This window comes from Gossypium raimondii, chromosome 6 (genome assembly GCF_025698545.1).
Source record: "Gossypium raimondii isolate GPD5lz chromosome 6, ASM2569854v1, whole genome shotgun sequence".
Classification (NCBI taxonomy): Eukaryota; Viridiplantae; Streptophyta; class Magnoliopsida; order Malvales; family Malvaceae; genus Gossypium; species Gossypium raimondii.
Window position 1 is genome coordinate 42,629,239 of NC_068570.1, and position 72,089 is coordinate 42,701,327.

The window sequence follows — 72,089 nt, forward strand, 5'->3', positions numbered from 1 at the left end:
AGTAAATGAGCAAAAATTCCAATTAAAAACTTAAACAAACTTAAAAGGCCCTTATTACATGAATAAACCCAACACAAACTTTATATTTAAATAGAAACTAGTAATAAACAACTGCAGTAGTGTGGCCACTTTCGAGTCCCTCACAGCACCAAATCGCCTATGACCGAGGATTTCCTGTAAGTAAATAAAAGAAAGGGTGAGTTTACGAAAACTCAGTGTGTAATCCCCTATCAGTCATTCAAGAAAAAAGATGCGATTCTGATGGGCCTGAGCCCTATTGAGTGACAGTACAGTGTGGGCCTTAGCCCAATATAGTAATAGTGTGGGCTTTAGCCCAATACAGTAACAGTGTGGGCCTTAGCCCAATACATAATCAGTGTGGGACTTAGCCCAATATAGAATTAGTGTGGGCCTTAGCCTAATACAATAACAGTGTGGGCCTTAGCCAATACAAAATCAGTGTGGGCCTTAGCCCAATACAATAATAGTACAGTACAATCATGCAACCCATCCTAATCCAGCCAACACACCACTCCGTACCACCAATACACCATGTGGGATAAAATCGACCCACCCAGCCAACACACCAATATCGCAGCAAAGCTACCAGTAATAGCATCACAGCAGAGCTGCCAGTATCAGTATCGTAGCAAAGCTGCCAGTAATTATATATGTGGCAAAGCCACCAGTAGGTCCACAGTCGTCTTGGGCGACCCGTGCGACCTTAACAGTACAGTACACTTCCTCCAAATATAACAACCCAACCCCATGTAATATGTCGTGACATAATATCATACGTGTATGCAAAATGTCATGCTCAATCGTAGTCATGCTTATCATAAGGCCATAATAGTCATTTAATCTTCTAGGGGTATAAAGATCATTTTACCCTTAGGGGGTATTACGGTAATTTTACCCTTAGGGGTATTTTAATAATTTTACCCTTTGAGGGTATTTTAGTAATTTTACCCTTTGAGGGTATTTCGGTAATTTTACATTTCGAGGGTATTTTGGTCATTTTACCTTTCGGGGGTATTTCAATCATTTTACCCTTCAGGGGTATTTCGATCATTTTACCCTTCAAGGGTATTTCGGTCATTTTACCTATTGGGGGTATTTCGGTCATTTTACCCTTTGGGGGTATTTTGGTCATTTTACCTTTCAAGGGTATTTTAGTCATTTTACCCTATGGGGGTATTTCGATCATTCTACCCTATGAGGGTATTTCAGTCATTTTACCCTATAGAGGTATTTCGGTCAATTTACCCTATGGGGGTATTTCGGTCATTTTACCCTATCAGGGTATTTCAGTCATTTTACCCTATGGGGGTCTCGGTGCAGATTCTGACCTCTTCAAAGGTCTGCAGTCGCCTCGAGTGACTCAGGTAACCTAAATGGTCATAATAGTGTAAATGAGCCCAAGACCCATTACTCGGCCCAAGTGGGCCCACACTTTCGTGCAACCCGTTTAACCCAGATTCTTTCATGGCTATGAGATCTACATAGCCCAGTCTAGTATTTGTCACAATTCGTGGATTTCATCCGTGTGGGGCCTATAAGCCCATTGGGCCCACATAGCCCATTTCAGCCCAACGTGGCCCATTTCGGCCTAAGCCCATGAGAATGCTCATGGCGGCCTCTATAGTCAAGCACCATGTTTCGTGGGCCCGGATTACCCCAGGAGCATTCATACGCTCATGTGGCCTCGAACGCCGTCATTTTCGGCTTTTCAGTTTTTACCGATTTGGAGTTAAAAGGGTGTGATTACACACACTTCTCGACATTTCACGATATCATTTATAGAGTGTTGTTACACACCTGATGCGGTTTGATGCCGAAACACTCTCGAGACCAGCAGAACCTAAATTTGATCAATTAAAACTCCAATTAGTCACTCAATTAACACCTATTGGCAACCCCAGCGAGAAGAGCAACTTTAATAACAACAAAAGTCCTTACCTTCGACTAAACATTGGCGATTCCACACACGACGACTCCGTTAGGTAAGAACTCCAATCACTTAATCTTCTCCTAACACAAGAAAACCCTTTTAGTAACAATTACCAAAACCTATATTTCAATCACATTAACTAAAGTTACCAGAACACACACCAAGAACACCAACAGCAATTGAGCCACACCGAACGGGAAGTGCCAAAGACGAAAGGAGGAAAAGAGAAAGGAAAATCAGCAAAAACAAAATTGGCAGGGGATTGGGAGAATTGAAACGTCTAAAATTTTGGAAAAGAACTTGAAAGGAATTTAAAGAAAATAAAAATCCCAATTGATAACCCCCAAATCCCTTAATTTTCTACTATTATCACCCCACAACAATAGCCTCCCCAAATCCCAATATTCTCTCCTCAAATCTTTCCAAATATGATTCCTCAATTCTCTCTACGACCAGTTCAAACTCTTTTTAGCAGTATTCTAGTCCAACTCCACCACCTACACAGCTCAAGTAGCAAAATAAATACTCCATTGCGCAACCCAGGATTTGAACCTCAAACCTCACAGTTACACAACACGCCACCTTGCCACTAGACCACAAGCTATTTTTAGGTCATATTTTAACCACAATAATTTAAGAACCTACTATCTAGATCCAAGGATTTTATTCACTTAAAATAAAAATTTTGCATAAGCCCAGGCTTGAACCCTTGACTTCTCAAACACTTCCAAACACTCCTGAATCACTTAACCATTGAAGCAGACATTCCTTTATGTCACTTCCTTGCACAACTAAGTATTTATGTGCAGTTCCTAACTGTTCCCTTGCTCAAAACCTATTTCTTCTAGTCCCAAAATTTGGAGTGTTACAAACAACCCGAAATAGGGCCTAAACGGAACAGTGATTGAAAAATAGTGAATCTAAGATATGAAAGTTTATTGTAGTTAATTTTTGTGATTTACCGATTGATTGGATGCATGTGTTAGAATACCGATAAGAAATTTTAGCGATTGCATGTCTAAATTGCATATTAGGGTTTAATTGCAAAAGTGGGTAAATATGAGCTTTAGATGATAAAGGATTTAATTGAAGTGCATCAGTGAAGTAGAGGTCCTTAAATGGTAATTAGACCATTAGATTTTCATGGACAAAAATGGGCATGCATAGATAAAAATAACTAAAGTTTTAATGAAGGGCATTTTAGTCATTTGGTAATGAAAAGAATTAAAAGGGAAAAAGATGGAAAAATGTGCTCATCTTCTCCATAAGGGCCGAAACTTCAAGGGAGACCATATCTAGGGTTTCTTCATTTTCTCAAGCTCATAGTAAGTGCATCCAAGCCCTATTTTTAATTTTTTTTTACGTTTTTAGAGTCCTTGTAGCTTGATTTAGCTTATTCTACCATTAATTCTTGTTAGGGTTCATATTTGGGAAAATACCCATAGGTGAAATGTGTTTATTTTGGTGTTTTATGGTAGAATATGAAGCTTAAAATTATGTTAAACAACTTTTGCTAGGCAATTTTAAGTGGAAATGAGTAAAACGACACAATCAGTAAAAATACCTAATGTTCATAAGTAAATGTTAGAGTGGGAATTTGATGTTGCCATAGAAGGGAAAGATGTTCAGCATGTCACAAAACATAAGAATAAGGGATGAAGTTTAATTTTCGAGCTTTGGGGAAATAGTGTAAATATGCAAAAGTTTAGGGTCAAAATCATAATTTTTCCAAAGTTTGAGTAAAGGACTGTTTTGATGACTGTGAGTATTAAATAAGCTAATTTGGCTATTATAAATCAAGAGGAACGAAATCGGGAGTTAGACAGGGTAAAGAGAAAGTTGAGGACTAAGTTGCTAGATATGATCGTATTTTGTACCGAGGTAAGTTTACGGTAAATAAATGTAATATTTCAATAATTATTATTAATGTTGTTATTTTCCAGCAATTATGTACTTATTTCATGAAATTATTTATTGTTGACTCAAGTATGAGATGACAGAGAATCAGTGTTAAAAAGTCTCGTTGAAACATTAGGAATGTATCGAATACAAATGTCATGACATTAAGGGAATGAGACCCCATGTAAGACCATGTTTGGGACATGGCATTGGAATTATTGAGGTTATGAGAGGTCCCATGTAAGACCATGTCTGGGACATGGCATTGGCACTGAGATGAGAGGTCCCCCGTAAGACCATGTCTAGGACATGGCATGGGCACCGATATGAGAACTCCCATGTAAGACCATATCTGGGATATGGCATTGGCAGTACAGGAAACATCTCATGTAAGACCATGTCTGGGACATGGATTTGGCATGTTATTATCAGACAAGAGACCCGAGTATCCTTAGTATTCCAAGTGGTTCAACGGGCTAGTAAATAGACTATGTTACATGAAAGTTCAGGTAAAAGCATAATAAATAGATTCAGGTGAGTTATAAGGGTTAAGAATATCTCAATTATTAGTTGAGAAAGAAATTTCAGCAAGGGAGGAGTAAGTTATAATCATGAGTTATTTAAGTAAGCAAATAAGCAAACAAGTAAGAGAGTAAGTAAAAAAGAAGCAAAGACCATGATACTTGATGATAATTTATGAGTATAATTATTTATGATAAATGTTATTATTTATTTGCTTGTAAACTTACTAAGCTTTACGCTTTGTAAACTTACTAAGCTTTACGCTTTGTAAACTTACTAAGCTTTACGTTTACTCCCTTTATTTTCCTTCTTTTTTATAGTATCACCAAGCCAATTCGGGGATCGTAAGAACGTCGGAGATCGTTTCACACTATCAACAGATCATCTCGGTATTTTGTGAATCGAAACATTTTAAGTTATGGCATGTATAGTGACTTAGTCATTTTGTGTGTGTGTGTCCTTATGATATGGCTAATGAATAGCATGGAAGTACTCGATAATGATTAGCTATTGAAATGGCTATTTAAGAACATATTTTGGTGTTATGTATACCTAAATGATAGTTAATACAAACAAATTATAAAAGAGTAAAAATTTGCAATGGAACAGTTTTTGGACAACAACATTGACGTGATTTTGAAAAATCACCAAGGATAGAAGAAATGAAATTGGAGAGTGAATGAGATATAGAATTAAATCTTATGGAGTCTATTTTCACATGAAAGAAATGGTGTAGACAAAGGAATTTTATATTATGAGATATTTGAATTTTAGTGAGACAGGGTCAATATGGTTTTTGAAGTCCCCTATTTTAACTTTAGAAAATCATTAAAAATTGTACAGAAATAATTATAAGTCATACTTTATATGTATAGCTTCCTTAGTGTGTTTATTTTCAACAGAAACAAGCAGATGCACCATATGAAGCCCGTACAATGAGATAATTGATTTTTAGTGAAGAGAAGTTAGAACCGTCGGACAGTGAAATAGGGGAGACTTTAACTTATAAACTGTACTAGTTGGCTAACCCAAAAATTCTGGAAATTTTATAAGAAGAAGATATATGAGTCTAGTTTCAGGGAAAATTTATAGAACTAAATTTCAAGTTTTTTAGCTCGAGTTTTAATTAAATTAGTGACTGTTACACAAGTCGACAGTTTTATTGTGAATAGTGAAATAAATCATTTTGATTTGTTTAAGTATTCGGAAAATTTTTAATGTTCGTAGTTTTGACCCGAACCATTTTCGTTGCATGTTTTAGGGTCTCGAGGGTTCTTTTTAGGGATATATTGATTGAACTTGAGTGAATTAATTTTTTTAAAAGCAAATTTTTATGCTCCGAACTAGTAAGTTAAGTTAGATAACGCCTCGTGCTCGATTCCGGCAACGGTCTCGAGTAAGGGGTGTTACAGTCTATTTATTCTCGTATGTTTGAAATATTGTTAATATGTGATATAATTATCTAATTTTCTTGTAGATATTTGCTTAAACATGGTATTATATGATTTTACATATGTTATCTATTTGTTTTTGTACCTTTTTCCATATATTTTTTCATTTTCTGATTAGTTGTTTCGGTAGTACGTAGGGATGTTTTTATTTTCATTGCCTTTGGATGCTTTTATTTCAAATGTACTGCCATTGTTTGTTTTTTTTATGCTTCATTTTTCTTTGCTTTCTATATTTATTATTATGTCTCCATATGTTTAAGTATTGTGCACTTATTTCCTAATTTTTCAAGCACGCATTCTTTTTATATTACAAAAATGGGAGAAAATGAAAATTTGCATAATATAATTTCCAACTAAATCTTAAATCCAAATTCTTTAAGTTGAAAATTTAAATGAAATAACGTCTAAAATATTTTTTTCAAAAGGAGCTTATTTTGAAAATAATGTTTAAGAGAGGGGAGTTAGCAATATTTTTCAAAATGTTTTGTTATATCATATAGAGGAGATTGTTAGCTCTAGTTTTTCAAGTATTTTAATATAACAAAAGTATATTAAAATCCCTACTTAAATTTGCAAAAATTGTTTATAAGTCCTTAAAATTATTTTCAAAGTGTTGGACAAAATAAACTTTTTAAAAAAAGCCTTGAATTAACTTAATTTTTTAACGAGTTTTTGAACTCCCAAGGACTTTTACCGATACTTAGATGGACAAGTATTGGTAAAAATCAAGATGAAAATACCTTGAAAAAGCTATAGAATTCTACCATAGAATTGGGAGGTCTACCAATACAACTCTGGGTTCTACCGATACAACCCAGAGTTCTATCGGTAGAACACAGTCCAGTAAGCAATGTAGTTTTGGCTTGAGACTTCTATCAATACTCTGGTCTGATCTACTGATACAACCAAAGTGCTACCGATACCTTGAAGACTTCTACCGAATCAATTCAAGTCAGTAGCCAAAGTTCAGCATCCCCTACACTTCTACCGATACTTCAATGGATTCTATCGATACCAAATGAAACCCTCAAAGTTATACCAATACAAGGGGACTTATACTGATAGAACGAGCCCAACGGTCATATTTTAGAAAGACTTCTACCAATACAAGTTTCCTTCTACCAATACAACGAATCTGCAAACTACATTTAATGTTGGTTTTTATAGCTGCAATGACTCCATTTTGTTTCCAACGGCTATAAACATCCATAAGGTTGTTAGAGGACTTAAATACAAGGTCAAGGCTCCCCATTGAAGTGAACAAAAGACAAGAAACAAGTGCATAACTTCCAAGAACTCAATTTTCCAATCTTTCTCGATCTTTTACTAAATATTTCTTGTACACACTTGTGGGTTAAGTTTTCTATCATTCTTTCAAGTGTTGTAACTTTGTGTGAGAGTGCTTAATTGTTTATTATCTACCTTTTAGAGGTATGATCTTATTCATCATTATTTTTCTCTCATTTGTGAGGTGTTACATAATCTTTTGGGTAGAAAACCTTATGGAGAAGTGGTTCTATATTATCTTTGAAAATATAGAGATTTTTAAAGTTAAACATTGTTCTTAAAGGTTCAAATCTAGTGGATTTGGGAAATCCTTAGTTGAGGAAAGCTAAGGTAGTGGATGTAGGCAATTGAGGCTGAACCACTATATATATACTTGAGTCATTTTATTTTTTTCTTTTCCCAAAAATGTTTTAATACACCAATTCATCCCCTCTTAGTGTATTTTGATCTCAACATCTTGAAAGAAAATACAGAACAAAATAAATGAAACTCTAAAAACCTAAGAAAGAAAGAAAACAAAACTAAATTTAACGAAAGAAACTAGGTTAATGGAAAAGTGTCTTTAACATGTGCCAAATGAGCCTACTTATAGCTTTCAGGTGGTCGTCATCCTTAACCCTAGGTCAGCGTTAAGATTTAAGTTTGATTGTACGGATGAAAATGCCCCAGCTTAGTGTCAAATTTCTATCCCAGAGTTGATGTCGCAACACACCAAAACCTGTGTTGTAACATAGCAACCAGTCTACACCTCTACAGTTGTCCTCAGGGATATGTCACAACACCCTCAGCCTATTTCGTGACATTGATGACAGTTTCTTACTTTCTTTATTCTGCTCTCTATGTTGAGACATTGGATCTCCCATGTTGTGACATAGCTTCCAAGACAGGCCCAAATTAACTTCTAATGGTCTCCTGCACACTCACGTAGTACGTTAGCTTTCCCTTAGGTCTCATTCGGTCCATAAGGTCAATAAAAGACGCAATTTGGACATTTTATTGAATGTAAGTAAAGTTAAAGAAACTCATTTAAAATATAACATAAATGCTTGTATTGAAGCTCCTTAATGTGAAAACTAGTTTAATCTGCTACACCAATTACAGCAGATTATCTTCCTCTTACAAACACAAAGTAAAACTTTGGATTTTGGTACCAAAATTTTCATGGATACATTAGCATTAGTCTTTATAATTTTTGTGCCTTTAGAAATCCTCTTCTTTAAACATCCTAATTCTGACTTGCTTTTAAACCTTTTGGAATTCGTACACTTTTTTGTAAGTTTTCTTCTAGATGTATGTTTTCTTAAAAGATAAATTTTCCTATCATGTCCTTTCTTGTGACAATGGGTGCAAGAAAGTGAGGCATCGTGTATGTAGCTTGATTTCTCAAAGAAATTTTTAAAATTTCTTTCTTTTTATAAATTTATAAATCTCAAGCCACTTTTATCAATGAAATCCCTTTGAAACTCAAGAAAGTCATTTAAATTTTTACTCAGATCATCAATTTTAACTTGAATATCATTCAATTTCTATCTATTTCTTCTTTGGATATGGTTAGAGATTCATTCTTCTCTTTTAATTTTGAAATCATTTTCTTATATTTAGAGTTCATAATCTCAAACTCCATAGCCAACTCATTAAATCATATTTTAATTAGTTCAACATCTACATTTTCTCCTTGTTAGCATAAGTTTTCCTAAAAGCCTTGAGACCATTGATGATATCGGTGAAGCAGTCAAACATTTTTTTATTCCTTCATCTGGTTCTACCTTGAAGAGTTCATAAGTAAGGGTGATGGGGTTAATTTTGGACTCCTTGACTCTACTTGTACCTTTATTAGTGGCTTCAAGTTTATCCCATGTCTCTTTGGCATCATCACATAAGGAGTTCGTTAAGGCCAAGAGAAAAAAATATAGTGTGGATAGATTTAACATTTTGTAGCACCATCTTGATATTAATTTCATCCTCATTGGTAACAATGACATTGTCAACTCTTTTCTTTGGAATGGATGGCTCATTTGTGATTACCCTTCATATTTCATAATCATTTAATTGGATGAATAACTTCATTCTTGTCCTCCAATAAAAGTAATTAGTGTCATTAAATAGAGGAGATCTCATGGTGGAATGACCTTCTCCCAACATAATTGAATTTTACTTTAAGGCCATGAGATAAACTTTGTGATTTCTTGCTTCCATTTTGAGCTTCTTTTGGATCCTTTCTCTTAATAGTAATATCATCTCTACAGTTTTAGCTCTGATACCAATTGTTAAGTTCAATATACACAAAGTGGGGGTTAATTAATGTTTTAAAAAATTTAAATAAAGATGGCAATAAACAGAGACTCAAGAATTTATAGTGGTTCAGCCCTAATTGCCTATCTTCACTACCTTTGCTTACCAGAACTAAGGATTTCCTAGATTCACTACTTTGAACCTTTCAAGGACAATGTTTAACTTTTACAATCTCTATCTTTTCAAAAAGGTAAGATAGAGCCACTTCCCCTTAAGGTTTTCGACCCAAAACCTTAAGTAAATCCTTACAAATTACAGAAATAAAATTGAGAAAGAATTATACCTCTAGAAGGTAGATATACAACAATTCAACACTTGAAATAATGGATTACAAATGAACACACAAGTGTGTACAAGTGAAGAAATGAATAACGAAGAGAAAAGATTGGATTTTTTTCTCTTGATCTTTGTAAGCTTGTTTTTTGTCTGATCTTGAGTGTTCCTGTGCTCTATTTATAATCTCTCATGGATTAATAGTCGTTTGGTGTTGATAGAAATCAAATTGAGTCATTGTAGTCATTAATTTGAGCATTAAATGCATTTGTAGAGCTAGAGGTACCAGTACCAAGGCTTTTGAGTTCTATTCCTTTCATCCAAAATGTAACTGTTAGGCTACGAGCACTACACCTCAACTGGAAGGGGTGTGGTACCTCAACCCTTGGGCTCTGATACTTAGGTTTTTGAGGACCTTCATAAAGAGGCTTGAGTGCAGTACTAAGAAATGAGGGGGTGTGATACCCTTGTGTCACTTTGTTTACTAACTTTTAAGTACCATACCCTTTGCCAAAAGGGTCCAATATAAACTTACTAACTCTTAGGTATTGTTCCTTTTTTTGTCAGGGTATCGCACTTGACCTGGTGCACTTAGAAAAATTTGTTAATCTCTTTTACAAAAGACTAGAAAATAATTCTTAAAAAATTACTTACCAAATTTAATTTAGGGAGTGCTTTTTTATATCAAAACATTAGAAAATCAAACCTAACACAATCAATTCAATTGTGAACAATTCACCAATATATATTATATATATCCACAAGCACCATTTATCACATGGTATATACTAATGTGAAAAAAAATTCACTACAAGGAAAATAACATCTAATTTTAACTACTACCTAACATGGAGACTTCAAGAGTTCTCTAAAGCCTAAAAGATCACCATTATACCAATCAATGACATGCAAGGCATCAGTTATTTACATAGTGCTTTACAATAACCTATACACTTCTACAGTTCAAGGATGATTGATAAGCACTATGCAACAAAAAGATAATTTTTTTGAAAGCTTTTGAATTTTTTTCTAAAAATCTAATAGACAACCAAATAAACCAAAACATGCAATCCTATTTCTAACATTTACCCCTACACTTGGACCAAATTTTATCCTTAATGTTAAAAATAAAACATAAGCAAATAGAAGAACTCCCCCGTTAAAAGCTCGGCAGAATTGATTAGAGTTGTCTCATCTTACTTTGAAAATTTTAGAAAGTATTTTGAATAAAGTGTTGGAGAAGCTTATGCTCCCTTTTTCCTAATGGTGTACCCCTTAGAGTTGATAATGTTATGACTTGATGTTAGTGTGTAAAGTTGATAATAAACTTATGGAGGGCCTTAATAAAATATGATAGAAAGAACCCTCAAATAAACCTTGCTGAGATTCACCATTGGTGTCTGATAGGATTCAACGCTAAAATGTAATTTGATGGTGGCCTTTTTGAGGAGCATATGAAGATTGTTTTTTGGGTAAAAAGATAGTTTAAAGAAAAATCAAAAGACAACAAAGTAGAACTGGGGAACAAAGAACCCCTAGCAATATTCTCTTCTAAAGTTTCTTGAATTGCCAACGGTGAGCCTTCAAATAAGCAAAGTTCTTCCTTGTTTGCACAGGCCATTTTAGCCAGAGTATCCGCTACTTGATTATCCTCTCTACGAATGTGTCGTAGGAACCACCTTTTTCTTGGAATAAAATATCTTGAATTCTCCTAACTAGAGAGGTACTTAAGGTATCTACATTACGATTACAAATGACTTTGACTACCTCTGGATTATCTGACGAAATAAGTACTCCATCATGACCGTGCTTTTGAAGTAGGAGCAACCCGTCCAAAATTCCCCATAACTCTGCAATTAAAACTGAAGACTTCCTTAGGAACCGATTGTAGCCAAATATCCACTTCCTCATTTCATCCCTAATCGCGCCACCTAAAATAGATAAACCAGTGTTCATTTGAACAACAACATCAATATTAAAATAAATACACATACCTAGGATAGAGGGCGCATAAAGGAGAGTAGTATTCGTCATCGTCATGACTGTATGAACTGAGAAGAATTGATTTGCCCACCTAAAAGACACTTTGATGATTTCATTTGGATCCATATAGATTCTTTCGGAAATAGAAAGAATTTTAGTTTTCCAAAGATGCCAAGCTAATAATCCAAAGAAGCAGGCTTAACTAGTATTCCTTGAACTTTGACATGAATGGTCCTCTAAGTTCGAGGTCACCCATTCAGTTAAGTTACTAGAGAAGAAAGTATGTCACTTTTCTTGTGGAATAACTTGTAGCCAAACATCCTTAGCGATTGGACAGTCCCTAAGCACGTATAGATCATCCTCAAAATGATGCCTACAAATAGAGCATAATTCAACCTGGCTAATTTTCCTTCGGACTCTCTCGACATTAGTAAGGAGTCGCAGCTTGAGGGCTATCCAAAAGAAGTGTCTTACTCTTTGAGGACAAGGAAATTTCCGCATAATATTCCAAGCAGAATTATTGGGATTCCACGATGCTTTCTTCATCATTTAATAAGCACTTTTGATAAAAAAATTACTGGTTGTAGAACGAGACCATGAGATTGAATCCAGGCCATCAAATGCTAAAGGAGAAGGGATGATAACAATATGTTGAATAACATCCTCTATCAGTCAGACACAAAAAAGATCAAGATTCCAATCACTATTTTTCATAATAATCTCACTCAATTTATAGTCTAGGTTATTGTTTGCATGAGCAATGAGAAGTTTGGAAAGAGCTCCCACATTAGGAACCCATGCGTCCACCCAACAATGTGTATTATTTTCATTTCCAATTGACCATATCAAATTATCACGTAACAGGTGCCATAACTTAGAAATAGATTTCTACAAAAGATAACTACTCCGCAAGATGCACTCCAGTATTCTATCGTTAACCCCCATACTTTCCTTTAAGAACTTGAACCCATAAGGCCTTAGTTTTGGTGATGAAATTGAAACCAAGTTTCACCATGAAAGCTAAATTCTGACCATTGAGATGCCAAAACCCAAACCCTCCATACGATATAGGTTGACAAATAGCATCCCAACTCACTAATGCCATTTTCCTCTTGCCACCAGAAGAATCCAAAATAAAGTGTCATACCAAACCTTCAATTTCATCATAAACACCTTTTGGAACCATTAAGGAATGCATTAGGTAGCTAGGAATGGATAAAACGATAGATTGTGCAAGAGTAACCCTTTCGGCGAAAGAGAGTTTCTTAGCCTCCCAACTAGAGAGTTTTTTTCTGAACCTTATCAATCACAAAACTTAGTGTACCTTTGTTGATTATACGGAGAATGAGAGGGACTCCCAGGTAATGTCCAAGGTCATGGACTGGTTGAAACTCGATCAAATTAGTAATCTTCCCCACTAGATCCTCCTTTACCCTTGCAAAGAAAAAAACATTAGTCTTACAAGCGTTTACCTTGTGTCTTGAGTGCTTACAGAAACTCATAAAGAAGTCCTTAAGAAGTTTACAATGGTTCAAGTCTATTTTACTGAAAATCACAAGGTCATCTACAAAGAAAAAATGCAATATAGCTGGACCCCTACGAGATAAGTGAATGGGATTCCACTCCGTAGAAGAAATGGTCAAATGGAACCTATGACCAAACCATCCCATGAACAATACAAACAAATATGGAGAGAGAGAGGGCAACCCTAACGAATTCCTCTAACAGGTTTGAACTTGTCAGAGGGAACATCGTGCCAAAGAACCTGCACAGTGGACGTTGAAATAGCCGACATGATGACCTTTATCAGAATATTAGGGATAGATGCAGCTCTAATAAAGGCTTTCACAAAATCCCACCAAACTCTACCGTAAGCCTTTTCCAAATCAATTTTGACAGCCACCCATTCCATAGTACCCTTACTTCTCATAGTATGCAGAACTTCCTGCATTATAATCACATTATCAATAATGTTTCTTCCTACGATAAATTTCGCATGCTCTTAGCCTATGATCTTAAGAAATGCAACCTTGAACCTATTCTCTATCACCTTCATAACAAGTTTATATAAAACAGAACAGAGGCTTATAGGCCGAAATTGACAGAAGCTTTCAGGGTTCTGAACTTTTGGGATTAGAATGATCAGGGTGTTATGTAGATCTAAATCAATAACATTACCCTCAAAGATCCCCCTAACCCGGTTACAAATTGCTCCTTTTACAACATTCCATTATTTCTAAAAGAAGAAAGTATGAAAATCGTCACTTCCTAGTGCCTTTAGCGGCGCCATATGTCTTCCAAGGAAGTCAACATCCATATTCTCAATTTGTGGATAACCACTCGTAGGCAAATTCCCCATAGAACCAAGAGTCTCACCATATAGCTTTTGAAAAAACTTAACAACCTCTATTTTTAGAGTCTCAGGATCAAAAGTCCATTCGCCATCCAAGCTACGCAAGGTCGTTATGTTATTGAATTTTCACTTGTCAATCGTACACCTATAAAAGTACTTAGTATTGCGGTCTCCTAATTTCAACAAATCACATCTTGATTTTAGTTTCCAAAGTAACTCCTCATGATAAAGAACACTCTCTAATTCCTCTTGAACTTTTAATTCGCTTTGTGCCAAGTTATTAGAACTAAAGGCATCCATAGCTCGCTGGATACCGACTAATTTATTAATCAACTATTTTTTTAAGTGTTGCAATGCCCATAGATACATTTATTCCATCTCTAAGTCTTTCAATGAAGCGATTAAGTGAGCCCAAAATGTTACTGTCAAAACTCCAATTATTCGAAAGAAACTCCAGAAAATTCGGATGTTCACTAAAACACAAAAAAGGCTTGCCTTTAGGTGGGGAAAATTTGCCTGTAAAGAGAATAAAATAAGCTTATGATCCGATTTAATTCTTGACAGGTGGGTCACCACACAATCAGGGAAAGCTTTCAACCAAGCCTCATTACCAAGAGCCTGATCTAAACGCTCGAAGAGAGAACCACAATGCCAAGTGAACAGGGAACCCTTGAAGCCTAAATCATGGACCTTATTAGTATCAACAAAAGCACCAAAAAAAAGGGTCATCTATGGCCACTTGGCCACCCTTCTTCTCCTCTGTCGAAAGAATGGCGTTAAAATCCCTAATAGCCAACTAAGGATAATGACCTGAAAGGATAGATAACCGTAAATCCTTCCAGAGAAGCCTCCTTTTTTTGTCTATTTGGGCACCCAGAAACGAAAGAAACAAAAATCGATCGCTACTGAAGAATAGACGATATATGATTCAAAATAAACTAAGGATGATTTATGATTAGCTCTACATTAATAAACTCCTTCCATCCAAGAAAAATACCATCCGAGAAGCCAACTGATTCGACTCGATGAGTTTTATCCAACCCCAATTTTACAATAATAGTATCGACTTTAATACCACTGAACCTTGGTTCAAGCAAACTAAAAATATCAGGTTTAAACTCATTATTATATTCCTAAAAACTTCGTGGAAATTTTGGATTTGCATAACCCTGCACTTACCGATGAGCATGGATAGAACTATCCAAGCCTTTAGTTTCTTCTGTCAATTGTTCCTTGGTAGCTTAGTTATCCAACTTCCAAGAAATAAAATTTGTTGCCATCTTCATGAATCCTACAAGAGAGACCCATGAATTCCCCATAGCTTTAAAACAATTACTTGGTCCCTTAAGAGTTTTATTAATCTTCCAACCACTAGTAGGGTTTGTTACTTTTCTACCATTGTCATGATTGTTAACCGATTTAAAGTATTCCCCAAATTAGCAGCTTTATTAACACCTTTTACCCCAGTCAAATTCGAACTAGAGGTTGCTTGGAAAGTGACTACTGAATGGTTATTGAAATCAAGAAATCCTTCATTTATGGTCACTGCCACAACTTTCACTCTTCAAATGCAATATTAAAATGAAGAGTTTTTTATCATTAAAACCTGCAGGACCCGTGAGCATTGTACCATCCAAATCGCCAACTTCATGATCAAGAAATTCAGTAGAAATGACAGCAACAATGTCGGCCTACCAAGAATTGGAAAGAAGCGCCCTACCTAATAAATGGTCCTCCAAAGGCGTAATAGGCCTAAGCACACTGCTTGGCCCTGAATGCTGCCCAGTTCATAGCCCACCTGAATTGCTTGGCCCCTTGTCATGTGTATTGGACCTGGAAATTTTAAAAACAAAATTAGTATTTTTATTAATTAAATCACCCACTGACCTTTCCCAATTTACAACTTTAGGTTCCTTTCCCCTTGATGGTAACTTTCTAGTATCTTCCTTAACAACATTTTCCCATTAATTCCCATAGCCGAATATCTCTCCCCTTTCCCCAAAAAGTTTGAATTGAGAGTTAAGGCATGAAATCTTGACCCTAACAATTTATCCCATTTTCCAGTCATTCCATGTTTGCATTGCTCACACAAATTGTGCCTGAACCACCTCTTCACCAGCATCCAATTACCGAAGTCATTGTTTCCAAGCACCAAATCGACATCTGTTCGTGGGTTTTCGATCACTGGAGTAATTTCTCTCGAATTGTTCTCTATTGCTTGTATATGCGGACAACCATACTTAGAGTGGCCATACCGTCAACAAAAGAAGCAGACTATCGATAAGCTTTCATATTCGATTGGTTGAAGATTTCCATTGATTAGGACTTATGAGATTAGAGGTTTCTCTAGATTGATAAATACAACCATTCACGTGTAACGACCTCTAGTTTGGTTTTCTGTATTAAAATTCAATTTGGTGACCTTTCCCACCATTCCCTCAATTTCCCATAATACATTTTTTTGTAAAGATGGCTAGGCAATCTTGGGAGTCTAATCCAAGCTAAGACATTACTAGGATAGGGACTCGTCAATAGTCCAAGGTTGAATCGTCAAGTATTATTCGAAGATAATCCATGGACCTTGTGATAAAACCTTCTCATAATCCTCAAAATTTTGGAATTTTGCTAAAAAATATCAATTTTCGATATCCATCATTTGGAAGGGTTGAGATGGTCTCCAAAGTCCATAAACCTTTTTTTGTAAAGTTGTAAACCCAATATTCCTTCCTAACAGCTTGAGAATCATAGAAGTGGACATGTCTTTGACTAATAATTTTTGAACTCTATCCGAGAAATCAATAGTGAGAATGCCATTGATTATCACCTTCTTTACGTCACCTTATCTTTCTAGGACAGGGTTGGAGACAGTGTTGAATCCATAGCCATCACATCTTCAATATTAGACATCGGTTCCTTGAAACCAACCTTCTTAGCATTTGGATCGCTAGAAAAATCATCCCATTTTTCATTGTTTTCACACAGAGAATCCATTTATCCCGAAGCATATGAAGATTTTAAGTTGGGCGAGTCTTTCATAGGAAAGTTAGTTTTCATGTCAAGTGATTGACTCAGTGAAAAAATATTTTAGATGAGATGATTAGGTATAACATGCTTATATTATTTGTATAAAGTTTTGAATAAATTAAGAATATTATGATTTTACGTTAGTTTCATTTTCTTAGCCCCTGAAAGGAGGCAATGGTCACTCGAAGTGGGAAAAGAAAAATCCTACATAATAATTACTTTTTTAAGTTATAACACTTGAATTTAGGGGATTAAAGATTTACAATCTCAATTTTTACATACACTCAAAATGTAATAAAATACATAGTGATTACTTGTTCATAGTTTCAAAAATCCACAATTTGTCACATATGTAGAGCTTTGGTTTCTTTCCTAACTAACGATGACACAATTACAAAAACCACTTTAAATAGAAAGAAAGCTTAATATTATTATTACTCAATCAAGATAATACAAAGAAACAAAAATTGAAGTGCTACACTTTTAGCTCAGTGTAAGACATCTAATTATACTAAAAAACTTCCTTAATTAACTCAACTACTTTTACTACCAGAAGCTAGCGCGCTTCTATTTTATTTTGACCAATAAAGGACCAAATATGCTAATTGACTCCTAATAAAAATGCATAATTTGACCAATGCATAACTAGCAGAAAGTTGCACTAAATTTTGACATTCCCCCTTAGTGCAAACTTGCAGTTAGTGTCACCAAGAACCTCATAGAAACTTTCAAACTTGGCTTTGGCAAGTGCCTTAGTAAATATGTTAGCAACTTGCTTTTTTGTTCGTAGTTTTAGCAACTCAATATGATGACTTAACACTTTGTAATGAGTTTCAATGTGCTTCGTACAAGCATAAAACACTGGATTTCCAATAAGCTTTATTGCACTCTCATTATCACAATAAACCTAAACTGTTGATTGAGAGTAGACACCATTTCTTGAATAAGTATCTTGAGCCACAAACATTCTTGAGTAGCCATTGTAGTTACTACATATTCTGTTTCACAACTTGAAAGAGCCAGCATGACTTGTTTTTTACTGCACAATGAAATTATAGTTAAATCTGTTGTAAAATAGAAACCTGTTGTGGAGCGTCTGCCATTAACGTCACCAGTCCAATCTGCATCTACAAAGCCACTTAAATAAAATGACTTAGATTGATCATACATTAACCATAACTTAAAGTGCCCTTTACATAACAAAGAATCCTCTTTGTTGCAATTACACGAATCTCACATGGTTGATCCATGAATTGTGAAATAACTCCTACAGGAAATGCAATATCAAGTCATATAATAGTTAAATAGAATAAAATACCCTCAATTTGACGAAAAAATGTCACATCTTCCAACAGCTTTCCTTCATTTTTAGCTAACTTGAGATAAGGTTCCATGGGAGTAGTTTTTGCTCTTGACTCCTCCATATGAAACAGCTGCAATAAACTTGTTGCATATATTTTTTAAGAGACAAAATAACCATCATAATTTTAAATTTCCAAACTAAGAAAACAACTAGCTTCACCAAAACTTTTCATTTCAAAACGAACCAAAAAAGCATCTTGAAGACTATTAATTTCAGCACTATCATCACCTGTAATAATCATATTGTCCACATAAAGTAAGAGCAAAGTGCACAAAGTGCGTGTTTCTTAACAAATAAGCTTGGATCAACACTTGAAGATTTAAAGCCAAAAAATCTAGATATTGAGCAATTTTACTAAACTAAGCACGAAAAGCTTTTTTAAGGCCATGCAATGCTTTCTTGAGCCGGTACACATGATTTGGGTATTTCTTAGAGATAAATCATTGTGGTTTTTCCATGAAAATATCACAATCTAACTCACCAAAGAGAAAAGCTTTTTTTTACATCTAGCTGCCACAATTTCCTGCCACTATTAGCAACCAAATAAATGATTGTTCAAATAGTTATCATTCTTATGACGAGGTTGAAAGTCTCATCATTATCAAGACCGTATTGTTGGGAGAAACCACGAGCAACAATGCAAGCTTTGTACCTCTTGATAGTACCATCATCTCGTTTCTTTAATTTGTAAACCCATTACAGGTAACTAAATAAGCATCCATTGGTTTTGGTACAAGCTCCCACATGTCATTCTTGTTGAGTGCTAAAATTTCTTCTACCATTGCATTTTCCCATTCTAGAACCCCTTTATCTTCGTTGTACTGTTTTGGCTCATTTTCACGTAAACCTCCTATAAAAAAACAAGATAAAATAGAAAAATGATTTAGCTCAACTACATAATCAAACAAATGACCAGGTAGCTTTTTTTGTCTCGGAGTATTTTTCCTTATGGTAACCTCAATACTTGTTGTGACTTTTGTATTCTCCTCGGGTTGAATGTGTCCCTCGGTTGAAGAAATATTTCTTCCTAATGTGGAATCATCAAGAAAAGTGCAAGATTAGTTGTACATTTGTCGCTATTTGCATCACCCTTGTGAGTTGAAACTTCGTTGAACACATCATGAAAGGTAATAACCTTATTTGTTTCTAGATCCATACATTTTCAACCTTTCCTATGAGCATCATAGCCAGCAAAAATGCATTGCATAGGCTTTGGGTCAAGCTTAGTTCGATTGTGTTTTAATACATGAACGTAACAGATAGACCCAAAAATACAAAAATAACTCACATTGGGTTTACATTGATATAAAAACTCAAAGGGTGATGGTTCTATCGTTGGTGAAGTAGGCAACCAATTTATGACATGACAAGCAATTTGACAAGTCACTGCCCATAGTTCTCTTGGAATATTCTTCGCATGTAGCCAAGACAAACAAACTGATGTAAGATAAGCTAACTTGCGTTCATCAACCTTATTTTGTTGTGGGGTTTCTGGACAAGTCATTTGACGCTGAATCCATACTCTCGACAATAATCCATAAAGTCATTTGATAGAAATTCACCTACATTATTTGTGCACATGCACTTGATTCGTAACCCAAATTCTTTTTCTACATCATGCTTAAACTGAATAAATGTAGAAAGAGCCTTACTTTTCCATTGTAAAAACTATACCTATCTAAAAAGAGAAAAATCATCCACAACCACCATCATATAATGAAGATCAGTGTAGCTTGGTGTTCTCGTTAGCCCTAAAAGATCTGAATGTACTAATTGTAATGCTGCCAATGCATTACTCTTTGAACTTGCGAAATGAAGACGATGAGATTTTCCATATTGGTAGCCTGGACAAATCTTATGATGATTATATTTAAAAATACAAATACCATCAAGATATTGGTTTGTGGAAATCTTTTGCAGCAATTGAAAACCCACATAACCCAAGCAAGCATACCAAAGCGTTGAGCTTGTAGTGTCACCAGCCTTTTTAACATATTCATCACTTGTAGATAAAACATATAAAGATTCTTTTCTTTTGCCAAAAAACAAAACATCAGCATCAATGTACTTCAGATTTGAGAGAATAGGAAAATCATTAGGACCAAAAAGAATGTACCTTCCCGAATCTATTATTTGAAAGACAAAAGTAACATTTTTATTTAATCTAGAAACATGATAAACATCCTTGAGAAGTGCACTTCCGTTATTTAAATCTCTTTCTTTTATCACAAGATGTAATGAATTATCAACTGTGACAATAATCTTCTTCTCACAATGCATATGATAAAAGAGTATTATTTTCAGTTACATGATGAGAACAACCAAAATCAACAATTCATTCTTTGTTGTAGTTAATAAAAGTATTAACATCTAGACACGTCATCCTGGTGCACAACAAAAGACACATTTGTGGGTTGATCAAGAACCTTAATGGATAGAAATTAATCTCGCATTAGTTGTTGAAATTCAGGTATTTCACTGTAACACCCAGATTTGGCGAGTTCTGAGTCTGAACAAGTGCCTCAAAGAAAATCTGATTAACACGGTCCTATTTGCCAAGATGACGTTTTTGGCGTACTAGTAGGTTGCATAGACAATGATAGGATGTAAGAAAATAGATGATCTCTGAAAAGTGTATGATTATGTAAAAGGAGAAATTGGCAAGGATATTAAGGATTTTTTAGTTATAAGAAGATGTCGCCAAGATAAGGTACGCCCAGTTTGTCCAGTTAAGGTATGAGTTACATACTAACAAGATGGTTAAGATGGAACAATAGGTCAAATCAAATATATAAAAAGATTTTAGAATCTAGAATACGCATCTCTACAGCTGTAATTCACTAATAAGAACAACCTTGAAAGTTAATGACACATGTCAAGTTTTACTAAGAGAGCATTGGTTTTCTCTATAAAGTATTACAACTTAGTTTAGAAGGAAAATAAGTTATATTCTCCCTTTTATTTGTTAACAACCATTGATGCTTGGCTCTAGAAGCTGATCAGGAATTTCTTACTAAGTTAAAACTAAGGATCGGAGTTAATGTATAGGATGGTTTCCTCACTCGGGGTAAGTATTCTAGACTCACATATGGCTTTCTGCAAGAGTAAGCTTGCCTATGTTTGTAAATGAAAATATATAGAAGTAAAGACTGACATGGAGGTTGATTAGGTTTTATACGAAATCAAGGCTATACGAATGAGGTTTTAATAGTATTCATATGTCTCATGAGTAGTGATGTCTGAGAGTTCGTGAATGGATGTGCGAGCCTAGAGATCAAGTTAACGTATGTGGGTGTTAGGTAAGTCCTAAGTTGAATCTTACAAGTAGTATTTATGTTTTAGGAAATTCTATGCTAAGTGACCAAATAGTGAAAATGAAACTAACAAAGTATGATGTAATAGCTCTAATACAAAATGAAAGGTTTATGGTCATGCTTCTATGAAATGTATGAAGTTTGATGAACTAAGTGTAGGGCATGAATTTGAATGTTTATGGTACGTATATAAGTTTGAAAGCATAAATATGTCTTCCATGAGCATGTCATTGTATGATGGGTCAATGCATAAAGAGTTTGTGTTTGTCTCCGGAGTTATCTAAAGGGGTTTGTCGAGACTAAAAACATGAATATTTGGAAGGACAAGTCAATGGCCTTGGCACAAAAAAGACCATATCGTGTAAGACCGTAACTGGTAGGTTATGGCATTTTATGGAAAGAAGACCATAACTGGTGGGCTATGGTGTCATATGGGAAGGACTAAAGAAAGGTTATTATCTAACATGGTTCTTTGTGTGTCCCAGGATGATGAAGGGAAAACCTCACCAAATATGAGTCTAGGCAAATCCCTATCACCAAAACACCAGAAAAGGGACGTGCCTCTATGGCAAATATCTGAAAGGGAAGCCTTTGTAGGGAGTATCAAATATAAATGAATGCCTATGTGACAAAACACTGGATAGGAAAGCCTTTCTAGTGAGTACTAAATGTTAAGGAACACCTTTATGGAAAAACTCAAGAAAGGTAATCCTATATGGCGAACTTCTGAAAAGGAAATGCCTCTGTGGAAAATCTTTGGACACGAAAGATTTTATGATTATTTCTAAAAAGGAGCACCTTTATGGCGCAGTCTAAAGAACGATCCCCACGCCGATCATTGAAGGGAACGCCTGTATGGTGGACCCCAAATAAAAGAAAGGAACCCATGGCAAATTCTAATAATACAACGTATAAGGAATTCTGAGAGTACATTAATTATGAACACTTTGAAGGAAACCATGTGTACGACAAACTCTAAAAGAAAATTTCTATATGAAGTGTTAAGGCGAACCCCGTATAGTATCAAAGTAAGAACAATGAGCCTGTGTGAGTGGCGAACCAAGAGTATTCTATCTAAAAGGTTCACTTAAGTACAAATGGTTAAGAAATCATGAAAGGATAAGACGAAGATCATGAATGAAGGATCGAAGAAATGAAAGGTAAGTTATGATCTCAGTATGAGGCATAACCCCTACAGCACATTGGCCGGAATATTGGAAATGCATCCATCATAGTCTAGGGAAGGATAAGAACAAGGGAGATGAATATGAAGTTCTCAAGTATGAATAGGGTAAAGGAGGATTTACTCACTAAGTTCTTATGAACTTACCTTTGTGTCTTTTATGTTATAGAAAAGTTGATTCGAGGCTATTCCAAGAGGGACAATGTCAGGGCTACGCCATCACTAAAAAAATGACGAGATGGGTTGTTATGCATACAGAGAGAGCTTGAAGTGGCATGATCAAGTCTGACAGAAACACTACGAATGGGCTAGGCAATCTATTTAGAAGCCTTGTAGTGAGAATAAAATGTGTTGGCCAAATAAGTGTAATTCATATATATATACTTGTATACCCTTGCCGAATGAAGAGGCATGTTTAATGTTTGTAATTAGTTACTGTACGTCCAGACGTGATCCAATTAGGTAGCCCTATTAAATAAGATGTATATTGTTGAAAGTTTAAATGTTAAACATGAATAAGTTTATAATAGGAAATGTAACGCTCTCGACCAGATCCGATTCGATAATTTGCTTTTATTTATTGCATTTTGACTTGAAAATTTGCCTTAATATAGCCTAACTTCCCGCATCGATCACACACTACTTTCACCAGACAATCTCGTTTGAGGTGTCTAAGTTTTCCACACCTGAAACAAGCTTTGAAAGATCTTTTTAATTACTTCTTAGTTCCAAACTATTTTCTATAACCTATTGAAGGCTTTGAGTAGTAGTTCTTTCTCTTTTGAACTTTGGCATAGAGCACATCCTCTGATTTAGGAGAAAGCGTATTGTTCCTGGTCATTTGCTTTAACAAACCTTCTTGATTAGAAAGCAAATTTTCTAATTCAACAATGGAAGGTTGATTCACCCACCCTTGTATGGATGAAACAAAAGGCATAAAATCTTCTCACAGTCCTCAAATAAGATAGCGACATAAGCGTGCATAACTCACTGGCTCCATCGTATCCAATTCTGAAATTTTAGAACACAAATTTTTTACTTTCAAGAAACATTCTTCAACAGAAAAATTACCTAAAGTTACCATCGCTAGTTCATTCTCAAGATATTGTAATCGAGCTATATTCTTTTTAGTAAACAACTTTTGAAGAATATCCCACACTTGCTTTGGTGACTTCAGATCATGAACATGTTCAATGTATTCTCTATTGATCGATGTCTGCAAAGCAAATAGAGATTTGCCACACTTGACCTTCCATTTTCGTCTTAACTTCACATTCCGAGGAGTATCATCTGGGATTGATGTTTCATCAGCTTCAATAAGATCCAACAAATCTTGCCCTTGTAGAAGAGTTTTCATGCATAGCTTGCAGTAATTATAATTATTACCAACAAGCTTGTCTACAGCTATTCCATAAGAAGCACTCCCACTATTCATCTTGGCTGAGTAATATTATGAAAAACACTTGGTGAGTAGAAAGCATGGATACCAGTTGACAAAATTACACAAAAAAAAACTATAAATAGAAATAAAGTTTAATATTATTATTACTCAATCAAGATAATACAAAGAAACAGAAATTGAAGTGCTACACTTTTAGCTCAGTGTAGTACATCTATTTATACTCAAAAACTTTCTAAAATAACTCAACTACTTTGACTACAAGAAGCTAACGTGCTCCTATTTTATTTACACAAATAAAAGACCTAATATGCTAATTGATTCCTAATAAAGATGAATAACTTAACTAGCATAAAATTGCACTAAATTCTAACAGATGGTGCTCACAATTAACCAACATTCTTACTATATCTTGACATGGAATACCCTATATTTGGCCTAACTATCAAGTTTTAATATGTAACCCTCTCAATATAAATCGAATAAGTAAAAATCAACAATTAATTTCATAATTTCTTTGAAGTTTTCTTTCTTAAGAAAAAATTGCAATAATTCGAAGAGAAGTACTTAGCAAAATGGTTTCCCATGCCTGAACTTTTATTTTATAATTTATTTTCTTCTTTTGTTTTTTTGACCAAGAGTTGGAATTATGACCAAAATCTCAACACCCTTCCTTCTGTGACAAGTTTGCTGAATATTCCAACTGTTGAATGCGCGTTAGGATATAATAGCAGTTGCTAATGACAACACTTTTCCATATTTTTCTCTCTCCAAAAAAAGGATCCCATTCTCCAATTATCTATATTGAGATATGCAATTAGATGATCCTTATGTCAGTGTTCTAGAACTTTCTAGCGTAAAGGAACTATCGTATTCATACAACATTTTCATTCTCTCTTTTGGACCATCATACAAATCACACAAGCTTAAAATATTCTTCTTTTATCATGCCCAGACCAATATACATTCTCAGTTACAAATTTTTATTTGGATGAATTATTTAAATCTTGTTAACAGACTACGTGAATACTAAAATCAGATGAAGGTAATGATTTACTTAAAACTTTTAATCAAATTGTAAGTCTCTACTACTCAATGAAATTATTGCTTATACACTAGTGTGGCCTACTTACCAGCAATTACTTCAACCTAACATTATTATTTCATCTCTAATTTTGAGTCAAATTTATCAAAAATTTAACCTTTTTGTAAAAGAATTTAAGTATTAGTATAAATTAGAATTTCTGTTAAATCTAAGAAATTTAATATACTTTTAGAACTCGCAGTAGAATCCCTTAAATATACATTGTCTATGAAAACCATCTTTTCAAATAGATGTATTTTTTCTATTACCACCAATAATTTTATCTTTTAAATTTATAAATATAAATGCATATTAAATAATTACAAACAAAATTAAGAATCGAAATATAGCTGATATGTACACAGAAACAAATAATCCAAATTAAGAAGATTAATTAACCAAACTAAAATCAAACGCATGGCAAATGAAACTAAAGAAAAATCCTAATTGTGGCTGCTGAATGCTGAGTTTGAAACTTTGCCATTGATAACCGCGTCGGCGACTCATTAGTGGTTACCAATGACCACTTCTATGCGTTTGATATTACTTTGCATTTGAATAAGTTGGAACATATGAAGAACCCAAAAGTTACCGAAATAACAATAATATATATTCATCCAGAAAAGGAATAAGAAAAAACCTAAATAAATGACCACAAATTTGATTTTTGCAATTCATAGGTGATAAAACTAAATAAATCTATTAGGTTTTTGGCAGAAAGTTCATACGATTCATGTATCTTTGTACAATTAAGCTATAAATGTAATCAAACCTTATATGTATATATATATAATAATGGTAAAAAAACAGCATATATACGACAGCGGCTCCCTTGTTTTAAAACCTTTGCTCAAGTGCATCAATGGTGATGTGCAAATCTTCCAAAGCATATCTGACACTCTTTCGTCCCCTCCTTCAATTGTTCACCAAAATCACAGTCTGATACGTTATTTTGACTATTACAGAACATCAGCAACCAACCGAGTCATTGTCTCAAATCTCTCCCATTAATTCCCTTTTTTTTCTTTCAAAGTGATCGCCCTTTCCCTTTCCTTGTATCAGAGGCTAATCGATAAAACGAAGATTCATCACCTTGAACACCAAAATTAGGGATGATCTGAGGTGGGTTTTCTCTATAATGATGGCTTCCATGACCATGATCAAATGAAACAAAAGGTTGATTGTAATACTCAACAACGCCCCCACTGCTTGAATTAGGAGTTTGAATAATATTTTTCGACTTTCTATTAAGGGTTTCCTTAATACTACTACTTGTACCGCATTGCCTAGGTTGAGTTTGGTAAAACACTTTAGAAACCACTAACTCTCCATCTTTCTCATCTTCATTGTTACCAAGGTGATATTGATGCATTACCCAGTTTGTCTTCTCAGGTTTCTTTTGCCTGCCATAGTTAGTGTACAGTACTAATATTTTTTTGTATCCTTTCACTGTCCCACCCACCAAAACTGGTCTGGTTTTGCCTGTTTTATGCCACCTTGTTTCGCTTCCATCTTCATCACCGGTGTGCACTTTTCTTCTCTTCCTAGTCCCCGTAGTGTACGCCTTGGATGGTCGATGAAAGAAGTGTCGAATTTGCCCATCTTTGCTTACACCTGCACCGTTCAAAATGTTAATTCATAAAGAAAAAAAAGAAAAAGTATTTTTACTCCTTCCTATGCCTGAAACTAATTACGTGAATATATTACTTATTTTGATTTGATCATTGACCACTCATTGCTTTTTAGAACATGATGAAGTAATTGGGATGGATTTAATTAAGAAAAAAATACGTGGTTTTGAGTAGAATCAAAGGTTCTCACGTAATTAGGCCACCTAAGAAACACGACACAACCAGCAATCCTTGGCACTTTCCTTACAACATACTTTCATTGTGTTCTGAACAAATTTGCAGTAAGTTTTTATATTTTCATCTAAAATTCGTCTACCAACACAGATAAAACTAACATTATTATAGCTTTAAGAACGAACCCCTAAAATAATCTGCAGCATGGAAGAAGTACCTGGAAGCCTCTCTGGATGAGTATAGCAAATTCCATTCTCGCCTTCAAGCGTTGGAATAAACTCATCAATCAAAGGATGAAGGTTGCACTTGTCCAATATTACCTTGGCTTCTAAATGCTCTAGAATTTCCTGGTCAGTGGGATCGAATTTCACTCCCGCTGGTAAACCAGGCAAGTCATGAATCCCCGCCTGAAAACCACATAAAATAAACTAGATAAATATTAGTACATAAAAGTTGTGAATGTGAAAAAGGATCTACTTACAGATTAAGTTAGGATTTGGTACCGACCTGATCTTGGTAGGGTATGTTATGGCCACATGAAGGGCAACTAATGGTTGAGGCGGCCGCGGCGGAGGTGGCGACGGTAACGGTGGGTTCTTTAGTAGCTATATGAAGAGCTCTACCATCGACCGTGTTATTGCACCATGTCATCTCTACTGTTCTTCTGATATGATTCCCATTACAAAGCTGATTTTCGCTTCTTCCCCCACGTCTTCAAACACGTAATACACAAAATTCTAACAAGATTGACGAAAAAAAAACAGAAAAAATAAATAAAGCAACATAAATAAATAATTAAAGCAAAACTTGTCTCTTCTAGAACACGTTTACAGATACCCACTTTTTTCTTTCTTGGTGTTTGGCTATGGAATTTAATTCTACCAAGTTTTTTATTCTTTTTTTTTAAGAAAAAGAAAACAAAAATTCTGCTTATGATTATATATATAGCTGGTTGCTTCTGTGTGCTATATATTATTTGAAAACAGGGAGAAAGAGTTGAAGTGAGACCGAAGCGTATAAAAGAAAGAAGAGAATGGGATTTGTTTGATTTCAGTAATTCTTTTTTAAGTGGCAAAATATTAATAAATGATAAATTTTGGATCATTGTTGCTTGGACGTCAAGTTGGGTTAGGTTAATGTACATGCGATTGTATGATAGAAAGAATACGTGCAGTTGTCTGACCAAAACTTGCTTTTTCGCCTTAGGTTTAAACGTTATAGATGGGTTTAATTAAAAGCTTAATAAGAAGATTTAACGATAAATAAAATAAAAAATTGATTTAAAAAAAAAGAGTTGGAGTGGAGAGAAGGCAAACTGGTACTCTTTAGAGGACGTTTTACCTCTTTAGAAAAGGCCTTTAGCTCCAGTGTCAAACTGGAGTATTCTTAAAGCTACGAGTAAAAAATTAATACTATTAATAATAATTGGCTTTTTAGGGTTTTTAATAAATAAATTAAAATTGAATTGAATTGAATGTAATTAAATAATAAAATTTAAAGTGAAAATTGATTTAACTAGTTATAATAATTTTATTGAATATGAATTTTAATATGGTAAAATTATTATGAGTTTAATGGAATAATAGAGAATTAATTATTGTGTTAAATAATTATATGAGATTGTTTTAGTAGAGAATTAGTTATTAGATTAAATAATTATATAAGCTTGTTTTAATTGAAATTACAATTGATGTGCACATATATATAATTATGTCTGATATATACAATAAGGGGGGCGGCACATTGGGTGTGGGAACAAAGTATGTGTTGCCCACTACATAAAGTTCTGGTAGAACTCTTGTTTTCTATGATCAAATGTTATATTTTCTTCTTTTTCTGTTCTAATAAAACTCTAGTGATTTTTCTTTATAACCGAAAACACACGACGTTCATATTTAGGTTTAAATCAATTCTATTTTTCATCAATACTCAATTTATAGACTTGTGAAATTATAATAATAACTTCCTTATTTATTATAATTCAATTTTATAACTAAAATTTTTATTTTGGTTTCCGTAGAGAAAAGTTAACTTTTTCCGTTGGATAGTTACAGTTTTTATTATGTGTTTAATTTTTATAAGAGCTTACTCTTTTAATATTCGATAGTCAAAGAATAGCGAAGAAGATTTTGCTATGTAACAAAACGTTTTCCATAAACTATTTTTCGAGCAACAAATGAAATTTCACTCCTATTCTTGATAAGAGATATAACTATTCAATAGATCTTATTTGAATAGTCACATCTATTAAAATGAACAAAATTTTTCATTACATATTACTTAAATAATCTTTTTTTTGTTAATAATCAAATAACATAACTTTTAGTAATAAAATATGTAACTCATCATTATAAATAGTGACAATTCTTGATTAATAAACAAGTGAGGTAACTTTTGAATTACAGGTATCTTTTAATTATAACTATCGAACATTTTACATTTTAAAATGTTCCAATAATTTAAATAGTTTATTCTTGCTTCAATTATATTATATGACACTAATAAAATCGCTAAATCTATCGATCCAATTTTCAATTTAATAGATTCAATCAACTGGTTCAGTTCCATCTAGCAACCATGGTATAGGCTTATTTTCTTTTACTATGTATTGCATGCATGAATTCAAAAGTAATTATCATTATATAATCAATAATATAATAGTTAATATCTCACTTATGATGTAAGTGAAAAAATATTTTATGTAAAACAGAAAACTCTTTTAAATTTTATTCAACAATAATAATTATAGATGAAGCGGTAAAAAATTATATATAAATCCTATTAAACACTTATGATTTAGTTCAATATTTAGATACATAGTTTTTCCAATTGATTTATTTAAATATTATATAAAAATATGAAAAAATAAAAATACCGTAGTAATAATATTAGTTATCATTTGAAAGAAAATGTATATTAAACTTTTTTTTTTTTAAATCTGATCAATCTATGACACCGACTCAGTAAACAGTGGTGGAGCCACTTTATTGATTATGGGTACTGGACTTCACTTTTTTTTAAATTGCTTTAAAACTTTTAAATTTATAAAATTGATAAATTTAATCCAAAAATATTTTTAAAACCATTACTTAATAAAATAGATTAATTTATATGAAAATAAATAAATTTCTCTCCTCAAACTAAAACCTAAAAATTCATAATGTTTTTCTTTTAACTTTTATCACTTTTCTATTAAATTTCTCTCATTTTTCAATTCACTCTCCAAAAATTTTACAATATATGTGATCTATTTTCAATACTTTCAAGTGTGTTTCCGATTTGGTAACAACTCTTTTTCTTTTCAAGATTTATTGAGTAATCTCTAGAGATTTAAGATTGCGACATTTCTTGTGACGGATTAAGATTTTTATGCAATATTCTATTTTTATTAATCAAGTGATTTTGAAATATTGATTTTGTATGAAATTGTAAGATCTTGATTGGGTGATAACATTTAGAGGTTGATTAATACAAATCCTTGAAGAAATTAGAATTGATTGCAATTATAATCTTGAATTTCTTAAATATTTATTAGAATTTTAACATTTGTATTTAGAAATTGTTGTTGCTAGTGTGAATTATATATTTTGTTCATTTTCATTTCACATATTACATTTTCATGACACCAAAAAGCGCTTAAGTGGTTTTTTATTTTTATGAAAAAATACTAATTATATGTTAGCTTCATGAAAAGTTTGTAAATATCAAATTTATTTTTGTGTTGTGTCTAATTTATCTCATATTTCATATAATTTGTCGGGCAATTTACTAGAAAAAACCCTTTTTTTTTCAAAATTTACCGAAATGGGTCGATTTTTTTATTATTTACCGGAATGGACCATTTTCCGGGAAATCGCGCCCATGTCAGCGCGATGTCAGGGTAAATGGCAGAAGGTCGCGTCCACGTCAGCAGGTCGCGCTGACATGGACGCGACCTTCTCCGTGCGTGAACAGTACCCCCAACGGTCAAAAAAAATATATAAATATCCCCCCACCCCTTTACTTTTTTTCACAAACAAATCCTATCTAATTTTTCCTCTCTAATCCTCTCAATTTTCTTCCAAACTTCTCTCAATTTCCTTCCAAAATTCTCTCAAACTCATATTTAATTTTAATTTCCTTCCAAAATTCTCTCAAATCCATTTTTTAAAATAATTATAATTTTTTTATATTTTTTTAAAATAATTTTAAATTTTGTTATATTTTCATCAATGGCCGGATGATTGACTCATCTTGATAGCAATCACATATCGGTGGAGCAAATGAAAATGGTAAGTATTAAATTTAATTTGTAATTATTATTTAAGATTTTTTATTTATGTATTTTTAGATAATTATTAATTTATTGTTTGTTATAAAAGTCTGAAGATCGGGTATTGGAATGCCATATCCGGAATATGCATGCTCCTCCATCACCGTTAGTAGATAACTACCTGCGGGAAGCGGGTTTTTGGCACGTGGCGACGGTAGGCCGGGGATTCAAGTTGGACCCGAAACAGATTAGTGCGTTGATTGAGAGGTGGAGACCCGAGAGGCACACATTTCATCTTCCATGTGGAGAGTGCACTATCACTCTAGAAGATGTCAGCATGCATTTGGGATTGCCGGTGGAAGGGCACCCAGTCACCGGGTCTGCCCAATCTAGCAAATGGGAGGCGGTGTGCTACGAGCTTTTGGGCGCTATTCCGGAAAAATGGATGGAGGTAAGGTCGAGATGGGCTGGTTACGTGCCACCTTCCCCGAACCGAATGTAAATTCAACCGAAATCCAAAGAATTCGATATGCTCGATCGTACACTCTTCAAATAATTGGAGCTTATCTGATGCCGGACACGTCACGGAGCCGTGTACATCTAAGGTGGCTGCTAAAACTCGTTGATTTTAGAGGAGTCATTGAATTTAGTTGGGGGTCCGCCATCTTGGCAACATTATATCGGGAGATGTGCGGGGTGACGCAACCGAGGAGAGCAAACATCGGAGGTTGCCTTTCACTACTGCAATCATGGGCACGGTTTCGCTTTCCATTTCTATGTCCTCGAGTGAACCACCCATATACATTCCCACTTGTAACGAGGTAAATTTTATATTACATTTTTGAATTATTATGTAGATTTATACAATAAAAGTCGAGTGAACCACCCATATACGTATTTCCAGCATCAAACGTCGAGCCACCGACGTACATGTCCCATCCACCAACAGAGTGTCTTGCGGGGGATGTGCATTCGACACCTCTACCGAACATGGGTTGTTCCGTATTTTGTAACCTGATTACCGCTAACAAAGTGTCAGCCAGGGTCGTGTATACATCTCGAACACCGGACGGAAGTACATCAGTTGGCGACGTAAATTGTACATATAACTCAATATAAGTTGCTCCACTAGCAAGATGAGTCTGCACCATTGCCTCCAAGCTACGAGCACCTTTTATGTCAAACGAGTCATATGTCACCGAATCAACACAAGAACAAAATCGATACGTGATTGACAGAACTTTCATTGGCGTCGTTCCGAAGATTTTACGCCTAATTCTTTTACGAAGTTCTGTCAAATCTATGTTCTGGTTAAATGACAGTCGCACCGTATTCTCCAACAAAAAGACAACACCATTCTCGGTGTGGCAAACCTCACCATTGTAGTAAATAACAGCACTAATACGTTCACTCATTTTGAAACTCTAACTTTCTTAGCCTCTCTAAATTGTTTCTGCTATGACTTATGAATTCTAACAACATTTTCTGCCTAATTTATAGCATCAGCGCAAACTTGCTACTGTAGCAAAATCGCGTCCACGAGGGTGCGATTTCACAATTTCTTCTCAAATAGCATCCTTGTAGAAACAATTTTATACTATTTGTTCAGAAACATCAAAAAAATTTATTTCTTACATGACCTACTGTAGCAAAATCGCGTCCACGAGGGTGCGATTTCACAATTTCTTCTCAAAAAGCATCCTCGTAGAAACGATTTTATACTATTTGCTCAGAAAAATCAGAAAAAAAATTTATTTCTTACATGACCTCATCAGAGCAAAATCGCGCCCACGAGTAGCGATTTCAATTCTTCTCAAATAGCATCCCGGTAGAAGCGATTTTATACTATTTTACCGAGACGTCAACTCGAAATAATTTTTTCGGACCTCTAAACCCTAAAAGCCGCACCCTAAACCCTAAAAGCCGAAAACCCAAACGTGAAATCAACGTCAAATCGCGCCCACTCGGTAGCGATGTCGGGACATGGCAGAGGAATCGCGTCCACGTCGGTAGCGACTGGCGGCGTGGAAGGAAATCGCACCTTTTTCTACCATTTGCCCTGACATCGCGCTGACATAGGCGCGATTTCTCGGAAAATGGACCATTCCGGTAAATAATCAAAAAATCGGCCCATTTCGGTAAATTTTGAAAAAAAAAGCTTTTTCTGGTAAATTGCCCTAATTTGTCATTGTAATTATATTTATTAAGTGTTATATGATAAATGAAAAGAAAATTACGGAAAAGTTAAATACTGATCTTTTAATTAGTATAGAATTTTATAAATATTAAATTTATTTTATAAAATTGTTTAGTATGTTAATAAAAGTAAAACTACATATAATTGTATTGTTTGATAATAGCAAATCTTGATTTTTAAAATTATTTATTCTTATTTTTAATAGCGTTCTTAACGAAAATAATAATTCAACATGAAAAAGCATTATATACAAGTATAAAAAATAGAGTTATAAAATTTTTTGTGTACATTTTCTTTTAACTATTATTTTAATAATAGTATTGTATTTAACTATATTCTACATTGATTTTCAAATATTAAAATTTATAAGACTTTTTTAAAAGATGTTAATATTTCAAATTTTTACTCCACATTCTTAATTTTCTAACTCAACCACTATCAATAAGGGTTTTTTTTATAATAAATATAAATAAATTTTTAGTAATGTATTTACGATAGTAGTGCTTACACGTATTTCCCTATAAAAGGGAAAAAGGAAAAGAAAAACGATTTTATTTCAAGAAAATAATTATTATATTAAATTATGAAACACGTGAACAACAATTTTTATAAAAAGCATGATTAAAATGGTAAAATGGAGTTCTTGACTATATGACTTCTTAAATTTAAGTATCACAATTTATGAATTTATTTTGAGTTAAATTCTTTATAAATTTTATGTAAAAATTTAAAATAAAAACCAACAACATTACAATAATATTTATCATTTTAAAAGTTAAATATTTTTCAACTAATTTAATGTTGGATTTATTGGTGACATCATTTTAATGAGATACTAGAATTATCATCCCACATTTGCTCGGTTTAAAATTTTTAATTAAGTAATTATTTATTTAATTTTTCTAATAAATTATTAATATTAATATTAATATTAATATAATAATAAAATTAAATTTAAGAAAATATTTAGTATATAGTACAAAATTTATCATAACCGTTTTTTTAGAGTAGATTGGATCTAAATTTAAATCGATGTTCAAGTGAATGCGTGGGTCGACACTTTTAACCAACAAGCAAACATACAAATTAATCATTTTAAATATCCATATTAACTTGGTTTTCTTAATCGTGTTAGATATAAGTTGGCTCACAAGTTATCATATGGGTCCTTCATTTTTTGAGGTTGAATCAATGTATCTTTTATATTCGTTTTACTATCCATAGAGACAAATATTTTTGGGGTTCATGGTTGTCCTTAACAATATTGCCTATAAGGTTTCAAGCAAAAGCTTTTTCAAAGATTTAAGAAATCCTCACTTCTCTTCCTCAAATCTACAAACACAGAAGAATAAAAAGGCTTACCAATTCACCGGATTCTCTACTTCTCAGTCTCAAACCTCACGACCTCTGCCTCATGCAGAGCTTTCCTCAACTTTCTCTTCTTCAAAGCATCTATAAAAGATGATGCAAAAGAGAAAATGAGGGGAATTCTGCCCCTAGAATAATCCTCCTCTCACACACACACACATATATATATAACTCTCTGCCCACAGTTATTAAAGCCTCAAATAATCCTCTACCACTAATTATTTTGTCTTCTACTAAGGAACCAACCGGTTCCAATCTAACTGAACCAAAATTGAAACTTAATTATTTAATTTTCAGCCACCAAAGTTTCTAAATTACTCAGTAGGGCCTGTCGGACTTGCTATCTTTTTCAACTAATTCCCAATCCTTTATAATTTCGGGCTTTAATAGTAACCGAGTGTGACATCAACCATAGATCATCCACAGCCTCTTGTCACCGCAAGAAACCCAAACCTAAAACCATCTCTTCTTAGCAATGAGCCTATACCTAAATCTAAAATAGTTACCCGCACTCAGAATAACATTTACAAACCCCAAAAAAACTGTTTAATTTTCACACCTATCTTATTCCCACCCTCGACAACCTTCGACCAAGCCAATAAAACTATAGAATGGAGGGAAGCTACGAGATTAGAAATTGAAGCCCTGCTTAAAAACAAAACATGGAAATTGGTACCTAATGATTCTTAAACTAATATTGTCAATTGCAAATGCCTTTACAAAATTAAATGGAAAGTCAATGGATCAATTGACCATTATAAGGCCTGTCTTGTTGCATAAGGGCCACACAACCCACGGTGGATTTTCATGATACTTTTAGTCCAGTGATAAAACTAGTTACTGTAGGAGTTGTGCTCAGCATAGCTGAAAAAAAACATTGTAGAATTCATCAATTTGATGTTAACAATGCATTTCTATAAGGACATTTGCGCGAGCTAGTTTTTACACGCCAACAACCAATCATTGTCCATCCATATTACCCATATTATGTCTGTTGTGTAAAGAACTTAAAGGCAATTTATAGTCTGAAATAGGCTTCACGAGCATGGTATAATGCTCTTAAAAGTTATATTCAACAAATGGGGTTTATCTAATCTGAATCCAACAACTCATTGTTCATTTTTTAACATGGCAGCAACGGTGTACATCCTCGTGGACGTTAATGATATTTTAATAACAGGTAGTCATGAATCTCTTATTTGTCAGGTTATATCTTCCTTGGCCTCTTATTTTTCTTTGAAAGATTTGGGTAATCTTCACTAATTTCTTGGAGTATAGGTTTGTACGACATCTAATGGTTTGTTGCTATCTTAGACCAAATATATTCTTGATATCTTGACTGAACTTAAAAAGCGAAGCTGAAACGAAATCCAGACACCAATGATCACCTCTCATCCACTATGTATTACTATGGTTCACCTCCTATTGATGCCACGCAATATCGTCAGCCGTCAGGTCATTGGTAAATTACAATATTTATCCTTCACTAGACCTGATATATCTTTTACTGCGAATAAACTATCACAGTTCATGCATCGACCTACGAAGGAACATTGGAAGGCTGTCAAATGTATGCTTCGGTACCTCAGACAAACTGCACAATATGGGCTTTGGATTTAGCATAACAATGACATGAGTCTTCACTTGTATGTCGCTGCTGATTGGGCAGGGCATCCCGATGACAGAGCCTCCACCTTTGGGTATTTACTGTATCTCGGACAGAATCTATCAGTTAGTCATCAAAGAAGCAACAGTCTGTTGCTCATTTATGTATTTAAGCTTTGCAATTGCTTTAATAAAATTTAGTACTCAATTTATCTCCGTCCAAACATCTATACGGCATAAGAGCCTTTTGTTTAACGACATTGTATTTGACCAGACGATCATATTCTAGGATCTTTATATAGCTCCAATTATTTACCATACCCACTGATTCTACTGAAAGTTTCTCAAACAAGCATTATCTACTGATTATACTGAATAAAATCTCATTGTACTGATGATTCGAAAATAAATACTTAAATACTGTACTGATTATCACTTCTCTGACGAAAGTTGTGATTTACAGGAATTTCATTGTTTAGTTACAAGTTGATTATTATGTTTAGTTGAAAAGTATACCGATTAATTAAACGAACTTACTAAGCTTTATTAAAGCTTACCTGTATTTGGTTCATTTTTGTAAATTACGTTCTGTGGGCTCGGAAGATCGAATCAACATAAGAAATCACACTATCTGGAATCCTTGGTAGACTTTGAATTTGGTTTGGTACATATGGCATGTAATAGGACCCTTTTTGTATAGGTGATATTAGTTCCTAGTTTTGAGCAAGCTATACTTGAGCTTGTGATGTGTGTTTGAACAACAAACGAAAATATGCATGTTTTACCTAAGTGAGCTTGTTGGTCAATAATGAAAGTTTTTTTCATTAAGTTGAACTGTGACATGAAATTAAATAGATGATTATGATGTGTAAATTGTGTCTTGTATATGCAACTTTGAATACGAAATGTCATGAAATGTATTGCGGTGTCAAGATGGCACATTGATTAGGTACATAGGTTGATTTCTTTGACAAGTTCGAGTATTTTGAAAGGTGGTTGTTGGCTTATAAAGTTGTGTATTTGAATGTGTTTAGGTACCTAAGCAAATGGGTGAAAAATAAGCACGATTTGGGTCAACTATGGGCACACACAGTCTGGGACATGGGCTGTCACACACGGACAACCCACACGAGTGTGTGCCCTGAGCGTGTATAGATGCAGTTTTCACACGGGGATAACACACGACCTGGAATACGGCCGTGTGACCCAACATCAATTGTTACACAGACTAGCACACGACCAGTGACACGGCCGTGTAGCGTCATTTCGAAAGATACACAACCTAGCACACGAGTAGTGACATGGCTGTGCGCAGCATCACATGGTCTGGATCCTATCACATGGCCATGTGACCCTTGCTCTGAATTTTTTTTTATTTTCCCTGAATGTTCTAATTTGTTTCGATTTGGTCCCTGAATGTTGTAACTTACTTTTAAGACTTCGAAAGCTTGATTTAAGGCCCGCAATTGGATGTTTTATTTCATTATGAATATTATATGTATTTATGGAATTTAATTGATAATTGAATGTTATTTTTTATAAAAGGTTCCGAATCATTCGGTAATACTTCATAACCCTACTCTAGTGACGAATACGGGTTATAGGTGTTACAGTGTGAGTTGTAGTTTTGTAGCAACATATGACTATCATTTGATTTATGATCGCAACCTAATTTCATTTGAATTAAGATCATGAACAATTTTTATTTGAGTTAGCTGATTTAAGGTCGCACTACAAACAACTCGTTGATTTAAGGTCGCAGATGATATTATTAAGGTTCGCTGATTTAATATCACAACCTAAGTTCATTCAATTTAAGACCATCAACAATTTTTATTTGAGTTAGCTAATTTAAGATCGCAACTCCGAAGAACTCATTGATTTAATATCTCAACTGATATCATTAAGGTTCACTGATTTAAGATCACAACCTAAGTTCATTCAATTTAAGATCATGAAAAATTTTATTTGAGTTAGCTAATTTATGATCGCAACTCCGAACAGCTCACTTTTTTAATATCATAGTTGATATTATTAAGGTTCGCTGATTTAAGATCACAACCTAAGTTCGATATAAGATCATGAACAATTTTTATTTGAGTTAGCTAATTTAAGATCGCAACTCTGAAAAGCTTGCTTATTTAAGATCGCAACTTAAATTCATTGGATTTAAGATCATGAACAATTTTCATTTGAGTTACTTGATTTAATATCGTAGCTCAAAACAACTCGTTGATTTAAAATCGTAGCTGATATTATTAAAGTTCGCTGATTTAAGATCATAACCTAAGTTCATTCGATTTAAGATCATTAACAATTTTCATTTGAGTTAGTTGATTTCATATTGCAACTCTGAACAGCTCATTGATTTAAGATCGTAGAAGATATTATTAAGCTTCGCTTATTTAAGATCTCAACCTAAGTTCATTTTATTTAAGATCATGAACAATTTTTATTTTAGTTAGCTGATTTAAGATTGCAACTATGGATAGCTCGTTGATTTAAGATTGCAGTTGATATTATTAATGTTCACTGATTTAAGATTGCAACCTAAGTTCATTCGATTTAAGATCATTAATAATTTTTATTTGTGTTACCTGATTTAAAATTGTAACTCCGAATAACTCATTGATTTAAGATATCAACTGATATTATTAAGGTATGCTAATTTAAGATCGCAACCTAAGTTAATTCACTTTAAAATCAAGAACAAATTTTATTTGAGTTAGCTGATTTAAGATCGCAACTCCGAACAACTCGCTGATTTAAGATCACAACTGATATTATTTAGGTTCGTTGATTTATTATCACAACCTAAGTTCATTCAATTTAAGATCATGAACAAATTTTATTTGAGTTAGTTAATTTAAGATTGCAACTCCGAACCACTCGCTTATTTAAGATCGCAACTGATATTATTAAGGTCCACTTATTTAATATTGCAACCTAAGTTCATTGGATTTAAGGTTACGGACAATTTTTATTTGAGTTACCTGATTTAATATCATAACTTCGAACAACTCGCTAATTTAATATTACAGCTAAAATTATTAAGGTTTGCTGATTTAAGATCACAACCTAATTTCATTCGATTTAAGATCATGAACAATTTTTATTTGAGTTAGTTGATTTAAGATAGCAACTCTGAATACCTCGTTGATTTAAGATCACAAGTGATATTATTAACATTTGTTGATTTAAGATCGCAGCCTAAGTTCATTCGATTTAAGATCATGAACAATTTTCATTTGAGTTAGTTGATTTAATATCGCAACCTCGAAGAACTTGCTGATTTAATATCGCAATTGATTTTATTAAGGTTCGCTGATCTAATATCGCAACCTAATTTCATTCGATTTGAGATCATGAACAATTTTTATTTGAGTTAGCTGATTTAAAATCGCACTACAAACAACTCGTTGATTTAAGGTCGTAGTTGATATTATTAAGGTTCGCTGATTTAATATCACAACCTAAGTTCATTCAATTTAAGACCATCAACTATTTTTATTTGAGTTAGCTCATTTAAAATTGCAACTCCAAAGAACTCATTGATTTAAGATCTCAACGGATATTATTAAGGTTCTCTGATTTAAAATCGCAACATAAGTTCATTCAATTTAAGATCATGAACAATTTTTATTTGAGTTAGCTAATTTAAGATCACAACTCTGAACAATTCACTTATTTAAGATCACATTTGATATTATTAAGGTTCGTTGATTTAAGATCACAACCTAAGTTCATTGGATTTAAGATCATGAACAATTTTTATTTGAGTAGCTAATTTAAGATCGCAACTCCGAACAGTTCGCTGATTTAAGATCGCAACCTAAGTTATTTGGATTTAAGATCATGAACAATTTTTATTTGAGTTAGTTTATTTAAGATCGTAACTCCGAACAACTTACTGATTTAAGATCGCAACTGATATTATTAAAGTTCGCTGATATAAGATCGCAACCTATGTTCATTCGATTTAAGATCATGAACAATTTTTCTTTGAGTTAGCTAATTTAAGATCGCAACTCTGAATAGCTCGTTGATTTAAGCTTGCAAATGATATTATTAAAGTTTGTTGATTTAAGATCAAAAACTAAGTTCATTTGATTTAAGATCATGAACAATTTTTATTTGAGTTAGCAGATTTAAAATCGCAACTGATGTTATTAATGTTTACTGATTTAAGATTCCAACTTAAGTTCATTCGATTTAAAATCATGAATAATTTTTATTTGTGTTAGCTGATTTAAGATTGCAACCCCGAACATCTCTCTAATTTAAGATCGCAACTAATATTGTTAAGGTCCGATGATATAAGATCACAACCTAACTCCAATTAATTTAAAATCAAGAATAACTTTTTTGTAATTAATTGATTTCAAAAAATTTCCTCTTTAGTTCAATTATGTTAATAACTCAAATGCACAGTTCACCATTTAAAACAACCATTGATTTTATCATGTCAATTTTAAATGAGAAAGTACAACAAAAATAGGTAAACTATGAATTAGCACTGCTTTCCTGAGGATTGGTAATTAGTTCACCTTCTTCTTTATTTTCTCCTTCGTTCCCATTACCTTCACACCCAACTGTGAGAGCCATGCTAATCTCAGCAAGATCTTCTTCGAAGTATAGATTGATTTTCCATTTCTCCACGAATGCTTCCCATACTACTGCAGAAGGGAACTGGACGTCAAAATCCAGCTGAGCATGAGTGAGCTCACTTGGAGCATCAAAATTGACTCTGCGAATATCAAAGGGACCGCCAGCCACTTGAGCACGTAATAGGAATTTTGACTTTAAATCAGGTAAGTCATCTTGGAAGCTTTGCATAGTATCCCTTTTATATTTCTCCAAATCTTCCTCATGGCTTTTCACCAAGTTAGCCATAGCAGTTTTGTGTTGTTCATCCATGCTTTTTAAGGCAACTTCCAAAATAATTTTTTTTAGCTCACTCACTTAGGATCTCCCCATACAATTTTTTTACATCCTTTTCGGTAATGGAAATTCACTCTTACAACCTCCTGTTCCATTCCAGTAATTTTCTATTATCTTTAACCATGTTCGCATGTAGCTCGCGAGCTCTCTCCAGTGCCCCCATGGTGGATTGGTGAACATTCTTAGTTTCTCTCTTTTTAATCACTGCTTTGCTAATGCCCTCAGCGAGCCCCATGTTGACCATACCAGCCTCAACTAAGAACACTTGCAGAGAGAGTTCTAAATCTTGCAACAAAGGTTTACTTGTATCGTTGGATGACTCAGTTGGGCAGATGTGTTTCTTTGCTTCGTCAGACATACAATTGTTTCATTGTTTCCTTACCTCACTAGGACTAAAGGAAAACTTCTACATATTGAGATGATTTTGCCATGGAAATACAGTCCATCTTTCATCACCACAAGCAATGAACTTCATGGAACCACCAAGGGGCCATAATTAATAACTCCAAAAACGTTGCCAGTTGCTAGTCTTGGTGGGGGTGGAGAAGCAACAGGATAAATAGGGGGAGATGGAATGGTGGTCGGAACTGTAGTAGTAGGAATTACCTCAACAGAAGGTCCATCACGATCCCTTCTCTTTTTACGACCAAGCTCCCTTATTGCAGTACCCTTATCCTTGCTACTTAGTATAATGTTACCAATCCCAAAAGTAGTTCTTTGCCTCTTTCTACTATTGGTACTTCCCTCCCTAATAGCAGTGCTAGAGGGGCCACCTAACACTTTTTGCATAAAAGATCGCACATTCATGTATGCGTTGATCTCTCTCGATAAGCTGGTGGATTCCTCTAAACTTTCTTCAACACCACGAGTTGTGCCTGCATCACCAACAAGTGTAACATTAGCACCAAAAATTAACATAAGAAGGCTCACACCATTTCTTACGTTCCTTAAAGATTTCGAAGAACATGCATGGGGCTTTAATTTACAAAAATTATACAAATAAATTTTAAACTTATCTCTGTTCCCTAATAATATGAGCCCCAACTCGTCAGTAGCTTCATTTGGGCAAGTGAACTATGCACGTAGTAATCCAATAGTGTCCGCACCATTATCGGCACCAGCTTGTCTCCATCCATTGGGGCTTAGGTTTAAGAGGCAATTTCGAAATACATTCCTCGCAGTTAGCACTTCCTTTAGATCTAGCATGCGACCCTGGCGAAGTCTGTAATAATGCCCCCAACCTATCTTTATCATAATTTCTCGCTTCTTTGAACACACATCCTTACTAGGTATTGACCTGTAACACCCCTAGCCCGTCTCCGTCATTGAATTAAGGTTGCAGAGTGTTACTATACAAATTAAGATATCATTTTCAAAATAGAAACAATTATGCAATTCAAATGTTAACATTTAATAGCCCAATTTAATTAAAGAAAAAATATACTTACGGGTCTTAACCGTGCCTACAGGGCCCTAAAAATAGCTTGGAAACATTTAGGGATTAATTTGAAACAAAACATAAAATTTTGGAAAAACTTGAAAACAAGGGTCACAGTGCCATATGGCTAGGCTGTATGACATAGCCTAGACCATGTAGACATTCGAAGTTTGGACATACGGCCGTGTCCCTACCTGTGTGTCCGTCCGTGTGGGTAATCAAAATAGGGTCACACAACCGTGTCATTATTGTTTTAGGTGCATGTTTGACATAGTTTGGCACAAAGCCTACGACACAACCGTGTGACCTAATATCAAATGCACACACGGTTTGGCACACTTCTTGCGACATGGTCGTGTAGCCCTATTTCAATTACCCACACAAATAGACACAAGGGCTGGGACATGGTAGTGTTTCTAGACTTCGAATGTCCATATAGTCTGAGCTATGTCACACAACCTGACCATATGACCATGTGACCCTTGTTTTCAAGTTTTTCCAAATTTTTTTGTTTTGTTTCAAATTAATCCCTAGATGTTTCCAAGTTGTTTTTAGGGCCCTGTAGGTACAGTTTAAGGCCCGTAAGTATATTTTTGCTTTAATTAAATTGGGTAGTAAATGTAAACATTTGAAATGGATAATTGTTTATGTTTTTAAGTTAAATGTCCTGATTTGTACGATAATACTCTGTAACCCTGATCTGATGACGGAGACGGGTTAGGGGTGTTACATGACGATTCCATGGGAAAGTAAAAACCACTATTTAACTTGTATTTAACCCATATATACTTGCAGCAATTTAGATGAAGATTTGAGCACCAGTTCGAAATAATAGTTTCCACGTGTTCACGAGGAGTGAAATAAAATAAACCTACCACACCTCCTTGATTGTATGCCTTCATTTGATACAAAATTTGAAAATGGACGATCAATGGAACTTTATCGCACCAGATTCATTCAATGAAGCCATTGTGACCCATGATGAAAAACTAGATAACTGCCCAAGAGATATCCTATACTCATCAAGAAGATAACAAAAAAAGGGCTGAAAGGGTAAATGAAACCCTACTTCTATCACATGTAGTGGAAGAAAAAGCTACCCTTGTTGTTGTTGCTTAAGCGATTTGACCCTTTGGGAATCGAGAAATTGTAAGCAAAATTCGGTATTTGAATTCCCTGAATAGCCAATGCTCGATTCATTTTTTCCACCTTCGTGGTGCAAATGTAGACCTTAGCTTCCACTAGACTTATTGCTTCGCGGTGTCACAGAGGGATGTTCTGGGCAACGCAACCACATGGAAAGCTAGAAAGAAAAATTGAAAGAATGATGTAAATTTTAAGAATATTAGCTCTGAAACCACTCTCCTCAACAATGGTTTTTCTTCAAAGTCTCATATTCGAATAATGTTATTTTTAGGGCCCTGATAACTTCCTTTTAGAAAGGTTTTTCTTCGCACTTTAATGATTCAAATGACCAAAAATGAGGGCATGATCAGCTGCAAATAGCTGTACTCTTTCTTCACATGTGGCAAAGTTTATGTTGCAAATTAAAGAATAAAATGTAATCAATAAGTTTTTCTTTATGTTGTTTCTTGCCTCATAGAACCAGGTTCCAAGAAAAGTCACTTTTTAACTCTTCTTTGAACTAGGTGGGGGACAAATTGTTATGATACTATTACTGACCCACAACATGACTAGGTACGAGTCGGATTCTACATGGTTCACACATTAAGCTCGCATATTGAGCTTGCACATTGGGCTCGCATATCGAGCTCGTATGACACTAAGTGTTGTTGCACATGGGATCGTGTGATGTGGGTTCACATGTCACTACAGAGGTGAACCCACATTGTATAAAAACATGTTAAGTCTAAAGTAGGGTACGTGTTGGCACACACGAAACCTACCTAGAATATCACATAAATAAACAATAATCATATCATATAAATATACAACTTTGCCATCTAAAGAAGATAGAGAAAAACACTCAACAAAACTATTTTGTTTGAAAATGTTTGTCATAAACTTGATTGAGTGCGGTTTAAAGTTGTAGTCTTTGTTTCTTAATATTAGATGAGATATAATAAGAAAGAAATCTTGTTTTTAGAAAGTATTATGGTAACTTGTATATTTGATTTCTATATTTTCTTGTTTATTATACGTCACTTTGTTTTATATTATTCTTTAAATTTATTATATATCCCAACCTCGAACGGTTTTAAAATTAGAATTATTTTTGTTTTGCAAAACATTATCTCAGGACTTTCTAATGAATGTTTGGAATCTTAATTACAACCAAAATTGAAATACATATTTGTTATTTTAACAAAATGTGTAAATAGATATGTGGTTAGAAAAATTCACTCAATCTAAAAGCCAAAATTATTTAAAATCTCACAGCTATTATAATATTTTATTATGTCAGCAATTATTTAACCTAATGGTAAAAATATCTGCATCCCTACCCAATTATAAAAAATTTAAATTCATCATAGTTACTGCAGAGATACATCTAAAAATAATATCATAAATCTCATTGCAAATCTCTCTGTCACATACTACTATGAAATTTATTAGAAACGAAATAGTATTCCATTACACTAAGCATCTATCTCCGGAACTTCGGTCTTTGCATTGCCTGCCAAAATTTATCAAACCCTACAAAGAAAAAAAAGCACCCAAAAATTTATGTAGTTGCACTAAACAAAGGAACTTCATCACTGAAGAAGCAATGGAGATGATGAGGAAGTGAAGTATGCATACTGGTTGTAGTCAATGTTAATGATACCGGCAACAGGGTTAGCAATAAGAGCGAATGCCTCTCGGGAGAGATCAATGGTTGATGGGCATCCCGGGCAGTGATCAACGATCTTCACAGTTACGCTTTTGCCTGTGCATGGATGTGGTACCGGATTTCGGGGTCCCGTGCATGTCACAGTGAAGATTTTCCCACACACTGCCCCATTATTCCACAATGCATCACCAGCCGCGGCAATCATTTTTCCTTGATCCTGGCTTCCAAAGCATGCAGAAGCTAGCAATAACCACAATATATAGCATACTTAGATATTGTTTCAAATCAAAGTAATTGAATAAATAATAATTCAAAACTTGATTATCAATTCATTCAGGAGAAAATAAAAAAGAGAAAAAACCAATACTCACGAACATAATTTGTGTAGAAGGTGGCAATCCCTGGTGTTGCTGAAGCAAAGGAGACAAGGCTGGCAATGATACCAACAAAAATCAAAGTAGTCTTCTCCATTGCTTAATTAGCTTTGGTTTTTTAGGTTGTTAGTGCTGTGCGAGCACTTTAACCTGTAGGTGTGGTCCAATTATATAGGCTCATTTTTTGGTTAGTAATTATATAGGTTAATTGCCAGCCTTATATTTAGTCATTTACTAACTTATTGCAGGAAAGTGTATTAAGAAATTATTTTCATACCAATTATGCAGATGTTTTTTAATTTATTTACTCACCATAGTTTCCTTGTATATATGGAGAAAATTATTTACAAAATCCGATTAGCATCTCACAAATTAAAAACTTTAAATATGTTTCTTAATTTCCTGCAAGTCCAAATGCAGTAAACTAATCAGAAAAATTGTATCAAAATTAGGATTTACCGAATTAGATTATAACCAGCAGAAGAAGCCTGAGCCCGGAAGCATGCCCATTTTTATCCGAATTTGTAATGATTCGAGTCCAAAAAATTTAAGCTCATAATGGTTTGAGCTCGAAAAATTCAAGTCAAAGAAAGTTCGAGCTGACCCAAGTCTGATAAAGCTCGAGTCTAAATTAATCCAAATCCAAAACTAATTTAAGCATGAGACCAAAATAGATCTGATCAAAAACTTAAAAATCCAAATCGATAACTAAACAAGCATTAATAATTAATACGATCATATTAATAATATTTAAAATATAAATAAAATTTATAATTATTTAATTTATTAAAATGTATTTTAAATATTATATAATTATATTATAATTTTATAATTGATAATAAAAATTAATTTGTAAATTAAAATAAATTTTAAAAACTTTAATTATAAATATAAAATAATTTTAGATACAATGTCATTGCATGTGTATAATAAATATTAAATGCTAATAATTATTCAAATTTACAAAATTTAAATTTGATGATTATATAAAATCTATAATAATATAATATATTAGTTTAATAATTTAATAATATGATCAAATTAAGCTTAAAACAATAACCCTCCAATCGAATTTGTTAAACTTCCCATTAATGAAAAATCAAATTTACATGAGCTAATTGGTAAAAAGAATGCCTTTAATTAAAAAAATAGAAAAATCAATTAAAAAATACACCCAATTGAGCTATTCATGATAAAAGAAAAATAATTAGGCACTTTCATTAACAAAAATAATTATTGATCGATTTGACTGTTAGTAGATGCTAATGTGATTGATGGAAGTAATGAAAACCATATGGCATGCCATACGTGACATCCCATGATAATATATATTTATAAAATTGAAAAATCCTAAAAATTAAAAAAATTTTCTAAAATGTACATCAAAAAATGAATTTGGACAAATGGACGTCCAAGTGCATTTAAATTTGGACATCTATGTGTCCAAATTCATTTTGGGCTATCTATTAAAAATCCTAAAATATTATTTAAAAATCATAATTATTTTCAAAATTATAAAAGTTATTAAAAAATATAAATTATTAAAATAATAATAAATTATTAAAAATTTCAAAAAATATAAATAATTCTTTCTAGACCTGGCATGCCATGTTAGCATACTTATCCATGTGAGATGCCTCATGTCAGCTTCTCATTCATTTCGTCAACCATGTAATTAGTATCCATTAACAGTCAAATCAGTCAATAACAATTTTCATTAGTGGAAGAGCCTAGTTGATTTGTTCTTCACAGAGAGCTCAATTGGGTGTATTTTTTAAGAGCTTATTTGACTTTTTTAACTTTTTATTAAAGACTTTTTTGACCCTTAAGCCTAAATACAATGAAATATTTTTCAATATTCAAAATTTAATAATGAAAATAAAAATTATTCAAATGTAAATTTAGTAATATAATAAATAATAAAGATTGTTTTTGTCAATTTAAAATTTTTTTCAAAGCCATGCAAATCGTACCACAAATTATGTACACGAAGTAGAGAATTAGCAAACAATATCGAGAAATGAAAAGCGGCTTATACTACAAGTGTTACAAGTCAATTGTAATATTTGCAAGTGTTATACTAGAACACTCAGAGCGTTCCAAGGATCGAACACAAGAGAGATCAGGTGATAAGATGAATGGACAATGATCAAGCATGCAATTAAGAAGTCTACCTAGCTAATGAATAAGTGCTATATTACAACAATCCATGATTCAAGGTTAATTAAACTAAACTATACCTAGAAGGACTAAATTGAACAAAAGTCATAAGTACAAAAGTATTAAATCAATAAAATAGAGCAGTCGATTGATATCCATATTGCTAATTAATTCTTGTATTAGGAATCTAAATTGATCAAATTCCTAATTAATCCAATTTTACCTCTCGGTCACCATTTTACCCAATTATACGATTTAGTCCAATTTATCTCTCGACCTCACTAAACTAAATTGGGACAATCAAATTAGTTCACAATAGGATCTCCTCCCGGTCTCACCTATCTAAATGTTCGTTAGAGTCGTCAATTCTAGGTTTTAAAGTTTATTTGATTTAGTCTAATTTATACAATTTAGTCCATGACCCTAAAATTAATCATGCAACGTTTCAATCAACCAACATCTATAAAACTTAGTTCTTACACATCACTAAAATACAAAGTCCAACCAATTTCTTTCTCAAATGATTCATCAATTAACCATAATAACATGGCACCTCATCATTAAATAAAACAAAAAAAATGGAGCACTTATAAATAAATACAGATAAATTTTATTTAAATATAATTAAATAATAATTAATTATAAAAATACTAAAACCTTGAATGCTAAATTGAGATCGTAGATCTAAATCCAAGAGTTATTAATATTTATTTATAATAGTTATTATTAATATTTAATTATGTTTAAAGAAAATTATTAGTATTTATTTACAAGTTCTCTTTATTTTTTGTTTAATTTAATAATGATGTGTCATATTATTATTACTCACTGATGGTGCATGAGACTTATGCACCAAGGGTACATCAAATATTATTCCTAAATTAACAAGGATGAGAGTAAATGGGAGGTACGGAGGAGTAAGTGGTGATTCTGTGGAACCTAATTCACCTAAAGAGGAGGAGAGCCGAAAAGGAACAAGAGGAGATGTTGATTGAGTGAGAGAGTGAGAGAGAGAGAGAGAGAGAGAGAGAGAAGAGTGATTTGCTCAAAGTAATTTTAGGGTTGGAAAGTCAATCCCTTCTTTATTGTTGGGAGGGTATTTAAAGGAGAGGCCCTATTTTCCATTAGTGTGACATGACAAGTTGGCATAAGAAAAGCTGCCATCATGCAGAGCATGAAGGATGTGTACCGTGTGACAGATTTTGTTATGTATTCAATCAATATGAGGTTGCTACACCCAATTGGACCTGTTATTGCATTGAGGATGTGTTAATGCTTAAGGAGTGTTCACACTTAAAAACGGATGCCTCAAAAGTAGGAGCTCATCTTATTATCGAGAAGCGGGAGGGCTTGCATATCTAAGAACTGTCCTTGATAATAGAAGGGTGTCACTCCTGGTCGGAGACAAATGGTTAACCAAAACATTGTCTCAGGTGGATTCAAAGGGAGGTCAACACCTTCTGTCCTGTTGACACGTGTCCAAGTGGTGGAGGGATATAACAAGTAGGTGTTTTGAAGTCCTTTCTTTTTTATTCACCATCCCCGATGGCTACTCAACTGGTTGATGGTCAGAAACCTTTTTACCACTTATTCCTTCTCCTTTACCCAATTCAGTCATATTTCAATTTAAATGATTCTTTTTTAGAGTAGTAAATCCCCTCGAGTTGGTAGTGGCATGTGTTTTCTCGAATTCATGGTTACTCATTCTTGTTTATGTTTGACTTGTGAATTTTATCTTTTTACATGGTTGTTGTATTCATATCTCACATACCAACACATGAAGTTGATAAGTTTTCTTTTACTAGTTCTTATTTTGTTTTTATTTTCTTATTGAAATATTTTGCTTTTGGTGTGTTTGATTTGTTTTTCTATGTAGGTCTACCCACTGAGAGCTACACGATTTTGAGAGCTTTAATGAAGTTTGAGGACTACTCCAACATTTTACTGCACATAATCTTAAATCAAGGGAGTTTTCTCAAACTAATCTTTAGTAGGGGACACATTGAGGACAATGTGTAACTTAAGTGTGAGTGTACATAGAAAATTTAATTTATGTGTTTTGTTTGCATATTTTATGTTTTATTTAATTTTTTTAAAATCTATAAAATTTTAAATTTCTTTCTTTTGTTTTTTTTTCTTGTATGATGCTTGAAATATGTTGGCATTGGGGTTATTGGTTGTTGATATTGAATGATGCAATATTGACTTTTGAGCATGTGAATTTCGATTGATGTTAGAAAATTTGGTTCTTTTAATAGTATATTAGTTATTTCAATAAGCTAAATTACATAATAGACTAGAGGTAATCATTCTTTACGTAAATATGTATGATTTATGCCAACTGACAGATATATTGTATAGATGCTTGTAGATAAATAGTGCTTGAATCAATTGTCCTTCATTTGAGTAAATGTAGGCATGATCAAAATTGTGTTTTGTGAAATGTTCAGGGATGACCTAAGGTATTGTTTGATTAGCAAAGAATCTAAATAACTAACATTGATGCTACGTTATCCCTAGTTCCCATTATTTGAGCCCTAAATTATTCCTTCTTGATGAACCTATATTTTTGAAAACTTGAGCCTAAACTAAGTTAAAAACTCAACCCTTTTTTTTGTCATTTATCTTAAAATTCATTAAGAAATGGATGTTGGGTTATGGATATTAAGTTTTAGGTGGAGACATTTTGTTGGTTTCAAATTATTATTGAGAGAAAATAGAAGAGATTGTTTGATATGGTGTATATAGGCTTTTTCTAAATATACTAAAACGAAAAAAAATACAAATTACAAATTCAGTGGAATAAAAGCATGGTTAGTGATAAAAGCATTGTGAGTGAAACAGTGAAAAGTTTTAGAAAGCACTCAAATGAAAATTATTTTTGAGCTTAAAAGAAATCTTTCATTTCGTAATGCACAAGTACTTGTTCGCTTTTTGTGTGACACCCCTAACCCATTTTTACCCCTGGATTTGGGTTGCAGACTATTACGAAGAATTTTCCAACATTTAACCTTACCTACAAAGCTATATTCCAATGTAAATATCAATAAACAAATCACATTCAATTTAAGCCAAACATGAATTCACGGGCCTTAAATCGAACTTACGAGGCCCTAACAATAAATTGGAAACATTTTGGGGTCAATCTAAAACAAACCGAAAAAGTTAGGAAAAAGTTAAAAATTTTGAAAACAAGGGTCATATAGCCATGTGGCTAAGCCATGTGACAAGGGCCAACCCGTGTGGCTAAAAACATGGCTATGTGTCTAACACACACGCAAATGTGGCTAATCCACACGCCCGTGTTCCAAAACCATGTAACTCACTGACTAGGGCCACACGGTCGTGTCGTAGGCCGTCTCTCAACCCGTGTGAAACCTGCACCTGAAACATAAAATGACACATGGCCGTACGAACAGACTGTGTGTGACATACAACCATGTGAACGAAAATGTACCTTAAAAATCAAGTTTACCAAAAATTTATTCTTAGGCCACAAGTATACCATTAGCCAACTCTTAGACCCATTCAATATTCACTAAAACAAGACCAAAACATGCCAAAATCACACATACCCAACCTATTTCCATCAACCAACCAATGTACCCCCACTAGTACCCTATGTAAATAATCAAATCAACTCAAACTCAATGTCATAATTTCATATTTTAAACTTACCTCACTTATCAATCGTATAACCACTTCATTTACACTTCAACTAACCAAAAGCCATCTAAATCACAAGGCATTCACAAGTGACCAAAACTCATACTTACATGTCATTTATAACCAATACCTAAAGCAAACAAAACTACCAAAATAAAGTATGGATAGTGTGATGGTGTTCCGATGAGATTCCAACAGATCAAGCTCTCTGATGATATGTATGACAGAGAAAGAACAACATAAGCAACTAGTGTTTAATAAGCTCGTATAAAGGAAACTTCAACTTGCTGAACATTTTAAGTTAAACAACCAAGCATAACTTTATTATATCATAAGCCAGTTTTCCTTTCCTATACATATCATCTCATAAGGTCATTTGGTGCAACATTTCATAACATATTTAACATTTCACTTTTGTAATTCATCGCTCATACTCATACATTAAACCAACATTTCCTTTCAATTGCACATTTCATCATAAACTATATCATTACTCAAAAATCATCATTCATTTCATTTACATAGTTTTTCATTTTTAACCAATACCTTGCCCATTGAACCAAATAGAAAAACATCAAATAATTGAAACAATATTTATCGTACCAATTACCTGATATAACATACAGAAATAAAGCCTGCTAGGCTCAAGGCCTAATACAATTACATCGGCACAAAGCCTTCTAGGCTCGAGGCATGATACAAATACACCAACATAAAGCCTAATATAAATCACCGGCACGAAGCCTGCTAGGCATAGAGCTTGATACAACACACCGGCACGGACTCTACTAGACTCAAGGTTAGATATATTATTTCCAATACAATTCAATTTCTTTATTAATTTTCAACAACCAACATTTAATAATTATAATCACCACGATTATTTGAATAAAATAAATATAAATAATTTAATATAACATATTACATGTAACACGAACTTACCTCGACTGAAACGGTTACTAAAATAAAGTCGACAACTAGTCCAAAACTTTAGCTTTTCCTCGATTTAAACCCGATGACAGTGTTTCTTGATCTAAGTAATAATTAACTCCATTAAACAATCCAAATAACTTAAAATAATTAATTCAAGCCTATAATTCATTTTAATGTAAATTTACAAAATTCCCCTAATATTTTAACTTTTTTGCAATTTAGTCCTTCAACTCGTAACTTGCAAATTCACCATTTTTAACTAAAAACCCTGTTAGCCTATTTTCCACGGTCTTATAACAACCCATATTTTTCCTTATTTCACACAATTTACATTGAATTTTACTATTTAAACAATTTAACCCTAAACATTAAAATCATTAAAATCACTTAACAAAATATTTATATTCAACAACTAAGCTTAATAATCTACCAATTAAATTCACAAACACACTTAACCATTCATGGTAAGCCTTTAAATTTTTAACAATTTTACGAATTGACCCTCGGGTTAGCTAGATTAAGCTAAACCGATCACAAAAACATAAAAATAATTAAAAACGAACTTAATAACACTTACTTGCAATTGACCGAATGGTAAGGGAGCGTGAAGCTTTCTTCTTCTATTTTAATGGTGGTTTTTCGGTGGTTAAAGAGAAAAGAAAGAGATGATGCCTTTTTTTTATTTTATTACAATTTAATTTTATTAAAAACGAACTTAATAACACTTATGTCGAAACCATTTTTTTGTAAAAAGGGGTCGACTTTAATTTTGAAAACGAAAACGAACACGGGAGTCGCCACCAATCTTTCTTGATAAGGTGTGATCGGGTCACATCGAAAAGTGGTTATTTTTAATAAACGACTTGATTTATTAAAACAATGATTTTGGTCCATGAAATTTAGAAAAACGGGTTGGGGAGTCGGTTACGCACGAGGAAGAGTTAACACCCGCGTAATGCCCAAAATTGGTACCTAATTGATTAATTAGTATCTTAGTGTCAAAAATTGAAAGCTTTGAAGAGATTTAAAATACGATCATTTGTTAAAATATCAAAAATTTTCAGAAAAGGGGCATACTTCACGTTAATCGAGAAAGAGAATTATGTCCCATAAGTTAGGTCACAATGTCTCAAAAATTGAAAGCTTTGAAGAGATTTAAAATACGATCATTTGTTAATATATAAAAAATTTTCAGAAAAAGGGCATATTTCACGTTAATCGAGAAAGAGACTTATGTCCCGTAAGTTAGGTCACTATGTCTTAAACCCCGATAAATGAATGAATGCCGAAAAATTTATTTATTTGGAAGATATTCGATTATCTCAGTTTTAGAAAAATATCATATTCCGTAAGTTAGAACACGATCTTTTATTTATTCCCGAGATTGTTAAAAAACTTATGTTTAAAAAAGGGGTTTGTATATTTGGATTTATCGAAAAAATCGAAACCCCGTAAATTAGGGAACGACTTTTCGAATTCTAAAACACGAAATATTGTTTATGTTTTCAAGATTTTCCTTTTTTACAAATTTGGGTTAAAAAAGAAATGAAATAGTTAAAAAGATATACGTTTAATTGATTATGTCTGAAAAGAAATTGTTTAATACGTAAAAAGGAGTCATACGTGGCTAATAATGGTAGTGCAACATACATTCAAGTAACAATGACATAATATTGCATAATAAAAAATTAACACATGGCATTGGCATTAACGATTCATAATGTTAACAAGCATAAATAAAGAGAAGAATAATGATGCAAATGATAATATAGGAACAACAACAACAACAACAATAATAATATAAGTAACATCCACAATAATGATAATAATTGAAATATACATTGGGAGTAGTGAAATTAAAATAAAAAATACAATAAAAGAAAATAATAAATAAATAAATGTGAAAATGAAATAAGGGAAATATTAAGTAAATAAAATAAATAAGGCATTTGATTAAAAAGGACTAAACAAATAAAAAATAGTAAAACTAACAAACAAAACAGTTTGTAAAAAAAATTTAAAAAATAAAAAAATTGAAGTTAAATGGACCCAGGACCATTTGAAATTAAAATAAAATTAAAGGGCAGAATTTAAGAGGAAAGAAAAAAAAGATTAGGGCCTAAATGAAACGCGCGCAAAGATACGAGGGCCGAATGGACAATAAATCCAATCCCTGGACACGCGTCCCTTCCCTAGGGGATTAGCGAACCAAGGACTTATTTGAAAAACTAAAAAAATTATGTGGTTTGATTTAAAATAAAAAAGAGTACACAAAAGGACTAAATCAAAACAAATCAAAAATGCGGAAGGGCCAGGGTTGTAAATATCCCAAAAATTGAAAACATGCAGATCCTCTGGAGCGGGTTGGGTTAGGGCGCGGGTCAAGGATGAAATGACGCCGTTTTAGGCTATTGGAATGAGACCTAAAACGACGTCGTTTTACAGGGCTTATAAAAGTTAATTTTTTTAAAAAAATCATATCAGCCCCTTAACAAAAAAAAAACGAAACCTTTCTCTTTTTTCTCTACAGCAGCCCCCAAACCTAGTCAAGTTCTGGCCGCCGGACCACCATGACAACCACCGGTCACCGACGACGGTGCCGCCCTGCACGGTGGCCAGAAAGTTCAAAAAACACCTTTTTTGTTCTATTTTCGAGTAGAACCCCGATTTGGGGTTGAAATGCCTAAAAACCCACAAAATTTTGAGATAAATCAAAGGGACCTTTCGGCTCCCGAAGGCAGAAAATGAACAACAGGTAAGTTTTTTTTTCTTTTTTACTCCATGTTTCTTTCATTAAAATAGATTTGTAAAAAAAGAATAAAAAGAATAAACAGAAAACGAAAAAATCCGAGAAAAGAAAAGAGACCAAACACTTTTTAACTTCAATTCTGTTTCTTTTTTTGATTTTTTATTGTGTGTTTGTAAAAAAATACAAGGGTGAGATTCAGGCTTTTATAGCCGATTTAGACAACTCTTAGTGTCTATTTTTTGTTGTTTTTCTATTTGGCTTTTTCTTTCTGTTGCGTGTTGCTCATTTTTCAGGTGTCAGAGGCGAGGAAGAGGCGTGTGCGACGACGACAGGCGTGTTAGATCGCATGCGGAGAGGTTGCGGCACATGCGACGCTAGTCCTAGGGTTTCTACCTCTGCTTTTTGCTGAAAATGTTTAGGTTGTGGGCCACTGGACCACCTAGGGTTTTAATCTTGTTAGGTCGTTTGGGCCATTGTAATTTTGGGTTTAAATTTGCTGTAAATGGACTGAAACAATTGTTATTTATTTTTGTTTGGTTTTCGTCTAGGCCCGGGCAAATTGGGCCTATTACAACTTACATGCAATTGACCGAATGGCAAGGGAGCGTGAAGCTTTCTTCTTCTATTTCAGTGGTGGTTTTTCGATGGATAAAGAGCAAAGAAAGAGATGATGCCTTTTTGTTTATTTTATTACAATTTAATTTATCTTTTCTTTTAATTAACTAATAAAATAAATATATATAATAACATAAGAAAACAACATCAACCGTACCTACCATTTAAATATGGCATGATGACAACATAAACCCTTTACCTATCTTAAATTAATCAATTAACTAATAGAAATTAACTTTTGTTTAAATTTTACGATTTAGTCTTTTTACTTAATTAGCTATTGAAACACTAAAATTTCTTAATCAAATTTTAATATGACCTAATAACACTCGTAAATATTTTTAAAATATTTACGGGCTCATTATGAAAATGAGGTCCCGATACCTCATTTTCTAAAACCACTTGACTTTAGGAATATACCACTTAAACTTAATTATTAGTTCAATTAACTAAAATTATCAAATAAAAGTAAAATATAATAATATATCTTATTCAGTAAATATTATTATTAAAAGGGAAAATTTCCCGGTTAAAATGATGTAAAGAGATGATAACCCTCTATAAAAGGCTATCAGATTCAGAATGAAAGACAAGACTCGAAATACCCATTTCAGAAATCAAAACTCGTTTCTCCAAAGTTTTAAAGTTTCTCCAAATTTTCAAGTTTTCAAAATTTAAGTTTTAAAATTTTTATTACAAATTTAAAATTACGGTTATCAAATTCCAAACCCGATCCTCAGATCCTCGGGACAGTCTGGTATCAGAGCCAAGGAGGAGCAGGTATTTCTAAGTTTTGAAAATATTCAATTTATTTTCAATATTTTCGAGTTCTAGTTTAATTGTCTTCATTAATGTATTATTATTTTGCTGAGAATTGATACATTGTCCAGTTAGCCATGGGTTAGGCGTGTCAATGACAAAGTATCCCTGTAGGCAACTTTAATAATCCGAAAATCCAGATAGTAGAACCCCCTTATAGGAACTAAGAAAACAAAGAATGTTTCCTTTCTTTAGAAGAACCAATTCTTCTGCAAGCTTTGTTTCCAATCAATCCCAAGAATCCGACCAAACCTTAGACAACACGGTTAATGAATAAGAAGAACATTATGAAAATATTCCCCAAAGATTTGATAATTGGACTCTTCCAAGAGTTCCAACAAACCAAGTCTACAAGAAAATAACTTTTGAAAATTTAAATGCTTTTTGCAGTTACGTTATAAAAACAAAATAAAGGAGTTTACCTATTCAAAAAGAATATGAAACAATCCAATTATTAGATAGAGTCATCATTAATAAACTCAAAGAACAAATATACAAATATGTCAAATTTGGACTAGTCTAGGTTGGTGTCAAACCTCTTAGTGTTGAAGCCACTAAAAATACCTCAATTTTAGTTGTCTTAAGAGACCAAAGACACATCATGTTTAATGACTCATTTTTAGGAACTATAGAAACAAGCCTATGTACTGGCCCGATACATTTTAATTGTTATCCAAATTTTATGGTTTCTTTAACTGACAAAAATATTTTACAATCTTTGACCCTCCAAATACATACCCATAACTACAAAATGCTCCTTGGTACGGAAGTATTAACATTAGTCTATAGATTCCATTTCAAAGCTATGTATTCTGTTGTTAATAACAAGGCTTTACTCCAAAGCCCAAAAGGAGAAAGCCTCTTAATAGAGACAGATGCCACAAGATCCCATATCACAATCCCAAGAACAATACAATGGCATGAGATAAACCTTCCTGATAAGTGGAAACTTGATGGTGCTATAGACATTGTGGCACCAACTCCCATAAGAAACACTTTATTAAATGAAATCTCTCAGCACCAAGATGGCACAGTTGAATTAAAATTCAACAGGCCACAAAAAATGCCTCCAAGATATTCTTTCGAAATAGGAACTACCAGCACAGCTTTTAGGAGGTTAAATTTAGAAGAAGAGTCAAATCCAGAAACAGAAATAGTAGATTTTAAGACAGCTAGAGCCTCGATATCATTTATCCCAACAACATTTAGAACCAATTTACAAGGAATAGATAATTCCTCAAATATAGTTCAACCTATCTATGCCAAATAAGAAGAGAGTCCCCAAAATTCACCAAATATGTCGCCAACATATTCATCAATGACTAATAATGCAAGATAAGGAGAAAATTCAGAAATATTTGTTTTAGAAAAAACTTTTGAGATAAACAAAGAATGGTGTAGAAAGCACTTTTATTCCAACAAAAATAAGCAAAAAGAGAAGATTACTTTAAAAATTATAATGATAAAAAGGAAGCATTCTTCAAGAATATTATGAATTTATGAATACCCATAAAATCCATATAAAATTCTTTGAATGGTTTGAAGAATATTATTCATAATTTTTAATACAATAAAACATAATACTAGATGGCAGACTAATAAAGGAGAAGTTGAATCTAGACATCCCCCTTTAATGGAGGTTCAATATCTTCACAAAAATACTAGAATAAAAGCAAATCCTTTAAGAATGAGAGCTCCTGGTGCAGAAGAACAAATCTCATCAAAAGATATTAAAATGATAGTAGAACAAACAATTATACAAATATCAATCTTCATACAATAGGAAAACAATTATATTATATTGAGAATTTGGTGGAAAGTCAACCGATCAGGAAAGAACCAATAAAAGAGATAACCGAAAAAAGTTCTAAAGAACCCATATACACACCTTATGAGATTCCAAAACATTTCCAAAAATCCCAAAATGATTTCTTAACAAAAATCCAAAATAGACTTGATGCTTTGGAAAGTTACAAGTCTGAATTAATTGCCCCTGATACCCCAATACAAGCCCAACATTCAATAAATACATTACACAAATCCTCCCAATCTGAATCTGACCAATCGAATGGACAACAAATTAACAAGATGGCTTGGAAAGAACCAAAAAGATTATATTATCCAAAAACCACTGCACCTGATCTTAGCATAGAAGAAAAACCTATTTTTCAGAATAAATACAATGCTAATACAATTTATGAATGGAATATAGATGGAATGTCTGAATACAATATTCTTAGTTTATTACAACAAATGAAAATGGTTTCAAATGTTTATAAAACCCAAAATCAAAATGGATTAATCAGTGATCATGCTATAGCTAATCTTTTAGTTCTTTGGATTCTTGGTCAATTAAAAGGATGGTGGGATCATGCACTCACTAAAACCTAGCAGGAAGAAATTTTAAAAGCAATAAAAAAGGATGACCAAGGAAGAATTATTTTAGATGAACAAGGAAGAGAAATCCAAAATGTAGTAGCAACTTTAATTTTCTCAATCTCTAAACACTTTATAGGAGATCCTTCTCATCTTAAAGATAGAAATTCAGAACTATTATCAAATTTAAAATGCAAAAAATTAACTAATTTTAAATGGTATAAAGATGTCTTTATGACTAGAGTTATGCAAAGATCTGATAACCAACAACCATTCTGGAAAGAAAAGTTTCTAGCAGGACTTCCGACTTTATTAGGAGAAAAAGTTAGAAATCAAATAAGAGAAAATTACAAAGGTATTATTCCATATGAAAATCTTACATATGGTGAACTAATTAGTTTCACACAAAAAGAAGGATTAAAAATTTGTCAAGATTTAAAATTAGAAAAACAACTTAAAATAGAAAGATATCAATGTAGAAAGGAATTAGGATCATTACGCCACCAATTTGACATTAGGAATGACCTTCTTCTTCAAAAACATGTTGCCCTATAAAAGCGAAAAATAGGAAAAAGAATATTTCAGAATATTATAAGAACCCCAAATATAGAAAATACAGAAAATGAAAGAAATAACAAAAAGCAGAAAACAAAATTGATAAAACAATAAAATGTTATAGATGTGGAAAACCATGACATATCTCAAAATATTGTAAAATTAAAAGAAAAATCAATAATTTAAATCTAGATGAAGAAATAGAACAAAAATTAAATGAGATTCTATTAGAAACAACTTCTTACGAAAATGATACATCTATCGAAATAGATGAATTACAAATAGACGAATTACATACAACATCCCAATCTTACGGTGATGAAAATGAACCCTCAATTAATATGTCAACCAAGATTAAGAATTTATGATTTAAGTTATTGATAAAATTCAAGACCTAGAACTTAAAAGAGAATACCTTTTGAAATTAAAATCCTTATTAAAAGATAAACCGAAAAAGAAAAAGAAATTATTTGTAGTCAATCACAAATGTATACTATACAAGATATAATATTTAATAAATATGAAAAAATAAAACCAAGACAAATTACAAATTCTGAATTACAGTTGGAAATAAAACAAATTAAATTAGAACTTTCTCAGCTTAAAATGGAACAACAAGAAATTAAAGAACAAATGCAGACCTTAAAATACAAAGCCTCAGAAAAAAGTTCATTAGAAACTAAACTTGAACCTGAAGAAAATACACAAGAATATATGATGGTTCTAACTGAAGTATCTATTCAAAGATATTTAGTAAAAATAAATATTGTCATAAACAATGAATTACAATTAGAAACAATAGCCCTTTTTGATACAGGAGCGGACCAAAACTGCATTAGAGAAGGGATAATTCCAACAAAATATTATAACAAAACATCATAATCTCTTAAAGCTGCAAATGGTAAAAAACTAAAAATTACTTACAAAATTCCCAATGCAGAAATATCTAACAAAGGTATAAAATATCAAACATGTTTTTTAATGGTAAAAGATATTACCCAAGATGTCATATTAGGAACCCCATTCATATCCTTACTCAAACCTTATAAAGTAACAAATAATTCTATCTCCACCAAAGTTTTAAACACTAAAGTAGAATTTTCTTTTGTAGAAAAACCAAAAATAAGAAATCTCAACTTATTAAAATCTTTATCCATCCATAATGGGCAAATTAATAATTTAATTAATCATAAGCGAAGCAAATCTCTTTTCTAAAAGAAGAAATATGTTTTAAAAAATTGACTGAACAATTAGGAAAAGGAGAAGTATAGAAAAGGATAAATCAAATCAAAGAAGAAATAGAATCAACAGTTTGTTCTGACATTCCTAATGCCTTTTGGAATAGGAAAAAACACGAAGTAACATTATCATATGAAAACAATTTTGATGAAAGACAAATACCCACAAAAGCAAGACCCATACAAATGAACAAAGAAATGGAAGAATTTTTTAAAAAAGAAATACAAGACCTTCTTAATAAAAATTTAATTAGGAAAAGCAGTTCTCCTTGAAGTTGTTCAGCATTCTATGTAATAAAAAATGCAGAACTCGAAAGAGGAATGCCAATATTAGTAATTAATTACAAACCTCTCAATCAAGCCTTAAAATGGATTAGATACCCAATACCAAATAAGAAAGATTTGCTACAGAAACTTTGTAATGCAAATATTTTCTCAAAATTTGACATGAAATCTGGATTTTGGCAAATCCAAATAAAAGAAGAAGAAAGATATAAAATGGCATTTATTGTACCATTTGGACAATATGAATGGAATGTAATGCCTTTTGGGTTAAAAAATGCTCCATATGAGTTTCAAAGAATAATGAATGATATTTTTTACCAATATTCTCAATTCACATTAATATACATCGATGATGTATTAGTGTTTTCAAAAAATTTAGAAACACACTTCAAACATTTATCAATCTTTATAAAAGTCATAAAAAATGGTTTAGTAGTTTCTAAATCCAAGATAAATTTGTTCAAACTAAAGTAAGGTTTTTAGGTCATTACATTACCCTAGGAACCATTACCCCAATAGAAGGGTCTATAGAGTTTGCTAGCAAATTCCCAGACCAAATCCTTGATAAAGTCCAATTACAAAGATTCTTAGGATGCCTCAATTATGTCATTGACTTTTATCCAGGTCTTAGCAAATTATGTAAACCGTTATATGATAGGCTCAAAAAGAATCCACAACCTTGGACAAATAACCACACCGATATTATCACCCAAACCAAAAAAAATCACTAAGCTTCCTTGTTTATATTTAGCCGATCCAAATGCCCCCAGGATTGTAGAAACAGATGCTTCTGAAATAGGATATGGTGGGATCCTAAAACAAGTTAAAGGAGGAAAATAGCAAATAGTCCAATTTACTTCCAGACATTGGAATCCTACTCAGCAAAATTATAATACTATTAAAAAATAAATTTTATCAATTGTTTTGTGCATTACAAAATTCTAAAGTGATTTATTAAGTAAAAAATTTCTTTTACGAATCAATTGCAAATCAGCAAAAGAAGTTTTACAAAAAGATGTTCAAAATATTACCTCAAAATAGATTTTTGTAAGATGGAAGGCAATTTTGAGCATATTTGATTTTGATATTGAATACATCAAAGGAGAAACTAATTCTTTGCTTGACTTTCTCACCAGAGTGTTTCTTCAAAAATGCCACTTAAACTCTGAGACAAAAGAAAAAGGAAAATAGGAGAGTCATTCAAAACCCAAATTTTCTCAAAACCAATTAAGTCATGGTATGAAATTTGCCATGAAGAATAAAATGAGAAATCATCATCATCATCAAAATCCTCCATAAAAACAATAATTCAAGATGCACAAGATCCAAATGAAATTGGTTCTCAAATAAAAAAATGGATTGAGTCCCTTTCTCAATCCCCAGAAGTAGCATTGGCCTTTTCACAAATGAAATAGGAAACTCCTCTCAAACAAATTGTTGCTGAAGTAGCAAAGATTTCAAAAAAATAAAGAGATTATTTTACACAAACCAAAATCTCTCAAAAATGTTTTAAAAGAGGCTTCTCTCCAAGATGTTTTTCCAAAAGAGATAGTAGTGTCTTCACAGACTTCGACACAAAAATCTTCACAATATTTTCCAAACAAATATATCTTTTCACAAAGATGTTTATGGAGGAAAACTGTCTCGAGGATCTACTCTTTAGAAATACCTGCTTATTCGTAAATATTTAATAAGAATATTTACGAAATCACTCGTCGAATTTATGATCCCAAAACCACCATTTCTAACACCACTGAGAAAATGGGCTTTACAACTCTCCCTCCCTTATGAAATTTCATCCTCGAAATTTCTCACCAGAAAATAGTTTCGATTACTGTGTCTTGAAAAACTTTTCAATTTTTCCCTGTCAAATACATCCCAAGTAGATTATTTCTCGCTCTATTTTGACCAGTATAACGGGGTTCTACATTTCCTTCTATAAAAGTTTCAAATTGTATCATTTAATACCAGACAGATAGTTATTATTATAAACAAATCCAATCACGGTAAGCATTTCTCAGTTTCCCTTGAACTAGATAATATAACACTGTATTATATAACAGCTCGTTTTTAGTTAAATCGGAACATTGGTTTTGGGACCACAAATTTGAAGTTAAAAAATTTATTTTAATATTATTTTATGATCTACATCATGGTATTATTATAGTATAAAAATTTCGTTAAGAAATTTTACTGTTTGTATGCTCAATTTGATGAAAATGACTAAATCGCGTAAAGTGCGAAAGTTGTGTTCTAATAGTCAAAGGAATTAAATAGCTATAGAAATTTAAAGTGGAGGTCTTTATGTGATAATTAGACCATTAAAGGTGTTAGTGGATGTTCATGGCTTGGTAATTTTGTTATTTTTAAAGGTAGGTAAGGTTAAAATGATAATTAAGTAATAAATGAAAAAAATTAAATAAAACAAAATACCAACCCATTTGCTTCATCTTCCCCACTGAAAATACAAAGAAGAAAATAGGTTTTTGAAGCTTAAAAATTCAGCCAAGTGAAGTCCTTGCATGTAAGTGTTACTTTGTCCTGTTTATGTTGATTTTTATGTTTTCGGGATCGTTGTAGCTTAACCTAGCTAACCCGGGGACTGATTTGCAATATGGTTGAAAGTGTAGGGTTTTCCCATGATAGCATTTTAGTTGTTCTTGAAGATTTATGGAAGAACCTAAATCTTTGTTGTTAATTAAACAACTTTTATAAGTGATTTTTAATGAAATTGTCAATTAGGGGTTAAATTGAGAAATGTGAAAATTGTGTGGTAAATATGTGAAATTGTGAAATGTATGGGCTAATATGAGCATGTATTAAATTTGGATAGGCTTAAATGTGAATGAAATTGCATGAATTTTATTTTAAGAGCCTAGGGACTAAATTGTAAAGAAGTCAAAAGTATAAGGGCAAAATAGTAATTTTTCCATAACATGAATTTTGGATTGAATTGAATAGAGTGAGGTTTAAATTGGTTAAATTTGATCATATAGATCAAGAAAAGCAATGTGCGGAATTAGATCGGGGAAAGGACAAAGTTATCGATTAAACGATCGTTTTTCTCCGTACAAGTTTGAGGTAATTTCGTGTAATTGAATTGCATATTTATATGCTTTAATTGAAATATATGTATGTGGATTGTGTAATTACTATGTATAATTATCGAGTGCATAATCAATGACGTACAAAGAATACCGAGCCCCATTTGAACCTTAGGAATTTGTAGGATACAAATCACATGTCATTAGGGTTACTGATTCCAGCTCTTATGAGCTTACCGATACTCAGCTCATATGAGCTTATTGTTATTTAGCTCGGAGGATCTTACCGTTTATCGCTTGTATGAGCATACATGTACAAGAATTGACAGATTTATAGTTCAATACACCTCGTGTGTACCACCCATGTATCTAATGATATTCTAAGTGGTTCAACAGTCATAGTATTATTACGAGATTTACAAGTTTGAATACAAACTAGTACAGGTATTTACATGGAAATGGTCTATATATGATATAAAAATTCACGGTATAGATGTTACATGTACATGAAATTTTAATAATTGTTGAATTCATACATAATTCTCGGTTTATATAAGAATACATGGTTAACTTGGTTATTGGTTATGTGATAGGCTTTGGCCAAATTGAATTGTGTTATGTGTTGAGTTACTTACCTAAATTTGTGGTCAAATGGTAAGTTTAATTCTATATTATACGAACTTACTAAGCTTAATTGCTTACTCCGTTTATTTTTTTCGTGTTTTATAGTGTTTCAGAAGCTCGTTCAGATTGGAAGTTGTCGAAGATTGCATCACACTATCAAACGTTATTTTGGTACTTTTGACTTTATATTTTGGGTTAAATGGCATGTATAGGTCTTCTTGGCTAATGAAAGCCTATATGTTTTGTTGTGCATTTAGTCATTTTATTTGGCTTGAATTTGGTATATTTTGTTATGCAAATATGTAAATAGCCTTATTGTATGTGATGCATGGTTGCCATGTGAATGCCTTGGTTGTGAATTTGTATTTTGACTACCAAATGGGTTAGATTGATAAGTGACATATATGTTATGTTTTAGGCACGATGATGTATGTATGTATTTGACCATTTAGGTATATGTTGAGATACATAAATTGCTTGAGTATATGTGGTCAATTGCTTCATGTTTTATTCCTGAGCACTAGTAACTCTGTCTCAAGTCATAATATATTTTATTGCCATTTGACTTAGAGCAAATAGATGATTTCATGATCCTCGAGTAAGATGTCCTATAAAATCCTAGAATTATTTAGCACACATATTCAAATATTTTTCTTTGCATCTCATAAATTCTCTGGAGAATTAACAGTTTAGCCCCCAACTCTATAATAATCAAAGCAACATAATTTAAGGTCATCTCAGTGAAGCATTACAGTAAATAATGAATTCCTTTCTCAACTTAGGCTAAAATAGTTTCTTGACTTGACTAAACAAATTCAACATTTTTCCTGTAATAGCTACATCAACGATAATACAATTATCGAGAAATTCCTAATGAATCGTCTGGCGAGATATTACCGAAAACCTGGATCATCAGATTCATAAACACTGCAAGGTATTAGAAAATTCCTAAAACTTTGCTAAAACTCATAATATCCATGACAGGTTCTAAGCGATGTTTTCGGCACATCCCTAACTTTAACTCACAACTGATAATAACCAAGTCGGCAATTTGTTTTTGAGAACACTGTAACACTTTTCAACTAACCTAATAGATCTTTAATATGAAACAAAGGATGTTTATTATTTATTGTCAATTTATTCAACTACTAGCAATCTATATACAACTCGTCAACCCTTCTTTCTTTTTCACAATACCGTACAAGTGTGTCCCAAAGCGATACACTCAGTCGAACAAAACCTCTGTCGATTAATCTTTGCAACTGAATTTTTAATTTGGTTGACAACATTCAGTATAAAACAATTGAGATTGGAACAGTTCTTGGTATTAATTTTCATGACAAGCTCGATGACTCGCTCTAGCAATAAATCTAGCAAATCCGTAGGAAGAACATATGTAAACTTGCAAACTATTGATAACTGATCAACTTTTATTTTAGATACTCTAAAATCCAGGATATGAGTTAAACATACGACAACCTTTTTGTAATAGTTTATAATTAGACTTAGCAGATCCAATAGAGATCAAATCACTGTTCTAACATCTCATCATTTCTGTTTCTATCGATAATTTATTACAACATAAAAAACAATCAAGCAATCTATTCTCAGTACAACATTAAACTCGATAAATGACAGTAACATCAATTCAGAAGGAAAATTATAGCCCTAAATTTTCAAGGGACATTTTTAGCAAACCAAATCATCTGTATCTGTGATCTAAAAGATTTATTACTTTAATCGCATATTTAATGACTCAACCAATAAAATTTTTCTGTTATTAACGTTGTGCATATATATATACAATTGTCTCAACCAAGAATCAATTAATGCATATACTGTAATAGCGTATGTAGGAAAGGTACCAGTAATAACATCACAAGCTGAGGCTTCCACATGCGCTCAGATCGTATAAACTCTAGTGAGAATTCAAGGTTCAGATTGAACTGCTATGTCTTTTATTTCGCTTCTATTGACTTTAGTTATGCCTCAAATTTCTGGTCATCTGCCTCTCATAGAAGCGACAACAAGTTTTGCATTTAGATCTCTATTCAACTTAGCTCAGATTAGACAATCCTTCTTAAAATGATCTGTAGACCCACAAATGAAACAAAAGATGTCTTTCAACCTTACTTAATTTTGATTTATCTTTTCTAGAAAATCCCTTTTTTTTTTGGAGTTTCAAACTCTCGTCTCGCTCTGTTTCTTGTGACTACAACTTATTTCATTCTCTGAGCTCATTCCGGGTAAAATTACGAAGACACAAAATTCAATTGCATCTACAAGCATTTTAATCACATCATTGAATCCATCTCCGAACAAGCACATAATTCCTTTTTAGTCAGTATCTCTTCATAAACATATTCATTGAGGTAAACAATCTCTCGCTTGCACTCCACAAATGATCTGTTTTCCTAGTTTCAACTCAAGAAATTCCTTATTCTTCTTGTCTAAATGTTTGTTGCTGACATAATTCTTTCGGAAATCAATTCAGAAGAAATCTCAGCTAATCAATTCTTTCGATACCAAAGTAGTTAAAGTCGATTACCAATGAAAGACCTTCTTTTAACAGTGACACCACATCTTAGTAAATCTTCAGAAAGACAAAATATTTCATCTAAAACTCTCTACGTATTTTTTAATTAGTACTCAACTCTGGCCAAATAAACATTCATTTTGCCACTAAACTCTTCTACTCCACACTTTTGGACTTTATCAATAGAAATCTTGTGAATATACTATTGTTTGGGACTTAAGGAAGAGAGGGTGAAGGTTGTAGAGCCAGAAAATTTATTTTCATCTACATAATAAACATATTATTTATTAATAATAAAAGTACTGTGAACCTTTTCTTTAGACTTATCGAATTTTAACACATTATGAATAGCCCAATGATAAGAGATTTGAGCATTGCTCTCAACTTCACCGGAATTGGCTCAGTTGGAAGTCATCTTTTATCTATGTGAAAAATAAAATCCACTTGAGTCAGAAGGCATCACACTATTGCAAGTTATAAAATGGCTTGTATTTCTTAACTCCATGCAAGATGCGTTCAGTTTGAGAATCGACTAAACTATAGCTCTGATACTACTAAATGTAATATTTCTAACCTATTTCCATCGCTGAATTTGGGTTACAGAGTATTACAAAGAATTTCCAACATTTAAATTTACCTACAAATCTATATTCCAATGTAAATATCAATAAACAAATCACATTCAATTTAAGCCAAACATGAATTTACGGGCCCTAAACTGAGCTTATGAGGCCCTAACAATAAATTGGAAATATTCTGGGGTCAATCTAAAACAAACCGAAAAAGTTAGGAAAAAGTTAAAAATTTTGAAAACAAGGGTCATATGGCCATGTGGCCAAGCCATGTGACACAAACCAGCCCGTATGGCTAAAAACATGGTCGTGTGTCTAACACAGACGCCCGTGTGACTAATCCATACACCTTTGTTCTAAAACCCTTTAACTCACTGACTAAGGTCACACGATCATGTTGTAGGCCATGTCTCAACCCGTATGAAACCTGAACCTGAAACTTAAAAAGACATACGACTGTACGAATAGACCTTGTGAACCAAAATGTACCTTAAAAATAAAGTTTACCAAAAATGTTTTCTTGGGCCACAAGTATACCATTAGCCAACTCTTACACCCATCCAGTATTCACTAAAACAAGACTAAAACATGCCAAAATCACACATACATAACTTATTTCCATCAAGCAACCAATGTACCATCATTAGTACCCCATGTAAATATTCAAATCAACTCAAACTCAATGTCATAATTTCATATTTTAAACTTACCCCACACATCTATCGTATAACCACTTCATTTACACTTCAATTAACTAAAAGCCATCTAAATCACAAGGCATTCTCAAGTGACCAAAACTCATGCTTACATATACATTTATAAGCCAACATCAAGACAAATAGGCAAGTAAACATAAACCACATCACATTGGTAATTATTATAAAATAAAATCCTATTATATGCCATTTATAACCAATAACTAAAAGAAACAAAACAAACAAAATAACGTACGGATAGTGTGATGGTGCTCCGACGAGATTCCAACCGATCAAGCTTTTCAATGATTTGTAAGATAGAGAAAACAACATAAGCAACTAGTGCTTAGTAAGCTCGTATAAAGGAAACTTCAACTTACCGAACATTTTAAGTTAAACAACCAAGCATAACTTCATTATATCATAAGTCAATTTTCCTTTCCTACACACATCACCTAATAAGGTCATTTGGTGCAACACTTCATATACAAATCCAAATCAAATCATGGTGTAAAACATATTTAATCACGAACAATTTAAAACATATTCGATATATTATCTCTAATACAATTTAATTTCATTATTAATTTTCAACAACCAAATTCAATAATTATAATCACCACAATAATTATAATCACGAACTTACCTCGACTAAAACGGTTACAAAACCAGAGTCGACAACTAGTCCAAAGCTTTAGCTTTTCCTCGATTTAAATCTAATTACATCGTTTATTGATCTAAGTATTAATTGAATCCATTAAACAATCCAAATAACTTAAAATAATTAATTCAAGAATATAATTCATTTTAATGTGAATTTATAAAATTACCCCTAACATTTTAACTTTTGTGTAATTTAGTCCTTAAACCCGTAACTTGCAAATTCACCATTTTAAACTAAAAACCATGCTAGCCGATTTTTCCTTAGTCTTATAACAGCCCATATTTTTCCTCATTTCACACAATTTACATTGAATTTTACTATTTCAACAATTTAACCCCTAAACATTAAAATCATCAAAATCACTTAACAAAATACTTATATTTAACAACTAAGCTTAATAATCTACAAACGAAATTCACAAACACACTTAAACCATTCATGGTAAGCCCCTAAATTTTTAACAATTTTACGAATTGACCCTTGGGTTAGCTAGATTAAGCTAAACTAATCACAAAAACATAAAAATAATTAAAAACGAACTTAATAACACTTACATGCAATTGACCGAATGGCAAGGGAGCTTGAAGATTTCTTCTTCTATTTCAATGGGGATTTTTTGATGGTTAAAGAGTAAAGAAAGAGATTATGCCTTTTTGTTTATTTTATTATAATTTATTTTATTTTTCTTTTAATTAACTAATAAAGTAAATATATAAAATAACATAATAAAACAACATCAACCGTACCTACCATTTAAATATGGCATAATTGCAACATAAACCCTTTAACTATCTTAAGTTAATCAATTAACTAATAGAAATTTAATGTTTTTAACTTTTACGATTTAGTCCTTTTTACTTAATTAGCTATTTAAATGCTAAAATTTCTTAGCCAAATTTTAATATGACCCTAATAACACATATTTATGGGCTCGGTTTATAAAACGAGGTCTAGTTAATCAATTAACTAATAGAAATTAATTTTTTAAATTTTTATGATTTAGACCTTTTACTTAATTAGCTATTTAAACGCTAAAATTTCATAACCAAATTTTAATATAACCCTAATAACACATATTTACGGGCTCGGTTTATAAAAATGAGGTCTCGATACCTCATTTTCTAAAACCACTTGACTTTAGGAATATACAACTTGAACTTAATTATTAGTTAAATTAACTAAAATTATCAAATCAAAAGTCAAATATAATAATATATCTTATTCAGTAAATATTAAATAATAATATTTACAAAATCACTCGTCGAATCTATGATCTCAAAACTACTATTTCTAACACCACTGAGAAATTGGGCTGTTACATTTTGTATGTACCAATATTGAACAATATTTTTCATTTCTTTGGAGTGATAAGGAAGGTAAGATAATGAGAAATAAGGTGGTGAGCTTAATGATTATTTTGGGATGAATAGAGAACAATGTCACATGGTCTAGTGCTTCTATTACTTGAAACCCTTTTGAGCTATCTTTTCATTTAAAATCCAAAATGTCTTAAACCTCAAAACGTTACAAGCCTAGAAGACCTATGCGATCTAAACATTTTCTTTACATGATCTTCTTGACTTGTTTACAATTAGCTTATTAAATATTTTTTATTCCCATATTGTGTCTATTACATATCTATATAGTTTATGTTTATGGATAACATAATCAAATATTTATTCATTTGAATTACATCTAGGTTTGCTAGTTCTTTAACTTAATAAACTAGGTATATTTGCTTTAGAAGTACTTAAGTTAGCTAAACATCAATCTTAAGTTGTATGTAAGATATGTCTTATACAAATTCAATATTTGATTGTCATGCTTCTTATTGTTCAACATGTTCCAAGTGTCGTCCTATGCATGTTTTGTGTGTTTTCTTGAGGACAAGACAAGACAAGACAAGACTAAAGTGTGTGGGAGTTTGATCAACCATAATTTAATACATCCAATTAGGCTCTCGAAAAACCTCGATGACCTAATTCTCAAGAAATTTACAAATCTTTTTCTATACTTTTGTTGACTTTTTGTTTTTTTATTATTAATCATTTTCTCTTAGTTTTACTCCTTCTAAGACCCAAATTGGTAAAATGTCATTGGGATTCTAATGATTAATTTGAGCTTGTGTAAGGAGACAACGATTGCCAAACCTTAAAGAAAACTACATTTGACGTGGGTACAGCGACATTGGTGTAAGGATGTCACGACACCAAGCCTCTATTGCCTCGAGGGTGTAAGACTTCAACAAGAAATCAACCTGGAGTTGACCATCGAGAGGGTTGCAACACTAAGGATGTTGTGTCATGACATTGAGCCCAAAGTCGTAACACCAAGCCTCTAAGGTCGCAATATCAGTGATGGTTTTTGAAGTGAAGAAATCATAGCCACTACCGAGGATGTCGTAAC

General features: G+C 32.7%; 2 protein-coding genes across 3 annotated transcripts; both read right to left on the reverse strand.

Annotated features, from left to right (window-relative positions):
* Positions 1-26,059: 26,059 nt before the first annotated feature.
* Positions 26,060-28,209, reverse strand: LOC105774591 (NAC domain-containing protein 73). Of its 2 annotated transcripts, XM_012597131.2 has the most exons (4): positions 28,025-28,209; positions 27,691-27,920; positions 27,401-27,590; positions 26,060-26,992 (listed from the first exon to the last, which is right to left on the reverse strand). In XM_012597131.2, exons 2-4 carry the CDS (start codon positions 27,832-27,834, stop codon positions 26,406-26,408), a joined length of 921 nt encoding a protein of 306 aa, XP_012452585.1. In that variant the 5' UTR covers positions 27,835-27,920; positions 28,025-28,209; the 3' UTR covers positions 26,060-26,405. The 2 variants fall into 2 exon arrangements, with proteins under 2 accessions (XP_012452585.1, XP_012452586.1); XM_012597132.2 differs by having other exon boundaries at positions 27,691-28,209.
* A 17,492-nt stretch (positions 28,210-45,701) lies between these two features.
* Positions 45,702-46,249, reverse strand: LOC105772370 (putative EG45-like domain containing protein 1). The gene is made up of 2 exons (XM_012593648.2): positions 46,150-46,249; positions 45,702-46,018 (listed from the first exon to the last, which is right to left on the reverse strand). The coding sequence occupies exons 1-2, from the start codon at positions 46,247-46,249 to the stop codon at positions 45,702-45,704; spliced, it is 417 nt and encodes a 138-aa protein (XP_012449102.2).
* Positions 46,250-72,089: the final 25,840 nt, after the last annotated feature.

What these genes read in the sequence shown, in the direction of transcription:
- LOC105774591 (XM_012597131.2), bottom strand. Translation starts at nt 27,834, where the DNA reads ATGACATGGTGCAATAACACGGTCGATGGTAGAGCTCTTCATATAGCT. An exon ending in ACATACCCTACCAAGATCAG is followed by an intron (nt 27,591 to 27,690) that starts GTCGGTACCAAA and finishes TGTGGTTTTCAG; the next exon opens with GCGGGGATTCATGACTTGCC. An exon ending in TCATCCAGAGAGGCTTCCAG is followed by an intron (nt 26,993 to 27,400) that starts GTACTTCTTCCA and finishes TGAACGGTGCAG; the next exon opens with GTGTAAGCAAAGATGGGCAA.
- LOC105772370 (XM_012593648.2), bottom strand. Translation starts at nt 46,249, where the DNA reads ATGGAGAAGACTACTTTGATTTTTGTTGGTATCATTGCCAGCCTTGTC. An exon ending in CTTCTACACAAATTATGTTC is followed by an intron (nt 46,019 to 46,149) that starts GTGAGTATTGGT and finishes GGTTATTGCTAG; the next exon opens with CTTCTGCATGCTTTGGAAGC.